This window comes from Lampris incognitus, chromosome 7 (assembly GCF_029633865.1).
Source record: "Lampris incognitus isolate fLamInc1 chromosome 7, fLamInc1.hap2, whole genome shotgun sequence".
NCBI classification, from domain to species: Eukaryota; Metazoa; Chordata; class Actinopteri; order Lampriformes; family Lampridae; genus Lampris; species Lampris incognitus.
The window spans coordinates 10,350,585-10,401,292 of NC_079217.1; the positions used below are offsets into that span (position 1 = coordinate 10,350,585).

Here is a 50,708-nt window from a genome sequence, read left to right on the forward strand (position 1 = left end):
GTTTTGGGGGTTTTTTTCTTTTCTTTTTCTTTTTTTTCCCCTTTTGTATTGATATTTCACTGTTGGCAGGTAGTGGCGTGCAGTTATGGAGAGTGGAGATAGAGAGGTTTTAATTAAAAAAAAAACAACCTTACCAAACTGCCACTGCAGCAGCAATTTAAAATGAAGGCTGACGGCAGACCAACGCCGCGTACAGAGAGAACAGAGGCAGGGATTCGGACTTTCGATGAAGAAAACACATGATGTTCGCACGGAGTGGCTAGCTGGTAGCTAAACTAAACGGTAACACTTTCTATGAAGCTCGCAGTTTGGACGCTAGCTGGACGGTCTCTGGTTGTTTCTGGGGCACCTCTATTTGTTCCCTCGTTGACTCGTTTTGGGCCAGGGCACCATCCTAAGCGGCGGGAGTAGGAGCCACGCAACAGTGCTGCTCTTGCAGGCGGCTGCTGACATCCGTCTCATTATCGGAGGAGTGCAGAGCTGGCAGAGGGGCGACAGCAGGACGCTCCCGGCGGGCGCTTCCACACACCTAGCCTGGGGGGGGGGGGTTTGGAGTACTCATTCCACGCAAAGAGTGAGGGGACAGCTCCTCTCTTCAGCCTCCTTAACACACCTGTAGCTGGCACTGCGAAATCACCCGGTTCAAAACGCCGTCTACACACCTTTGTACTGTAGCGAATTCAGGGGACAACGCAACCACAGGAACTGCCGCGGCCGGGACGCGAACCCGTATCGCCCGCACCGCAGGGGACATCGCTAACCGCTAGACTAAAGGGTCAGACCCGCCAGCCAGCGTGTCTTCTTATCCATGCACGTTACACTAACCCCCTCCTTCGGGAAGAGCGTCCCCGCGCTTAAGCATATCAGCTCCTTCACGCATCAGGGCGCATGCGCTTCCGGTCGCTCCATCCCACTTCTGACACCAATGTAGCGAATTCGGGGGACAACGCAACCACAGGAACTGCCGCGGCCGGGACGCGAACCCGTATCGCCCGCACCGCAGGAGACATCGCTAACCGCTCGACTAAAGGGTCAGACCCGTTAGCTAGGGGCTAATGTGTCTTATTAGTAGTTTACAGTAACGTGCCTTCGTGCGGGACTCCTGAATTGTAGACTGTCGGGTAAAAATATGTTGCTGAGCCTGTAAATTGGCTGCTAACCTCGAAGCTGAACTCGCCCTTTCTTGGGATGACAAAGTGCTAGCATAGTTAGCATGCTTGGTGGAAAAGTGTCGGCTGATATTGCATTCCTTGAATACCGCAACGTTTTCTTGACAAATCAGACATATGGCCTTTGATCGGACTTCAGTGAAAAAAATATGTTGCCGTCCACTCTTTCTTAAAAACCCGGCACTCGCTGTCGACTTTTCGCTTCTTTGGTCCGTTCATTTTGTGAAAGTAGGCAATTGCTACATGCTCTGACGCTCAATGCAAGAGGCAAAAGTGAAAGTCAGGTCAGGTGAAGAGATGAGCGACTCTTGGCCTCTACATCAGAAAAGGTCAGTTGCATTTGCAGCGCACCATCTAGTGCAGGAGTGTCAAACTCCAGGCCTCGAGGGCCACAGTGTCTGCAGGTATTTGTTGCAACCGTGCACTACACCACCTGATTTAACTAATTAGCTCACCTCCTGGATCAAGGAGGGGAAAGGAACTAGTTTAATCAGGTGGTGCAGTGCATGGTTGCAACAAATACCTGCAGACACTGCGGCCCTCGAGGCCTGGAGTTTGACACCCCTGATAGTGGAACCGCATTGCAGGAATAAAATAGCGAATACCAGTCATTTAAATTAATTATAGTATTAATTTAAATGCCCGACGGACCGGATTAAACAGCCCAACGGGCCGTATGTGGCCCGCGGGCCGTAGTTTGCCCACCCCTTGTATATAGCCTCTGCAGGTCTGGTACTTGGTTGTTAGTCTTTTAGGTCATGTTGTATAACGACATGACCTAATTATACATTCTGGAAACTTAGGAAAACAGGCCATTCACCTGCTATGCACCAAAATTTGGCAAAAACAAGAGTGGCCACAACAATGGAAAAAGCAAGAATTTGTCATGCTCTACAAATCAGGCGACCCACAGGAATGCCCATAGCTCTTATTAGCCACACAAGCAAAATTTTACTTTATATCATTTTAAACAGACTGAAGAGCAAAATAGAGACTGAAATTGCAGAAGAACAAGCTGGTTTCCGAGCCGGAAAAGGAACAGCTGATATGCTATGTGCATTACAAGTCCTCATTGAGAAGATTAATGAATCCAGTGAAAAAGAGGGGTACGTGGTTTTCATAGATGACAATAAGACTTTTGATAATGTAAGTCATGCAAAACTCTGACACAATGGAGAATATGGGCTTTCCACCTCACCTTGTATCACTCATATCATCGCTACACAAAGACCAAGAAGCTGTTATCCGCTGGAACAACAACCACACAAGCCCCCTAAAAATTAAAAAAGGCGTTCGTCAAGGATGCATCCTCTCTCCTCCTCTCTTCAGTATCTACACTGAACAGACCATGAGAGAAGCAGAGGTCGAGAATTCAGGAATCAAAGTCGGAGGCAGGAAAATACCAAACCTGAGATATGCAGACGACACGGCTCTCTGTGGAAACAACCAACAAGAAATAACGAACCTCCTCGACAACAGAAACAACAAAGGCCCGCTAAAGAATATGAAATTAAACGCAAAAAATACCACAGTAACGCACACTGGCAAAGGCCCATACCAACCCATCAAAATAGAAGGCGAAGAACTCGGAAGAGCTGAACACTTCAAATACCTGGGCTCCTTAAGATCTCGTGATGGCTGCTGCTCCAAAGATATCCAAACACGTGTTGTTACTGCAAAAACAAAAAATGATCCAACTGGAAAATATGTGGAAAGACAAAGACCTCTCCAACAAACTAAAAATACAAATTCTAAAGGCAGTAATATGGCCTACTGGGACATATGGGGCAGGAGGCTGGACACTGAGACAGAAAGATAAAGACAGAATCCAATCTGCTGAAACGCGCTTCTACCGAAGACCCGTAAACATCAAGTGGCGAGAGAAAAGAGCCAGTCAGAGCCTCCTGGCGTCAAACCAGAACTGTAAGGTGCCACTGTTAAAGGAAAGATGAGCTTCTCTGGTCATTCTAAACGCTCTGTCACAAGAGACATCACACAAGGGCAGATGGAGGGTAAACGAGGACGTGGCCGCCCCAGGAGGAAGTGTATGGACAACATATAGGAATGGACAGGACACTATGGCGGAAGTTTTCAGCGCCATAAGAGGCAGGGGCAGGTGGGGCAACATCATCAGGCAGGCAGCGCGAGCAGCTGACGCCCACGAGGACATGCTGGATGAGCGAGCGAGTGTGAGAGTGTAACGAACATTTGGCCTAATTTTAAACGATAAGTATGGGAAGTAGTTGTGTATCTCAAGCACATACGACGGGGTTCGTAATTCATGCGTTTGATATATGTGGTCATTATGTGAACGTAAAACCTTAAACGTCATCTGATTGAGTTTGCGAATGAATGCTTCTTATATTCATTATCGAATCTGGACGCTGCGTCTGAGGAACTGGGCTGTGTTGTGTGGCCTATGTTTTGTACAGCGAGGAGGTTCGTAGATACCCAGCGTGTGCAAGTCCTGCATCTCTGTAGAAAAGCGCTGGATAAAATGCAACTTGATTGATTGGTTGGTTGGTTGATTGATTGATTGATCGAGTGAGTGAGTGAGTGAGTGAGTGAGTGATTGGTTGGTTGGTTGGTTGAGTGAGTGAGTGAGTGAGTGAGTGAGTGAGTGAGTGAGTGAGTGAGTGAGTGAGTGAGTGAGTGAGTGGTTGGTTGATTGATTGATTGATTGATTGATTGATTGATAATGAAATGTTGTGTAAACTGATACCGGGCGCTCTAATAGCTCATCAGGTTACATTACGTTGGCTGTTAAAAGTGATGACTTACCCCTGTCAATTAAGAACACCCCCCTCCCAAAACACACACACACACACACAAGAACAGATTAGAGGTCTTCTCTCACTTGGCTTCCTCAACAACAAAAAAACAAAAAAACCACAACACTGCTTCCGATATGTTGGTGAATATTTTAAATGGACCACTGCTGATATTGTGTAACACAGTATAATTGTTGATATTGTGTAACACAGTATAATTGTTGATATTGTGCAACACAGTATAATTGTTGATATTGTGCAACACAGTATAACTGTCGATATTGTGCAACACAGTATAATTGTTGATATTGTGCAACACAGTATAACTGTCGATATTGTGCAACACAGTATAATTGTTGATATTGTGCAACACAGTATAATTGTTGATATTGTGCAACACAGTATAACTGTCGATATTGTGCAACACAGTATAATTGTTGATATTGTGCAACACAGTATAATTGTTGATATTGAGCAACACAGTATAATTGTTGATATTGTGCAACACAGTATAATTGTTGATATTGTGCAACACAGTATAATTGTTGATATTGTGCAACACAGTATAATTGTTGATATTGTGCAACACAGTTTAATTGTTCTTTTGCTTGATATGATGCAACGCAGTGTTTCACTCTCATTGCTGCTTTATGGGATGATGGTTTTTAAAGTCCTTACATAGAGAGACACGTTAACTGTCCAGTCCAAACTGCTGGGTTCTGTGACTGTTCGGTTAGGGTCTTTGTTAGCCCCTTGAGGCAAATCTGTGATTTGTGATATTGGGCTATACAAGTAAAATTGACTTGACATGACTTTGAAAACCTTTACTGCTTATGATGTTGAATGTATTCGCAGTGTGAGTTTTATTGTGATCCACATAAACCCCTTGAGTTGTATTCACACCTGCCCTGCCACCCCCCACGAGTCACCTTCTTCATCCCACCCTCCCTAATTGTCTCCTTCATCTGTTGTCACCCCCCTGCTCTCTGTTGCCTCTGTGTGTGTGTGTGTGTTCAGGACTGGAGGCAGTGCTGCAGGCAGAGCAGAGGTCCGCCGCCTGCGTCTCACCAACCGTAGTGGACTCAACTCCTTATCAAGCCCGGCCTTGCTACGTCCGCCTTGCCAGGCCGTGGCGGCTGCTCAGCCGGGCTGCGTCTCCAGCCTCTCACGTCGCACAGTGGCCTGTTCCTCGCTTACCCAGCTAACCTTGCTCTCCGTGTTCTCCACAGTCATGCCTGCTCTGCCCAGCCCCCGTCTCCGGTCCCCGGTCTATCTCCGTGGATACGCTGCTTGTCGTCCCGGCTCTCCGTTCGGCCCTGCTCTCACTCCTCGCTCATCCCTGTTTTGCCTGGTTTCACCCCGGCTTCCCCCTTCCTCGTGCCCGGTCTAACCCTAACCCTAACCCTAACCCTAACCCTAACCCTAACGCCCTCGTTCCCTTGCATCTACATTCTCAATGTATTTAATGTTTAGGAAGTCTCATAATGGCCCTAAAGTCTGTGCACTTCGTGCCTTCAGCTTGCAGACCAGGAGAGTTGGGCCACTTCGAACCGGGGTTGCATTCATTTGTTTTATATTCAGGAACTCCCGTTTTACTCTTTGCACTCGTTCATCTGGGTACAAAGAGTAAAACAGGAATAAGTGTACATTCATCGTAGCATAAACATTAACTGGCTGCTGATGAGAGGAGGCTGTATACTGTTTGACCGAGGTTTATTTCGCCTGCCAAGAAAAGACAAAATACCGGCAGTTTAGATATTATGAGTGTTACTGGAAATTTGTTCACTGTTTACAGAGTCACTCATTTCTGTTGTGGTTAGTTATTCACCTTTCCAGGCAGACGGCACAAGATAACATCTATAATATGAGTAAGCTGATGTACAGTTTTAATTTTGAGGCCATGGTCCTCCTCCTCCTCCTCCTCCTCCTCCTCCTGTGAAGATCTTAATCGCATAGATGCGACGTTGGCCCTTTGGATTTTGTGGGTCGCTATTTCCTGTCCGTAATGGTGATCAGAATATAATGACTGCAATATTTCAGAGGAGCCAAATCTCGGTACTTTGGGACGGTGGTATCTGATGAAACGCTTCCTATTCTGGTCTTTCCTTGAGTTTAGCTTTGCCTCAGGAATGTGCAAGCATGTTGGTTTAAGAGTCAAAGAGACTTTTCCATGGTGTCAACCCCTATTTGGCGTGTTGGTTTGCAGCCCACTGGACTGTACCAACCTCCTACATGTTGGCACAGAAGAAAGGGACTCGGTGAGACTTGTAAGGATTGATGGGTAGACAAAGGGGGATTAGATTAAAGCTGAAGATATCAGCCAGATCCTCACACTGTGCAGCAAGACACTAACTCAGTGCAAACCTCAACAAGCTGGTCGCACATGTGGGGAGAGAATGTCAAGGTTAACAGCAGTTTACCCAGCAACAGTATATTTGATATATTTCCTTATATCAAATACTGGACAAGATGAGCCCCCCCCCCCCCGACCCTGTTAAATTCCTCTTCAGATGCCTCCCCTGACTTTTGGAGGCAACCCAGCAGCAAGTGATTTCTAATGCATGCACCTCACACCTAAACGATGTTGGTTATGACAAATCCTCTGTGTAAACCTAGCAGGTAGTCTTTTGTGTAAACCTAGTGGGTAGTATTTTGTGTAAACCTAGCGGGTAGTCTTTTGTGTAAACCTAGCAGGTAGTATTTTTTGTAAACCTAGCAGGTAGTATTTTGTGTAAACCTAGCAGGTAGTATTTTTTGTAAACCTAGCAGGTAGTATTTTGTGTAAACCTAGCAGGTAGTATTTTGTGTAAACCTAGCAGGTAGTCTTTTGTGTAAACCTAGCAGGTAGTCTTTTGTGTAAACCTAGCAGGTAGTCTTTTGTGTAAACCTAGCAGGTAGTCTTTTGTGTAAACCTAGCAGGTAGTATTTTGTGTAAACCTAGCAGGTAGTCTTTTGTGTAAACCTAGCAGGTAGTCTTTTGTGTAAACCTAGCAGGTAGTCTTTTGTGTAAACCTAGCAGGTAGTCTTTTGTGTAAACCTAGCAGGTAGTCTTTTGTGTAAACCTAGCAGGTAGTATTTTGTGTAAACCTAGCAGGTAGTCTTTTGTGTAAACCTAGCAGGTAGTCTTTTGTGTAAACCTAGCAGGTAGTCTTTTGTGTAAACCTAGCAGGTAGTCTTTTGTGTAAACCTAGCAGGTAGTCTTTTGTGTAAACCTAGCAGGTAGTCTTTTGTGTAAACCTAGCAGGTAGTCTTTTGTGTAAACCTAGCAGGTAGTCTTTTGTGTAAACCTAGCAGGTAGTCTTTTGTGTAAACCTAGCAGGTAGTCTTTTGTGTAAACCTAGCAGGTAGTCTTTTGTGTAAACCTAGCAGGTAGTCTTTTCAAGGAATGATTTTTATCATCCCTGCTGTTGGATAGATACACAGACTTGGATCGTCTCGTGTCAGAAATCTGGACAGATTCATATTAAATCAAATGAGACGGGATTGTCAGGTCATGGTTGCTTTAATGCATTTTGTCTCCCTACCTTGAGTGAGTTGGGAAAGCTGATGGGGATCAGTGAGGAAGAGAGGAATACCGCCCCCCCCTCACATGACAGCGATTAGAACAAGAGAAGTTTGGTGGGCGTGGGAGAAAGAGGGGAAGAAGGGGAACAGAGAGAGAGAGAGAGAGAGAGGGAGGGAGGGCAGAGAAAAAGAGACAGAGGGAGGGGGAGAGACGGGGGGCAGAGAGACAGAGGGGGGGGCAGAGAGCAGAGGGGGGAGAGAGAGAGAGAGAGAGAGCGCGAGAGAGAGAGAGAGAGAGAGAGAGAGATGTATAGCAGTGGGAATAGTGAGTGACCTTTCTCCGGCATAAAGACCAGCTAGTCGGATTCCTCTCGGTCTCAGCTTTTCACCGGCGGCCGAAAACTTTCTTTTCTCAGGTAAGGTTCAAACTGTTCAATCTTTGTGCAAAATTTGTTTTAACGTCGCTTAAAATACGAAGTTTTCTGCAACAAAAAAAAAACAAAAGTACCGCCTTGAAACTTGTTTCTCACCGGATTGGAGAAAATGTATGTATTGCTCTTGGGTTCTGCTGCCTGTATGGCAGCACCGATAAGCCGGTTCCTGCTGTACTGCATTTTGCTGTACTTTCAACGTCGGCCGGTAATTCCTGGGCAGCTGGTCTCATTATTAGCTTGAATACTTTACAAATAATCCGCTACGATGCGTCAGAATGTTGCATGCTTTTATTCATTCGTCTATTCTTCTTCTTCTTCTTCTTCTTCTTCTTCTTATTATTATTATTATTGTTATTATTATTATTATTATTATTGGCTGATTAGACACCAAAGTTGTCACCCATCAATTTATACAGCGAGAGCGCGCGCTTGCCCGGTCGCTCGTGCATGCATGAACAGGCGACAGATATTGCAGTTGGGGGGGGGTTGATTGCGGGGGGGGGGGGGTTGCAGAAACGTGGAAGTTCAGTGTGCCTGTGGTCTCGTTTGCAGGTATGAGGGTGTTCGGCGGGTGCATGCTGCTCCTGACCCTCCTGCTGCTGATATGCCAGGTCGCCATTAGTCGCATCTGCAAGTCCCTCATCAACATGGTCGACGGATTCCAAACGCTTTTCATCCTCATGCACATGGCTCTCTCTCTCTTCTGCTCCCCCGGCTCTCCTCCGCATGGAGCCTGCTCCTCCTCGTCTGCGGTCACCCCCACCTCTCCGTCCCCCCCTCCCATCGCCTCCGCCCCCAGAGAGTTGTCGGTCAAGTCTTTGCAGAGGCCTTGCATCCAAACTGCCCCCCGTGGACCGTCAATCCCCTCCTCTAACCCGACGCCGCCCTTAAAAACTAATTTAGGCCGACTTTGCTCCTCCATCGCTCATCTTTTCTTCCCGGAGAGCTCATATTTATCCGACCCCCGCTGTGGTCTTTCTTATACCCATATGAGAATCCAGACTGTGGGGGCACTGGTTTCAGCCCTTCTGCTGGCCTCTCTATGTGTCTCTATCTGTTTGGACATCCTCACCCACATCTTTCAGCCCTACCCAGTCCAATATCCCCTTCTGGCGGTGGCGGTAGGGGCCGTCAGTCTCCTCCATAACCTGCTGGTGTTGGGACTGAGCTGGGGTCAACAGCTGGAGCGCAGAACGGCAACAGATGGCGAGATAGACGCCAGACACCATCTCGAAGCGAACGGGAAAGGTGATGATTCACACGCGTACTTTCACTCATTTATATCATCCATGTGGGAGGGAGGGGCACTGAGGACCCGATTCATTGACTAGGTCCTCTAATCCAGAACCAATGGTGTGCTCGTCTTGGTTACAATAATGCCCTTCTCCGCAACACTGTTTCACTTTGAAGTAGCTGCCAGATGTGTGCTTAGCTGTAATTCACATAGCAACAATGTCCATGTTTGTTTTTCATTCCTCCCCTCAACACCCTGCAGTCAACGACGAGGAGCCAACCAAAACCTGCGCTGACCGGAGCTTTGCGGCGGATGAAGACGGCGAGGTCTCGTCCCCCAGCAATGGTTCGTTCCACAATGCCACGCTTGTCTTCTGTAACCCAGGGGCCTCTGTTGTCTTGGACCCGGATTGTGACTCTCAGCTCAAAACTCGTAAATCCCCACCAACGGGGGTCCACTTGCACACAGCACACCCGCAGGTTTTCCACTCGGGGGTCCGTTACACATTCGGCACAGATTCCGACGGGCTCCCGTTGGGCGGCCAGAGCTGCGAAGCGCCAAACAGCACCGCAGACACCAAGGCCGAGAGTTGTGCTGGTTGCTTACAAAACAACTTCACAGAGACGTCCAAAGGCGGTATGTGCGTGGAACTGCTGGGTAAGCGAGAACAGCTTTTCTTTCCTGCAACGATTACCGTCGTTATTTTCCCCTTGTTGTTGCGGGAGTCTGACAACACAGCGTTGTGTTGTTCATTCTCTGGGTTGATTAGAAATACAGCACATAGAGCCACAAATCTGCTGCATTTGAAATTGTCTTTTTTCTTTTTAATGTCCCCATCTCCCCCTTGAATGGCCCGCTGCAGGACTAAGCCACGTCTTGCCGTTTTCTCTCCCTCAGACAACCGAAATCTACCCAAGACAGCCCAAGTCTTCAGGTCAGACCGCCGTACGGACGGCTCGGTGCCGAGCGCCCGGTGGTCAAACTGCCTGCCATCCTTCAGACTTGCGCTCCAGGCCCCCCTCATCTCCATTCTAACGGTGGCCAACGGCCTGGTGCTGCGGCTGGCCGGCCCGCACTGCCAGTACGACTCCTGGGCCTGCAGCCTCACCACGTACCTGGACCCTGTCCTCTCCCTCGTGGCTGTCGTAGTGCTGCTGGCTGTAGCTTTACCGCAGGTGAGCTGTTGCGGACCACAACTGATTCTGGAATATGCAGCAGCAGCCCCCCCCCCCCAATTTACACCTACCTCGTTTAAGCTAGCGCAGCAGTTATCTAAGTGCTAAAGCTAACAAGAAGGAGCAGTCCAAGGGGACTCTGTAAAGGTACAGTCAGGGAAATGTTGACGTTATCGTAGCAAAAAAATGACCTTCGTGTATGGGGGAGGGGGAGGGGGGGTGTCGAGCTACACCGTTTGCAAAATGATAGCTTTGCCAAGTGCTGGGATTTCTGGATTTTGAAAACCTGCTTTCCGGCCAGGACCTTTATGTTGCCCATGATAAACCCAGTCTGATTCTACACACCGTGGGGTCCTCACACACCGGTCTCACTGCACATGGCCACTTTCCAATATGGAGCAGCCAGCTTTGGGACACGACCCTCAAGAATCCTAACCCTAACCCTAACCCTAACCCTAACCCAAATTTACTTGGTAAATGCCGCTCCAGAAGTAGACCAGACATTGTTATCGCTTTTGAGAGGCGGTGAACACTTTGCAAATATAAAGGTAAAAAAACCCAACGCCGAGGTGGCCGTGCTGCTGTAGGAAGGACAGGTGGGCGGCATTCTCAATAAATGTGTAATAAAATGGAGCTGGTTTGTGACAGGACACTTGCGTTAGACTAAGACTACGTTTCCCAGCTGGTAGTGGTCACTGGAGAGCAAGGGGGGAAATATTGATAGTACCTTTTACGAACTCGGGTGGCTGGATCTTCAGAACTTTGACCTCTACACATATACAAACATGTGGCCATATTTTTTTTGTTATCATGAATTCTCCAACCAGATCATCTCATCTCCAGGTGTACAAATATGGACTACTGCTGTCTCAGGCCACCCCTCCACACGTGTGTGTGTCTGACCTGGGACAGAGGATCGCCAGTGTACCGGGGGTCCGGGCTGTGCACGACCTCCACATCTGGCAGCTGACAGACACGTGCATGGTGGCCTCTGTGCACGTCCTCTGCCTTGCCGGGTTTCAGACACAAAGGTAAAACCACATGAAGGTCTTCACACGGCCATCCAGTGCTTGTTGGTGTGTTAGTGGTGGGGTTGTTTTGGGCGGTCCATATGCTGCTTGTATTCTGGTTCCATAGTGTTAAGGTAATTGCAGTCCGTCGCCCCATTTCTTTTATGGGGGCATCCAAAAATGGTAGAATGTGCAGGGGCCCTGATGTTTTTTTCAATATGAAGCCAGCGTGCACATGTACTATCCTGGATCCACATTCTGTGCGGCCCAAAAGTAATATCTTAAGTTAGGAAGTTTGAGCCCCCCCCCCCAATCTGGCTTAGATAGCTGTGATGTTTTAAGCCTAATTCTTAGGCGCTTTCTTCGCCATATGAACTGAGAAATCAATCTATCCAGATTATCAAAAGCAGATTTGGGGACTTCAGCAGGTGACGTCTGAAATGAATAGAGCGGCCCGGGCAAAACATCCATACGCATGCTTCTGGACGGTGGTTTGAAATGATTTTCCAGTTGCTGCAGTCGGGGCCACGTTCCAGGATGATTCAAGCTGGGTGATTAATCAGTCTTTTGTTCGTTAGCTGAATTTAATTTTGAATTTCAGGTAAAAAGACATAACCCAACAATGAGTTGGTTCTTGATTTATTTGATTTTTTTTATCTTCTTACAAGGCCATGATGCCATGTCAGTTTATTTGGGGTCCAAACATGCCCTGCACGAGGAAGCATCCGTTTACAGGAAGCTACATTTGGGGGGAGGGGGGGGGGCTCACGTGAAGTTTCTCTCTTCATAGCTATACTAGTGTTATTTAGTTTGCATTCTTGTTGTCCAGTTTATCACCTTGTGATGGCTGTGCAGCGTCTGTACGTTAACGTGCCGCTAACGCAGACTGTCTCAACACGTGCTCAGGTGCGGCGAGCTGCTGTCTGACGTCACCGAGGTGCTGCAGAGCGTGGGGGTGAGCTGCTGCACCGTCCAGCCAGAGTTCGTGACCCCCGTCACGGCCAGCTGCAGCGGCAGCCTCGACAACAACGCCGGCAACCCGGACCTCGCGCTCGGGGAGGCGTCTGCCCCGCCCCCCCTCGCGACCTGCAGCCTCGCCTGCGGGACGGCCTGCGTCGCCAAGATGTGCTGCTACGCGGAGGTGGAGGCGGGCGGGCAGCCGGCGACATCGTCAGCTGGGGAAACCAAGGAGGAGCCTCGCGTGTTGGTCATTGAGAACACGTCCGCCGACCTGCGGCTGGAGACAGCGACGTGTGACGCGGGGAAACGAACGAATGAACTCCCTTCCGGTCACGTGTCGCGTGGGATGCATCTCTGTTAATCAGCCGATGTCGTGCCGGAGCGAGCTGACCCGGCGGGGGCGTGGCTTGTTTAATCAATAAGTGAACAATCTTGAGGCATTAAGTGCGTGTGTGTGCACATATAATATATATATACACTACCGTTCAAAAGTTTGGGATCACCCAAACAATTTTGTGTTTTCCATGAAAAGTCACACTTATTCACCACCATATGTTGTGAAATGAATAGAAAATAGAGTCAAGACATTGACAAGGTTAGAAATAATGATTTGTATTTGAAATAAGATTTTTTTTACATCAAACTTTGCTTTCGTCAAAGAATCCTCCATTTGCAGCAATTACAGCATTGCAGACCTTTGGCATTCTAGCTGTTAATTTGTTGAGGTAATCTGGAGAAATTGCACCCCACGCTTCCAGAAGCAGCTCCCACAAGTTGGATTGGTTGGATGGGCACTTCTTTGAGCAGATTGAGTTTCTGGAGCATCACATTTGTGGAGTCAATTAAACGCTCAAAATGGCCAGAAAAAGAGAACTTTCATCTGAAACTCGACAGTCTATTCTTGTTCTTAGAAATGAAGGCTATTCCATGCGAGAAATTGCTAAGAAATTGAAGATTTCCTACACCGGTGTGTACTACTCCCTTCAGAGGACAGCACAAACAGGCTCTAACAGGTACTATTTAATGAAGATGCCAGTTGGGGACCTGTGAGGCGTCTGTTTCTCAAACTAGAGACTCTAATGTACTTATCTTCTTGCTCAGTTGTGCAACGCGGCCTCCCACTTCTTTTTCTACTCTGGTTAGAGCCTGTTTGTGCTGTCCTCTGAAGGGGGTAGTACACACCGGTGTAGGAAATCTTCAATTTCTTAGCAATTTCTCGCATGGAATAGCCTTCATTTCTAAGAACAAGAATAGACTGTCGAGTTTCAGATGAAAGTTCTCTTTTTCTGGCCATTTTGAGCGTTTAATTGACCCCACAAATGTGATGCTCCAGAAACTCAATCTGCTCAAAGAAGTGCCCATCCAACCAATCCAACTTGTGGGAGCTGCTTCTGGAAGCGTGGGGTGCAATTTCTCCAGATTACCTCAACAAATTAACAGCTAGAATGCCAAAGGTCTGCAATGCTGTAATTGCTGCAAATGGAGGATTCTTTGACGAAAGCAAAGTTTGATGTAAAAAAAATCTTATTTCAAATACAAATCATTATTTCTAACCTTGTCAATGTCTTGACTCTATTTTCTATTCATTTCACAACATATGGTGGTGAATAAGTGTGACTTTTCATGGAAAACACAAAATTGTTTGGGTGATCCCAAACTTTTGAACGGTAGTGTATATGTGTGTGTGTGTGTGTGTGTGTGTGTGTGTGTGTGCGTACATATAATATATATATATATATATATATATATATATATATATATATGTGTGTGTGTGTGTGTGTGTGTGTGTGTGTGTTTAAATGATTAGTTTGTTTTACTGCATGAACAGGATGCTACACCAAAGACTTCAGCGCTTTGTCTCTAGTTTTGGGCTTTTAGGCTTTATTAAATTCAGGACGCCATTTTTTTCTTTTTCTTGCTGCCTTTGTTACCTTTCATATTGTTTACCTCTTACCTGTGAAGTCTGCTCTACATGTGATGTGTTGTTACGATAAGAAACACACTTTAGAGTTGTTAACACAGCCAGTGGTGGTTCCAGGTGTAAATATTGACATGGGCAGAAAGAAAAACACACATGTTTGTGGCCATAGACGCCAAGGGTTTGCCACATATATGTGCACATGTGTGGTTTGCCCTACCTCTGTTACGGTGCTGCTTCCTGCTTCCGTTTCCTCTCCAACATGGTGGTCAACAGGAAGTGACATCTTGGGGCGGCCTGTTCTGGGTTTTTTTTTCCAATTTCCTTCCCAGTTGTATCTGCCCAGTTACCCCCAGCCGTCCTGGTTGCTGCTCCACCCCCTCTCTGCCGATCCGGGGAGCGCCCCGACTGACCAGAGGAGGCGCTAGTGCAGCGACCAGGATAAATACCCACGTCCGACTCCCCACCCGCAGACTCGGTCAGTTGTGTCTGTAGGGACGCCCGACCGAGCCGGAGGTAACACGGGGATTCGATCCGGCGATCCTGTGTTGGTAGGCAACGCGAAATAGACCGCGAGTAGGGTAATTAATTGGCCAAGTACAATTGGGGGGGGGGGAATAACATACACGGACGGGTGTCCGGGTGGCGTGGCGGTCTACTTATTCCGAATCGCCAGATCGAATCCCCGTGTTACCTCGGGCTTGGTCGGGCGTCCGTACAGACACAAGCGGCCGTGTCTTCTGGCAGGAAGCCGGATGTGTCCTGGTCGCTGCACTAGCGCCTCCTCTGGTCAGTCGGGGCGCCTGTTGGGGGGGGGTAGCGTGATCCTCCCACGTGTTACATCCCCCTGGTGAAACTCCTCACTGTCAGGTGAAAAGAAGCGGCTGGCGACTCCACATGTATGGGAGGAGGCATGTGGTGGTCTGCAGCCCTCCCCGGATCGGGAGAGCGGGTGGAGCAGCGACCGGGACGGCTCGGAAGAGTGGGGTAATTGGGTAATTGGCTGAATACAATTGGGTAGAAAAAGGGGGGGGGATCCCAAAACAAAAAATAACATACGTTTGCCCATCATAGTCGGGCGTACACAAAGCATACCAAACCCTCTTTACAGACAACATTTCCCAGAATGTTTTGCACGCCATGTTTTATGTGACATAAAGGTGACATGCAAGCGAACGCGCCCCTACTCAGTAGACGCACACAGACATGGAGTAGTACCCCAGCTGTCATTACATATGGAGTAGTACCCCAGCTGTCATTACATATGGGGTAGTACCCCAGCTGTCATTACATATGGGGTAGTACCCCAGCTGTCATTACATATGGAGTAGTACCCCAGCTGTCATTACATATGGGGTAGTACCCCAGCTGTCATTACATATGGAGTAGTACCCCAGCTGTCATTACATATGGGGTAGTACCCCAGCTGTCATTACATATGGGGTAGTACCCCAGCTGACATGGCATATGGAGTAGTACCCCAGCAGACATGGCATATGGGGTAGTACCCCAGCTGTCATTACATATGGGGTAGTACCCCAGCTGACATTACATATGGGGTAGTACCCCAGCTGACATGGCATATGGGGTAGTACCCCAGCTGACATTACATATGGGGTAGTACCCCAGCTGACATGGCATATGGAGTAGTACCCCAGCTGACAGTACATATGGGGTAGTACCCCAGCTGACATGGCATATGGGGTAGTACCCCAGCAGACATGGCATATGGAGTAGTACCCCAGCTGACATTACATATGGGGTAGTACCCCAGCTGTCATTACATATGGGGTAGTACCCCAGCTGACATGGCATATGGGGTAGTACCCCAGCAGACATGGCATATGGGGTAGTACCCCAGCTGACATGGCATATGGGGTAGTACCCCAGCTGACATTACATATGGGGTAGTACCCCAGCTGACATGGCATATGGGGTAGTACCCCAGCAGACATGGCATTTGGAGTAGTACCCCAGCTGACATGGCATATGGAGTAGTACCCCAGCAGACATTACATATGGAGTAGTACCCCAGCTGACATGGCATATGGGGTAGTACCCCAGCAGACATTACATATGGAGTAGTACCCCAGCTGACATGGCATATGGAGTAGTACCCCAGCAGACATTACATATGGAGTAGTACCCCAGCTGACATGGCATATGGGGTAGTACCCCAGCAGACATTACATATGGAGTAGTACCCCAGCTGACATGGCATATGGGGTAGTACCCCAGCAGACATTACATATGGAGTAGTACCCCAGCTGACATGGCATATGGAGTAGTACCCCAGCAGACATTACATATGGAGTAGTACCCCAGCTGACATGGCATATGGGGTAGTACCCCCAGCAGACATGGCATATGGAGTAGTACCCCAGCTGTCATGGCATATGGAGTAGTACCCCAGCAAACATGGCATATGGGGTAGTAACCCAGCAGACATTACATATGGAGTAGTACCCCAGCAGATATGGCATATGGGGTAGTACCCCAGCAGACATTACATATGGAGTAGTACCCCAGCAAACATGGCATATGGAGTAGTACCCCAGCTGACATGGCATATGGGGTAGTACCCCAGCAAACATGGCATATGGAGTAGTACCCCAGCAGATATGGCATATGGAGTAGTACCCCAGCTGACATGGCATATGGGGTAGTACCCCAGCTGACATTACATATGGAGTAGTACCCCAGCAGACATGGCATATGGAGTAGTACCCCAGCAGACATGGCATATGGAGTAGTACCCCAGCAGACATGGCATATGGAGTAGTACCCCAGCAGACATGGCATATGGGGTAGTACCCCAGCAGACATGGCATATGGAGTAGTACCCCAGCTGTCATGGCATATGGGGTAGTACCCCAGCTGTCATGGCATATGGAGTAGTACCCCAGCAGACATGGCATATGGGGTAGTACCCCAGCAGACATGGCATATGGAGTAGTACCCTGGCAGACAGTACATATGGGGTAGTACCCCAGCAGACATTAGAGAGAAGTACGTCCTAACAAATTGTAGTTGTAAGAGAATACAGATGTAGCCTGCTTTCACAAGTGTTACGCTATTAGTGCAAATTATACATGACCACCTGCCAAAATGAAAATAAAGGTTGATTAAGACATGAGACAAGTGACTCAGATGGGCGCTTCAGGTGTGCAGTCCCCTCCAGTGGGCCACCAAACAAACACTTTCCTGACGCTTTCCACAATTTCCGCTTCTGGCGTGTGGGACCAGTAAGAGAAAACATCAAGGTATGGTCGATGGAGCGTGTTCACCGGAAACGAAGTGCCAGCCATCCACCCTGGTGCTACTTCCCCGACTCGCACACAGGTTCGATAAATAAAGTACACACATGCACACACGTGCAGGTGAGGATGACTAAACAAAAGCAAATCCAAAATACCAACTCTGCTGCTCAATTTCCTGAAGTCCTCCACAGAGGTTCTCCCGCTGAGCAGCAGACCAGTCGCCCTGAGGAAACCAGTAAAGCTCTGTTTCCCCCAACTAACCCTCTCTCCCCCCTCCTGATTATTTACCCACCGCAGAGTAACACTGACCTACAGATGAAATGAAAGAAAATGAGTCAGACAATTTGACTGAGATTTTACCAATATCAGAATTTGGCCTACACACTACCAGAAACTTTAAGCCACCTGTTTTGGTGCAGAACCATCATGTGGGAGAGTGTGTCACTGCTAGGTGCCTGCTGGCTTATGAAATGTCTGAGCCAGCTAATAATATTAGAGTTCTTCAGTGTTGGACAGTCAAGAAAAACACACACACACACACACACCCCACCTCCAAACAACAACAACAACAACACACACACATTAGTTGTCCAGTCTTAACAACACATATGTTGACTTTTTATTTTTATTTTAACACAACAAGTTGAACAACAGCTTCGGTATTGGGGCTATTGGTAAGTGAGTATATGAGTAATTTATTTTTCAGCGTCATGCACCAGAAGGTGCCCAGCCAGCGTGGGCTTAGAAGACACCGCGAAACATAGCAAGCGAGCAAAAACCAAAGAACAAATGTGACACACCTCCATACATCTCAAACACAATGTCAACCAAATATGTTGTATAATCACAATCATGTTAATTGTCCATGTAGGTTTGCACTACATGGAATTTGACTCATGTAGTATATACTATATTATTTATTTACATACTATATATATTTCACATCATATTATATCATATAATTATTATATTATTATATATTATATCATATATTACACAAATTACGTGCTATATATACACATATACATACATACATACATACATACATGCATGCATGCATGCATGCATGCATGCATACATTCATGCATACATTCATGCATACATACATGCATACACACACATACATTCATGCATGCATGCATGCATACACACATACATACATACATTCATTCATGCACGCATACATACATACATACATACATACATACATACATACATACATACATACATACATACGCATATAGATATACCATACACTGCTGGCTTTGTTGGTCCATCAGCATACAAATAAAGAATGATGGAGTTAAAATTCAAGGCCACCCAGAATTTTCAGTTATTGTTATAATTATAACAAAAGGCACATTTATTGTTGGCAAATGTGTTCCCTGGTTTTTAACTGGAATATACCGGACATTTAAAAAAAAAAATATTTTTTTTTGCAGCCAGTCGTGTACACTTACCGATGAGGGGACAGAGACAGAAAGCATTGGAAACGTGTCAAAATAACGTGGGTTTGCCGGAGGGAGCTTGAGAGAGATTCCTGCAGAGAGGCTGGGCAGGGGGGTGTCGCCGCTGCGTAACCTCACCAAACTCCGCCCTATTTCTCCTAAACAGCCAATGAAAAGGGGTCTGTTTCGCATGGCTTCGTACATCCTTGTTTTCTCATGTTGCCTTCACTTTTATTACTATTTATCTGGAATATTTTGCCTGGAGATATTAGTTTTTCGGGTGTGTTGTGTATATAGTTTCTACTTACTGGACTATAACCATGGAGGAAGTGTACATTTTGAAACCGTCAACGACAATGGTTAGAAGACTACCGGGTATATATAGCTGCTATTGTGCTTTTCGGAAGTGCCCGGATGAGCCTCGGTGGTCCGGGGTGCAGGCTTCAAACCTGTAGCTGCTTAGCGGCAGAGTGGTTCAATTCCACCTTTCGGGCGAGCTGCGTTACTACAGTCGGCGGAACATTTTATTATAGTGACGTCATTGCCAAACCTATCGATTCAGTTCAATGATACTTTATTGGCGTGACTGCATACGTTGCTATTTTGCCGAAGCAGCTGACAGTGAAACAGGTTAATAGAGTATTAAACAAACAAAAAATGTTTAAAAGGAATACGTAGAAATATAGAATAGTATTTGAACGGTAATTGATTGTGTTTTGGTCATTCTGACACGTACTGTGCCGCAAGGTGTGCCCTTTGGCCCTCTCCCAAAATAAGTGGCCATTGCTCTTTCTCATCCAGGGGTAGAACATTTGGAATCTGGTTTTCAACTTTCTCCCGGTATTTTTCTCTCATGTTGATTTAGGAGGAGGCGCACCTTTGTCTCGACCTCACTTGCTGCCGTACAGTGACCACATGTTCTTTGCATATTTTTGTGTGTCTGCCCTTCTCAGTGGCTAGACTGTGGTCAGGGAGTCTGTCCTTGGTGAGGACGTGTCTCTGCTTACTGTCTCTGACAGTGGGGAGATAGTCAGCCAGTTTGTGTTCTCTTTTTAGGGCCCGATAACCTTCTGATGTGTGTTGTAACTTGGTTTCTATGTCCCAACGTTCCAGATATGAGTTTTTGCATTGCTTGATGGTTTGGTTTACTATAATCTGTGGTTGGTGAGCAGTGCTGGTCTGAAACTCATCTCTATGTTCATGGTTACGGGGTTAGTTCGTTTCACAACCAGCTGACTGAGGGGACTCTTTTGGGGGCTTAGCTCTTGGATTTGGAATGCTTTAAACTGCAATGTGTCATGGGGACTTGATTTAAGGCGCATCCAGAATGTAAGTGATCTTTTTTGGAGATTTATTATCAACAGGAAACGGTTTAATTCTTCCCTGCATGCATTTGCTGGCGTTTTCCTTTGTACATTTAGCAATTTTTGACAGATTGTGCAATGCATGGCTTCTACTGGGTGTTTGTCCCGTCTAGTGCAGTCTTGCTGACTGAATGGACCTCATACTTGCATCTGTTTTTTATTGTATATGCTACACTGACAGAGTACATAGATTTAAGAGTAATGCCCTCGTTCGTGCAGTAAATATCATTAGTAAATAATAAGTAAATATCACACAAAGTGGGATCACTTCATCTGGACACAACGTTTATTAAGAAAAAAGTTACCTTTGTAAATAATTCGCTGCATTGGTTCAGTGAACAAATGTGAACTGCCTCCACACTGAAGCTGCACTGAGACATTAACTGGAATTAAGAAACTTGACGAAGACAACTTGTGTTAAACGTTTGCAAATATGAAGCAAAAAGTACCGAGGGGGGAAAAAATCCATTCAACACTTAGTGGTGTCACTGTCTGTCCCATCTTCTAGATGATTTTGGTCCTGGTTATTTAATGATATACGGTGGAAGACAGCAGGGACAATCTGGGATAAATACTGTATCAATAACAAGTTTAAGGAAGTGTCTTTCAAGATGTTGCATGGAATTTATCCGGTAAAGCTTGTGTTAGACAGATTCAAACTTGACATTGATTATAAGTGGGATTTTTGTGGACTAGAAAATTGCCCATCTATTCTTCCAGTGTACAAGAATGTTCTGGATTGATGTAGCCAACTTTCTATAAAAGAGCGAACGTGAATATTGAAATAGATATGTTTGATGTAATACTATATTTTAGTAAAGATGAGATTGGGAATAACATGCTGTATATCATACAAGCAGTTATTATTTTTGGAAAATTCCATATCCATAAGAAAGAAAAATGGTCAGGAACCAAGCCAAATTTCCTGCACTTTATTAATGAATTTAAACAATATAGTGTGGCGGGCACTGGGGGCTGTGCCTCTCACCCAGCAGGGCTGTGAGCTGGGGGGCGTGGTTTACATTAGGGGCGTGGTTTACGTTGGGGGCGTGGTTTACGTTCCCGGGCTTTCTGGTGCAGCGTTCGGTTTTGGAGCTGAGGAATAAAGTTAAAACTCGCCTTCGTCTCCTGTGTTTTTCCTCATCCTGCCACAATAGCACCGTTTTATGTAACCTTAAAAAAACAAAAAAGCTAGTAAGACCTTCAAATTACCAGGCGAATTTAATATGCTGCATATAACAGAAACTCTGGCACTGTAAAATGTAATCTTTTTTTGTACCGTTGTACATGAATATGTGTTCAATAAAGACTGAAGAAAAAAACAAAAACACGTTGATAGGCAGCCGGCTAAAGCCAAACACACGGAAGCGCTTCCGCCCGGTTATCCAATCGACGGAGAGGGCGTGTTCACTCACAGCGGAAGTAAGTGTCTTGAGGCGAAACATGCCCTTGGTTGCGAGCTAATGTGGACAAAATATACAAGTCGTCGTTATTCAGACGCTGGTTTTGTTCAAATAATTGGTAAGATATTGACTTTACAGCATTCTGACCTGCTAGTGTAAGTACGTAACGTTTCCTCCAGTGAAATGGGACGGCTCGTAATTTATTCAGGTAACGTTTGTTAGCCGTCTTGCTAACAAGAGCGTCGTTACTTTCAGGAGAAAAATGTATGCTCCCAATGGATTATTGCTCGTTGATTTTAATTTGCATGTTTTACTTGACGTTTGTAATTCAGCGGTTAGCTAATGTTATTGTCCCAACAACTGCCATAGCGCACCATCAGACGGATGAAATTAAAGAAATAAAAAGTCGTAAATAGAGCGTTGTTCTTAGATGATTCAGTTAAATTGGCGTATCAAATTAATTTGCAGTGGCGAATAATTCGTGCATGTAACACAAGAAGCACTATAAGTGCTCTACCTGGAACTGTTTTCATTTTTGATTCATGTTCTTTTTGTCCTAATTAAACATACTTCGTGTCTAGTATAAAGACTATAATCCTGAAGAACATATTTAATTCGGGGTAATCCTAAATTTTGTCTTCATGATTGCCTGAGGGGCCACTTGCATGTAACCTTAAAAATGAAGTCCTGACTCCTGACACTGTTTATTTTCCACCATGTAGGCTTTTACTCTCCCACAGTCGATCATGCCTCTTCATAAGTACCCTCCAAAGATATGGGACGCCCTGAAAATGAAGCAGGGCGTCTATGGTCGCCTCCCTAAGCACTATCTCAAGTCCCTGGAATCAAAAGAGCCCACACCAGTCCACTTTAAGCCCCTGGGAGTCAAGTACAGAGCCAACCCCAAAACTGGGCAAAAGGAACGGGTACAGGATGTCCCTCTCCCCATCTGCTATCCTCCAGAATCCCAAGAAGGTCTGTGGGGAGGAGAAGGATGGATAAGAGGGTATAGATATGCCAACAATGACAAAGTGAGTAGCTTATTCTACCTCGTGAATCTACTGGTCTTTGTCATGACATGCTGTCCCTCTCAAGTTCCACTGGGTTGAAACAGCATTAGATGACGATATAGCATAAACCCCATATGCCAGGGAATACTTGGTTATATGTTTGACTATTAGTTCCATTATGGTTTGAAGAATCCTGCCACGTTTCTGCCTTTCACACATCTGACCTTATGACATTCATTTTTTTAAATGTAGCTAGCATGATTAACTTTTTGCACTGTCCCACAAAAGTGAAAAAAAAAATAATGTAATGGAAACACTGATCTAGTGTTGGACAAAAATTGAATATAAGAAGCAGAAACTATATGTTAATTGTGCTTATAGTTGAAGATGCGAACATAAACAACATTTGATGAGGTTAGTGGCGGCACCGTGGTCTAGTGCTTAGAACTGTGGCCTCACAACAAAAAGGTCCTGGGTTTAAACCCAAGGCCGTCCCAGGTCCTTTCTGTGTGGAGTTTGCACGTTCTCCCCGTCTGCGTGGATTTCCTCCGGGTGCTTCGGTTTCCTCCCACCATCAAAAAGACATGCATGTTAGGGTTAATACTCTTGTCTGTGTCCCTGACCAAGGCAATGGAAAGAAGAACTGGAGTTGGTCCCCTGGTGCTGCAGCTGCCCACTGCTGCTATACAATAGGATGGGTTAAATGCAGAAAGCAAATTTCATTTACAATTTCATTATAACCTACAATGACAAAAAAAAAGTAGCTTCCTTTGTTTCTTCTTAGTCTGACACTTCAGTGTGGTATATACTGTAAGCTTCAATTTCTCTGTTTCCAAACATTGTACCTATTTGGATCCTGAAAGTTTGCTGTCATAAGAATAACAATTCAAGCTTCAAACATCACACTGCAGGTTAACATTTCAAAGGCATTCAGCAAAGTGGCACACCTGGAACACACACACACACACAAATATATATATGTATATAACTTTGTCAAAAGAAACACTCAACGGTAGGGGCGGTGCTCAACAATTAAGGAGCAAAATAATCCAGTTAGTCAAGTAAATTCTTTATGAGACAGTACAATCCTGTTTCATGCCATAAGCAATCATCAGCTGTCAATGATTTTTTTTTTTTTTTTTACTCTGGGCCAAAAACAGAGCAATTAAATGCTTTGTTGATGTTGATCTCTGACACAAACATGGGCAGCACGGTGGCCCAGTGGTTAGCACTGTTGCCTCACTGCAAAAAGATCCTGGGTTTGAACCCTAGGCTGTATCAGGTCCTTTTTGTGTGGAGTTTGCATATTCTCCCTGTGTCTGTGGGGTTCTTCTGCATGGCAAGAAGAACTGGAGTTGGTCCCCGGGTGCTAAGCACTGCTCCTAGCTACATGGCTGCCCAGTTTCCAGTGTGTGTGTTGAGATGGGTTTAATGCAGAGGATGAATTACCCCACAGGGATTGATAAAGTACATCCTATCTTAAACGTTCCCAAAGACTTAACTACCTCAACAGCAGCTTATTTGATGGTATAACAATTGGTAATAGATATGACATCATTGTGACATCATTGAAACTGATTTTAATTTTTCGTAAATTCTACAAGAGATGGCCCAAGAGTCAAGTCTGTCAGAAGATGCTGAACACATTTCTTGTATTTATGCTGAAGCCTTAGAGAGCCTTGATGACCACCCCAAACGTTGGCTAACAAAGAGTCCACCCAAGCCACTGACAGAGCAATGTATTGTTCTGCCTGTCTGATCCTTATGAATTGTTTCTTCACTTAGATGTCCACCCGTCTCAAGAAGATATGGAAACCACAGCTGTTCGAAAGGGAGCTGTACAGTGAGATACTTGACCACAAATTCACTATTAAGGTCACACCCCGTACCCTGGACCTCATAGATGCTGCCTACGGACTTGACTTTTACATCCTGAAAGTAAGCTAAAGCTTTCAGGTTATATCTTCAGTGTGTTTTTAAGAACAAAAATATTCTAAAAGATACTATAATGTAAGATGTAAGGCATGTAACTAAAATTACATTTTAATAGAGCTTTCCAGATGTCAAAATGTTAATATTCAGCTTTGCGTTCATCCTCCATTAGACACCGAAGGAAGACCTGAACTCCAAGCTGGGGATGGACCTGAAGCGGGCCATGCTACTACGCCTAGCTCGCAAAGACCAAACACTGTATCCTGACGACCCTGTCAAGAGAGAGAAAGTCTACCACAAATACAAGGTGAGTAAGTTGTTGTTTTAGCTCAGTGACTTAATTCTTTCAGAAATGTCAGTTTTCTCAGTTGTTTAAAGTGTCCATCGAGAACTTGACGTTTGTATGGACACGAGGTGAAAGGGTGTCTTTTGCCCATGAAGTTAAAATTAAGTCTCGCTCTTTTTTCCTTGTTTTATTCAATTGTAATTTTCATTGTCTTGAGAAGCAATTTGAAATCCCAGAAGATGAGGCTGAGTGGGTGGGTCTGAATCTGGAGGAGGCTGTCGAGAAACAGAGACAGTTGGAGTACAAGGTAACACAGACTTGATCCACATTAGGCATGTACACGCTCTGGTTTATGTAGCTCAGGGTTTCTTAGCCTTTTTAGATTGGGATCCCATAAAGCAGAACTGTGGAGTATTCCATGTAAACATGCAGATATCTACATTATTTCATTAGACCCCACTATGTTGGCAAGATTTTCAGAAAATCTTAATTTTTTGTATTTAGAATGTGATGCGGTGTTTCTATCTCTGCTCAGTAGCACTAATAGTGGCCAAAAACTCAGAAACTCAATTTGTCTTTAACACTAGAACGACCGGGATGGGTGACCAAAGTGACAGCCGGTTTTTAAACTCTATATTCTGTCAAGGTAAATACCCAATTGAGATATTAATGCATTGCATATGTTAGTTTTTCTGTTAAGAAACGGCAGACACCAAAATTAACATTTTAACAACTATGATACTATTTTTAAACAAAAGAAACTTCAGAGAGACATGGTTGAACTTGAAAAGCAAACGTGAAAATATTACCTGAAAAACAAAACGGAAAACACATATTGCTAATCTAACAAACGTAACAAGGCCTATAAAACATGAAATGCAAAAAAATAACTGAAAATAAATATTAAAACAGTCCCAAACAACGACCGGAACTTAAAAAATACTAGAATGACCGTGGGCAGTCATTTTGACGGCCCCTGGTTTGTCAAGGTCACGGTTGTCAAAATAAATACCCAATTGAGATATTAATCCTTGCATATGTTAGTATGTCTGTTATGAAACTGAAACCAAAATTAACATTATAACAACTTTAATACTATTTTTCAAACAATTTAAAATCGCCGCTGCCCAACGCCTGTAAATACTGCAACGCCTCGGTGGTAGTCGTGGTGCGTCTGAAACGGTGTCTGTATCCAGACATGTTGGCAATAATCAGAAATCAAGTTTAGGCTATTAATCTGCACTGGAGGACGCTAGTATGTTTCTAGGACAGAGCGAGGAACTTCGCAAAGGAAAAGATGCGACCAACACACGTCATAAATAGTGACATGACGCGCACGAACACACCCAAATTACGTGCGGTCTTCTCGGCGGCTCATGGTCGTTTTAGGTAGATCTTATAACTTTTTTTTTGTGCAATTGATCTAAAATTAATTTTAATGCAAATATATGCAATTTTAGGAGCACTCACGGAGCGGCAGGTCTGTATCTTTTTTCTTTCTCACAAAGTTATTAAACTTTGAAAATCCAAAACCATCAGAATGAGGGCCCTGGTCGTTCTAGTGTTAAACAAAAAACCAGGTTATAACAAACATGCAGAATAGCAAATATATATGCTCTTTTACATAATGTATGATTGTAAAAAGCCAGGAGACTATTTCAAAGAAATTTACTCATAAAAGATTAAAGCCTCATATTAGAATCAAAATTTTCAGACTCCATAAATCGCCCTGGTTATTGTTGTTATTATTATTCTTATTTTTATTATGTCAGTTGTTACCCTTTATTACAAGGTCTCTTATTTGAACATGAACAATAAATCCAGTTTTTTTTTTATGTTAATATTCACCTATGCTAAGATACTTGGAATCCTATTGCCATGCACAGTCTGATTGATTTCTCCTGTGGGTTTGTTGTTCTGGTTGTTTTTCCTTAGGAGCCAGAGCCTTTGTTTAAGACCTGTGTGGACAAGCTGGTGGAGGAGCTGACCATCCAAAAGCTCTCTGAGCCCAAAGTCATAGAGAAGAAGTAATCACCAGAACCAAGAGAGCAAGGACACATGTTGCCGTCTTTCAGACCGAAATGAAATGTTGAACCACCAAGCTTTCCAGGTGAGCGTTGTGAGCAGCTATCTGTGCTCTACTTACCAAGTTTGTATCTGAAAGCTCTTTAGTTCCCAGTACTGAACATCCATCTGGAACAACTGCATAAAGATTTTGGATGGCTTCAATTGGTCAGCAACAAGGTGGAAGTGACGCAGTTAACTGAGCCACATTAGACTCGGTTTTATTTATTTTGATTCTATTATTTCTCTTTGTTTAAAGACCTTTTTGTGGCTTATTTCAGTCTTGAAAAGTATCGACCTTTGTAAATGATCTCATCTGTGATGGAAGATCTGTGTAAGAAATGCATAAGGAATAAAGTTCCCTTTTCTTAATTCAATTTTTCTGCTAATCTGTTATTTATGCGGTTGTGGTTTAGTGCTACAATTTTTGCATGATATTTTGAATGGGTAGACAACCTTGTTTTCAAAAATTATAACCCTTCAAGTCTTGTTGGGTATGCTGTTTTTGTGAATTCCCATTTTCAAGCAAATTTGCATTAATAGTTATTAATATATATGTCCACTAGGTGGAGGTATTTACCTTAAATGATTAGAGATGACTATATAGATGGATAGATAGACAGACAGATACTTTATTGATCCCTGGGGAAGCAACAAATATAGGGAATATATACGAAATACAAAGAACTAGACTAATGGGGTAGGGGTAATTCTGAACGAAGAATCTGTCAAGAGTGTACTGGAGGTGAAGAGAGTGTCGGACAGAGTGATGAGTATGAAGCTGGAAATCGAAGGTATATTGATTAATGTTATCAGCGCATATGCCCCGCAAGTTGGGCGCGAGATGGAAGAGAAAGAAAAATTCTGGAGTGAGTTGGATGAAGTGGTGGAGAGGGTACCCAAGGAGGACAGAGTGGTGATTGGAGCGGACTTCAATGGGCATGTTGGTGAAAAAAACAGAGGTGATGAGGAGGTATGGTGTCAAGGAGGGAAATGTGGAAGGACAGATGGTGGTGGATTTTGTGAAAAGGATGGAAATGGCTGTGGTGAATACATATTTCAGGAAGAGGGAGAAACACGATGATGTGCAAGAGTGGAGGAAAGTGCACACAGGTGGACTATATCTTATGTAGAAGGTGCAATCTGAAAGGGATTGGAGACTGCAAGGTGGTGACAGGGGAGAACATAGCTAGGCAACATCAGATGGTGGTCTGTAGGATGACTTTGGAGACCATGAAGAGGAAGAGAGTGAAGGCAGAGCCAAAGATCAAATGGTGGAAGTTGAAGAAGGAAGACTATTGTGTGTAGTTCAGGGAGGAGTTAAGACCGGCACTGGGTGGTAGTGGAGAGTTGCCGAATGACTGGGCAGGCACTGCAGAAATAGTGAGGGAGACAGCTAGGAAGGTACTTGGTGTGTCATCGGCACAGGAAGGAAGATGAGACTTGGTGGTGAAATGAGGAAGTACAGCAAAGTATACAGAGGAAAAGGTCGGCAAAGAAGAAGTGGGATAGTCAGATGAAGAAAGTAGACAGGAGTACAAGGAGATGCAGCGTAAAGAGAAGAGAAACTTGGCAAAGGAAAAGGCATATTGTGAGTTGTATGAGAGGTTAGACACTAAGGAAGGAGAAAAGGACTTGTACCGATTGGCTAGACAGAGGGACCGAGCTGGGAAGAATTTGCAGCAGGTTAGGGCGATCAAGGATAGAGACGGAAATGTGCCGACAAGTGGGGAGGGTGTGTTGAGAAGGTGGAAGGAATACTTTGAGGGGCTGATGAATGAAGAAAATGAGAGAGAGAAGGTTGGATGATGTGGGGATAGTGAATCAGTAAGTGCGGTGGATTAGCAAGGAGGAAGTGAGGGCAGCTATGAAGAGTGGAAAGGCAGTTGGTCGAGATGCGGTACCCGTGGAGTCATGGAGATGTTTTGGAGAGATGGCAGTGGAGTTTTTAACTAAACTTAGCACAAAAAGTAAGGAAATTTGTGTTTGGTAGATTATTTCTTTGTTGTAACAATGCTTCTTGGCAATAAATCTTATATCAGGCACCTGATTGTCAGCACCTGGGGTACCAGAAGCTCAAAACAATAGTCAATAGCAACAGCAAAATAAGCTGCTTGGCATTGTCAGAGAAGATTTGGCAAATTTTTCATGGGCGCAGCCCACATACTCAGCTCTACTGCTCATCCCACAAATGCATGTTCCTTACAAATGTGGCACCATTTAAAAGGGAAATAAACAGGCTTTCCAACAGTATAAGATTTATTGCCAAGAATAAGAGTGATGTGCAAAACTGTAGCAACTACAGAGGTATAAAGTTGATCAGCCACAGCATGAAGATATGGGAAAGAGTAATAGAAGCTAGGTTAAGAGGAGAGGTGACGATCAGCGAGCAGCAGTATGGTTTCATGCCACGAAAGAGCACCACAGATGCAATGTTTGCTTTGAGAATGTTGATGGAGAAGTATGGAGAAGGCCAGAAGGAGTTACATTGTGTCTTTGTGGATTTAGAGAAAGCATACGACGGGGTGCTGAGAGAGGAGGTGTGGTATTATATGAGGAAGTCGGGAGTTGCAGAGAAGTATGTAGGAGTGGTGCAGGAAATGTATGAGAGCAGTGTGACAATGGAGAGGTGTGAGGTTGGAATGACAGGTGGGTTCAAGGTGGAGGTGGGATTACATCAAGGATCGGCTCCGAGCCCTTTCTTGTTTGCAGTGGTGATGGACAGGTTGACAGATGAGATCAGGCAGGAGTCTCTGTGGACTATGGTGTTTGCAGAAGACATTGTTCTCTGTAGCAAGGGTAGGTTGCAGGTGGAGGAGAGCCTGGAGAGGTGGCGGTATACACAGGAGAGAAGAGGAGTGAAAGTCAGTAGGAGCAAGATGGAATACCTATGTTTGAATGATAGGGAGGACAGTGGAATGGTGAGGATGCCAGGAGTAGAGGTGATGAAGGCATATAAGTTTAAATACTTGGGGTCAACTGTCCAAAGTAACAGGGAGTGCAGAAGAGAGGTGAAGAAGAGAGTGCAGACAGGGTGGAGAAGAGTATCAGGAGTGACTTGTGACAGAAGGGTACCAGCAAGAGTTAAAGGGAAGGTTTACAAGATGGCTGTGAGACCAGCTATGTTATATGGTCTGGAGACAGTGGCACTGATGAAAAGACAGGAGGTGGAGCTGGAGGTGGCAGAGTTGAAGATGCTGAGATTTTCATTGGGAGTGACGAAGAAGGACAGGATTAGGAACGAATATATTAGAGGGACCGCTCAGGTTGGACGGTTTGGAGACAAAGCAAGAGAGACAAGGTTGAGATTATTTGGACCTGTGTGGAGGAGAGATGCTGGGTATATTGGGAGAAGGATGCTGAATATGGAGCTGCCAGGGAAGCGGGAAAGAGGAAGGCCAAAGAGGAGGTTTATGGATGTGGTGAGGGAGGACATGCAGGTGGCTGGTGTGACAGAAGGTTTACAAGATGGCTGTGAGACCAGCTATGTTATATGGTTTGGAGACAGTGGCACTGGTGAAAAGACAGGAGGCGGAGCTGGAGGTGGCGGAGTTGAAGATGCTAAGATTTTCATTGGGAGTGATGAAGAAGGACAGGGTTAGGAACGAGTATATTAGAGAGACCGCTCAAGTTGGACGGTTTGGAGACAAAGCAAGAGAGGCGAGATTGAGATGGCTTGGACATGTGTGGAGGAGGTGGAGCTGGAGGTGGCAGAGTTGAAGATGCTAAGATTTTCACTGGGAGTGACTACCATTTGACTACCATTCAAAAGCCAACCCAATGCCATTCATTTTGAAGAGGGTGACAAACCTCCTTATTCGGTGCTTAGGTGAGGTTGGCCAGTGGAAAACTTTTTGACATAGGGAACGTTAGATGGTGCGGTTTCCTGTGTTGTTTTCACTTTCAGTACTTCTGCTGTTCTGATTAACGTTGCACAAGTCACTGTGTTGTAGTGAAGCTGTGGCAGTAGCATGCTGTGATGGGGAATCCCTGTTGGCGTGGCGTGGGTATTCCCGTGGGTGTGTTACCTAGGCAACTGAACTAAGGATACCCTTGGTTGTAAACGGGACCTTATGTGGATTCAAGGGTTGAAATCTGTGATGGAGCAAATGATTCACTGTTTACTGGCCCTGCTTCACAGGTGCTTACCAGCTCACAATGTAAATGAGATTTCCAAACCGACATACCACAAGCACCAAATTTGGACTAATTTTCTCCCAGAATGTAAATCTCAGAGGTGATGTCCTCCACACACTGATGGGCAAGAGCTCTCTGAAGGTTTCCTGCTGTCCCTCATCTGGCTGATACCCTATTAGTGGACTTGTCCCTTTAAATGATGTGTGCTGGGGGGGGGGGGGTAGTATTTCAGTTATCAAATTTTGCAGTAAACCAACTGATGATGTCAGTGACAGGCATATATGATGGCTAAGAGGTATGGAAGAATGAGTAATTATGTTATTATTATGCATGAGTTATTATGCTATAGAGGGGTTTCCAAAGACACCACTTTAGACCACGTTGTTTGGATGGCAAGAGCGTTTGTTTTTAATTCAGTAATTGTCATCATATGATTGTTTATTTTAGATTACATGAAGCAGCATAATAGGAGCTGGGTGATGCAGTAGATGTCGGGTGTACTGGATGATGTAGCTGTGGTGGATGCTGATTTACTGTGATTAATCAGAAGCTCCAGGGCCTTGTGTATGTAATGCTGTGTGTGTGAAGAACAGCCTTGCAACCATGACCCTTTCTGGAGTCTGTATTTTACATTTTACAAATAAACCTAGCTGGTTTGAACGGTGAGTATGACACGAGTGAAACCCCTGACCTGTCTTACTCCCAAATCCATCTTTTGTTCTTTAGGTAAACCCGTTCCTTTAGCGGCCTGGTTACCAGACCATTATTCCTCTTAGCCCTTTACCCCTCTTGCATTGGTAATTTATCATCATGGGCAACTGCCTGGTCTGTTCGCCTCTCCCTTTTCAGATCCAGAATGGACTTTTGTGGAGACAGGAAACTGTCTCGATGTAAGATGACATTTGTCACACATAGCTCTGATGAGTTCATCTGTGCACACTTTCTTTAATGATAAACTGTAGTGTTTTTCAGGGTCAATGGCCCTCTGGAAAATTTTTTAAAAAAAATCACAGTTTGCAGACTCACAGGCTTCTTCATTCATTGAATATCATGTATACAAATATAAGTTGGCAGTCTATTGGACCTAACATTTTTGGTTCCAGAAATTTCGCATCTAGAAAAAAAATACATATTTTGAATTCTTCATGTTCTCATTTGAACTTTAGTATTTTCAAAGCTACTGTTTTTAATTATATTTGTTGACTTTTCGTTACTTAGAGGTGGGCAGGTAGAATGGAACAGTAGCACCCACTTTAAAGAGGTGTTGCTTGAGTTGGTCAGAGTTGAATCATATGACACGCTGTACGAAGAAGAGAGCATTACTTTATTTGATCATATCCACGACATATTAGTCAGCATGTCAGGTCAGTATTCCCCAGACACCCCTCAACAGAGACAATTTCATCTCTTGAAAGCCACTAAATTGAAGATTATTTAAATGTATGGTGCATCCTTGCAGTCTGAGCTTGGTGCTTGATTGTGCCACGTAGTATCAGGCGGAATAAAAGGAACCCATCGTAAGTCAAGTCAAGTCAATTTTATTTGTATAGCCCAATATCACAAATTACAAATTTGCCTCAGTGGGCTTTACAGCAATACAACATCCTGTCCTTAGACCGGAGGAAGTACTCCTAAGGAACAACTCCCTAAATAAACCTTCAACAGGGAGAAAAAATAAACCTCGGGGAGAGCAACAGAGGAGGGATCGCTAGCCCAAGACACAGATGTGCAATTGATGTTGTGTTTACACAATTTACAGAGTACAACATTGAAAGAGGATAATGGAATTGTAATGGATTTATAAGCTATATGAAGAATGTGATGAGGAGAATACCACGCGGTGTCCAGATGTCACCGGAACAGCCTAGGACCTGAACCATGTGACCACCATCTCCATGGTGATCTGACAGGAGGACAGACTACACATGAACATGGGAGAGACTCACATTCACATACAAAGAAAGGAGAAGACATCATTCAGAGAGGGAGAGAAAAGACATGGGAGAATAGAACAGTCTGCGGTTGTTCATTATCTATATAATCTTGTCAGCAGAATGGTGCTTGGTAAATTCATTGAAATAGTACAGGTCGTGAAGTATTCAATTTAAAGGCAACTAATTGTAAGTTAAGGCAAAAAGATGAGTTTTAGATTTAAAGGACTCAACAGAGTGATTGTCTGACGGCAGCAGGCAGGTTATTCCACAAGAACGGGGCCTGATAGGAAAAGACCCTGCCGCCAGCTGACTTCTTTTTAACTTTGGGTACACACAGGAGCCCTGTATTTTGAGAACAAAGAGGTCAAGATGGGGTGTATGGTTGAAGAAGGTCAGACAGGTATGATGGAGAAAGCCCACTTAGGATTTTATGTCAGCCGAAGCACCTTGAATTCTGATCTAACATGGATAGGAAGCCAATGAAAGCAGGCAAGAATTGGTGTAATATGGTCAAATTTTCTCATTTTAGTTAGGATTCTAGCTGCAGCATTCTGAACCATCTGAAAACGTTTAGTACTAGTATGTGGCAGACCTGAAAACAGAACATTACAATAATCAAGTCTGGGTGAAACAAATGCATGTATTAGAGTCTCTGTGTCAGCCATGGACAGGAAAGACAGAATTTTAGCTGTTACATAAGGGGGAAAGGCAGTGTTGGTGATTTCATTAATGTGCTTATTAAAGGAAAGGCTGGGATCAAACATAACACCAAGATTTATGGCTGCCACACTTTGTGAAATCACAGAGTTGTCGATTGTTATTGTTACTTGATAAAAATGCTGTCTGTGTCTAGCAGGGCCAACGACCAGCATCTCAGTTTTATCCAAATTTAAAAGCATGAAATTTAGTGACATCCAATTTTTCCCAGCATCTAAGCAGGCCTCTAGTTTAGTCATTTGAGTATGATCATCAGCCCTTTTAGACACATACAGCTGAGTATCATCAGCATAGCGATGGAAATTTATTCAATGACTGTGCATAATTTGGCCAAGAGATGTAATATTAAGAGAGAAAAGTAGAGGGCCAAGAACCAAGCCGTGAAGTATGCCATATTTAATGTCAGAGAATTTTGATGTAATATTATTATAACGTACACACTGTGTTTTTCCACATAAGTTGGACTTAAGCTAAGAGAGAGCTAAGCAAGAGACACCAAAATTACGATTTATTCTGTCTAATAGTCGAGGCTCAGCTTTTTCGGTTTTTATTTTTCAAAGCCATCCAGCATGCTGAATTTCGCCACAAGAGGGCACTGTTACATAACCTCACACGAACAGGAACAACTTTTGGATTCGTGGAAACATCAAATCTGGGTAAAAATCAGTTTAAACCGATCTCCTTTTAAAAACATCTGGGTATTTTTCGGTGAAAATAGGTAAAAACCGAAAACACTGAGCCTTGCTAATAGTATACAGTGATCAATGGTGTCAAAGGCTGCACTGAGGTCCAGTAGTAGAAGCACAGAAGTGGAATCAGAGTCCATAGCAAGTAGAAGATTAATCACCACTCTGGTCAGAGCAGTTTCAGTGGAGTGATAGGCCCTAAAAGCTGATTGAAAAGGTTCATATAGGTATGTCTTGACGCATGCTCAATAATCCAGGTAAGGAAATCCAAGAAAGTTCATCAGTTCACCTTTGATCAATCAGTTCATCAATACACTTTCATATATAGTTTTCTTGTATATGGGTCAAAAGTTTTTGATGCGCAGCTCTCTGTAGTGCTTTAGAAAAGAATGGAAGATTAGTAACTGGTAGATAGTTATTAAGAGAACCTGGATCGAGGTACGGTTTCTTAAGTAGAGGTTTGACTACAGCTGTCTTAAAACTGCTGGGAACGATGCCAGTAGTAAGTGATAAATTAACAGTGTCTAGCATGTAGGTCCCAGGAAAGGCCAGAGGTCTTTAAAAAGTTTTGCTGGTAAATGGTCAAGGAGGCAAGTCAATGGTGTAGAAGCTGACACGAGTCTAGTCAAAGTATCAAGCGAGATAGTCTCAAAAGCTGTGATAACGGACTATCAGTGACTCACTGTGTCTATATGAATTTGGTAAGACAGGATCTGCAGGAGTAGCTGTAGTTAATTTTGTTTATGATCTCATCAACCTTATTGCAGAAAAAGTCTAGAAACTCATGAGCCATGAATGGTGAACAGCTAATAGACGTCTGCTTTTTAGTAAATTTAAATAGTGTCCAAGAGAAATCTGGGATTATGTTTCTTAATATTGATTAAGTGTGAGAGATATGCTGCTTTTGCAGCAGATAAAAAACTTCCAATTTTGATTTCCGCCATTTACATTCCAGTTTCCTGCAGGCCCGCTTAAGCGCACGTTTCTCATCATTAAACCAGGGTGTAGGCCTCTTTAGTCGCCTAGCTCTGGTAGTGAGAGGTGCAACTGAATCGAGGAGACTAGAGAGGGCCACATTTAAGTCAGTAGTGAGATTTTCAACAGAGTCAGTCACCACAGTGAAAGGAGCCAAGACTTCAGGCAGCTGCAGGTCAAATGCAGCTACAGTGGATGGACCAATGTGGTGAGTGGCAATTACATCTGTGCCAACATTAACAGGACAGGCCAATAATGCTTCAAATTTGATGAGAAAATTATCTGACACAGCAGTGGTAGTTAACAAGTCAGTGAGCTCAGAAATAGATGTCTGTTCAAATAAGACCTAATCAAGGGAGTTACCACTGCAATGAGTCAACTCTTGAGCAAACTGAGCAAAACCAAAAGTATCAACAAGCACCAGAAAGGCTTTACTTAGAGGATCAGCAGCCTTATTCATCGAAATCAGCAAGACTCAGAATCTTATCAGAATGAGTAACAAGACCTGAGACAAATTCTTCAAAAAATAGTAAGGGCCAGGAGGTCAATAGTGTCACAATATGGACTGAGCTGAGTCTATTCATGGCTGAAGGAGATGGACCCAGAACAAGAGTCTCAAAAGATTGGAATTTAGATTCAAGTTTAGAAGTTATATTGAAAATAAACTTAAATGTCAAGGCAACACCCCCACCTTGTTTATTTGCCTGAGCTACAAGGGCATCGGTATAGTCAGGTGGGGAAGCTTCCTATATGGGAAGAAAAATATTTGGTTTCAGCCATGTTTCACATAACCCAGTCATATGAAAACTATGTTCAAGAATCAGATCATTTATTAGTGAGGCTTTGGTAGACAGTGATCTGATATGTTGAAGTGATCAGTAGTAGGCAGAACTTTAGAGCTACTAATAGGTGAAAAATAAATTAGAATTAAACACCTTGTATTTTTAGCTGAGGCTTTTGAAGACCTATGCTTTGAATGATATGTGGTCACAGTTTTGATAACATTAGATGTTTGGTTCTGTAGATTATTAGGTGCTTCGTTTCACATTTCACCATCATCAGTGGTAGGAATGAATATTAGACTATTGTGATTCACACATTTAGGAGAGGAGAGCTTGGGGGCAATGGTAGGGAGACGGTCTCAATGTTATAGACCAAGCTGCCAGTCTGATAATCTACACTATGAGAAATTCCCTGACTAATCATATTAATTAAACTACTTGACTACACATCCGCACTAGATTTAAACCTAGCAGGCTCTCTACTCACCTGCAACCTGCTGAATGATAAGTCCCTAGTGTCAAACTAAACTTAAACAGCTATCTATATTGCTAGACAAGAGAGCGGCGCCATCCCCAGCAAGGTGAATGCTGTCCATTTTCAGCAGGTAAGGGCGACCCCAGAAAGAAGGCCAGTTATCAACAAAGCCGAATCCCTGCTCATTGCAGTAACCAGCCAGCCAGCGGTTTATTGAGGTGAGCCTACTGTACATCTCATCATGACCCCTCACTGAATTTACTTTACTTTCTTCATTCATAAACACGTTTTTGGCCACTAGGTGACACTTGTGAAATACGCAAAACCTACTTTTTCATACTTGTCTGCATAAAACTTTGCACGTATCATCTAAGAGTCTTCATGATCAAAAGTTATTAAAGTAATTTTGATAGTCCACAAAATCCAAGTTGTGACTTATAACGGCCTTATTACATATTAACTAACTTATTATAGTCTTATAATACATAACGTTAATAAGCAATATATAAGGACTTATAAGGGTATTATTACATATTAACTAACACTTATTACATGCACTTAATGTAAAGCGTTACTGAATCACTTTTAGTGAAAAAAATATGCAGTGTTAAGCCAAACTATTTGACCAAAATCTGCTATACCTGGTGCATTTTCATCAACACTGCTCCTGATAGAGTAACTGTACGGTGGTTACAGTGTTTTAAACTGATTTTATGAATTGAATTGTGGTGTAGTCGCATCCGCTCGGGGAGATAACATTCTGCCATTCATGTCTGTCAGGAATTATTTCACAAAAAAAGTTTAAATATCTAAAAAGTGTACCAACTATCACCACTAAAATCAATTATTCCTCTGACAGATTCCCACTTCCTTGCAATTTTTTTTTTATGTTGTTGTGAGGATCCATTGTTGGCAGACAAACAGACGAGTGAGGGCAAAAACATAACATCCATGGTGGAGTTGTGGGCTGCATGGGAATGACGTCACAACCTCAGTGACTTTGTACGTATAAAATGTCCCCTGTCGTCTTTTTAGTGCTATTTCTGCCCTTTGCATATGAGCAATGGCATCTCTACTTTAGGGATCGGTGGGACTTAGCCCCACCAGATGTCGCCAGTGCACGAACATTGTTGTGTGTTTATCACATTAAGACAACAGTAGCGCTGTCAGAATGTTGATGTAGAAGTGTAGAGAAGGTCAAAAGGAGTTACATTGTGTCTTTGTGGATTTACAGACAGGGTCCCGAGAGAGGAGGTGTGGTGATGTATGAGGGAGTCGGGAGTTGCAGAGAAGTATGTAGGAGTGGCGCAGGGTATGTACAAACCCCAATTCCAATGAAGTTGGGACGTTGTGTAAAACGTAAGTAAAAACAGAATACAATGATTTGCAAATCCTTTTCGACCTATATTCAGTTGAATACACTACAAAGACAAGATATTTAATGTTCAAACTGATAAATTTTATTGTTTTTTTTTTTTTTTCAAATATTCACTCATTTTGAATTTGATGCCTGCAACACATTCCAAAGAAGATGGCACAGGGGCATGTTTACCACTGTGTTACATCACCTTTCCTTTTAACAACACTCAATAAGCGTTTGGGAACTGAGGACACTAATTGTTGAAGCTTTGTAGGTGGAATTCTTTCCCGTTCTTGTTTGATGTACGACTTAAGTTGCTCAACAGTCCGGGGTCTCCGTTGTTGTATTTTGCGCTTCGTAACGCACCACACATTTTCAATGGGAGACAGGTCTGGACTGCAGGCAGGCCAGTCTAGTACCTGCACTCTTTTACTATGAAGCCACGCTGTTGTAACACGTGCAGAATGTGGCTTGGCATCGTCTTGCTGAAATAAGCAGGGACGTCCCTGAAAAAGACGTCGCTTGGATGGCAGCATATGTTGCTCCAAAACCTGTATGTACCTTTCAGTATTAATGGTGCCTTCACAGATGTGCAAGCTACCCATGATGCCATGGGCACTAACACACCCCCATACCATCACAGATGCTGCCTTTTGGACTTTGTGCTGATAACAATCTGGACGGTCCTTTTCCTCTTTAGCCCGGAGGACACAAGGTCCATGATTTCCAAAAACAATTTGAAATGTGGACTCGTCAGACCACAGCACACTTTTCCACTTTGCATCAGTCCATCTCAGATGAGCTCGGGCCCAGAGAAGCTGGCGGCGTTTCTGGGTGTTGTTGATATAAGGCTTTCACTTTGCATGGTAGAGTTTTAACTTGCACTTGTAGATGTAGTGACGAACTGTGTTAACTGATGATGGTTTTCCCAAGTGTTCCTGAGCCCACGGGGTCATATCCTTTACAGAATGATGTCGGTTTTTAATGCAGTGCCGCCTGAGGGATCAAAGGTCATTGGCATTCAGTGTTGGTTTTCGGCCTTGTCGCTTACGTGCAGAGATTTCTCCGGAGTCTCTGAATCTTTTGATGATATTATGGACTGTAGGTGATGAAATCCCTAAATTCCTTGCAATTGTACGTTGAGAAACGTTGTTCTTAAACTGTCGGACTATTTGCTCACGCAGTTGTTCACAAAGCGGTGAACCTCGCCCCATCCTTGCTTGTGAACAACTGAGCCTTTCGGGGATGCTCCTTTTATATCCAATCATGACACTCACCTGTTTCCAATTAACCTGTTTACCCGTGGAATGTTCCAAACAGGTGTTTTTTGAGCATTCCTCAACTTTCCCAGTCTTTTGTTGCCCCTGTCCCAGCTTCTTCGGAACGTGTTGCAGGCATCAAATTCAAAATGAGTGACTATTTGCAAACAACAATAAAGTTGATCAGTTTGAACATTAAATATCTTGTCTTTGTAGTGTATTCAATTGAATATAGGTCGAAAAAGATTTGCAAATCATTGTATTCTGTTTTTATTCATGTTTTACACAACATCCCAACTTCATTGGAATTGGACTTTGTATGAGGGCAGTGTGACAGTGGTGAAGTGTGTGGTTGGAATGACAGATGGATTCAAGGTGGAGGTGGGATTACATCAAGGATCGGCTCTGAGCCCTTTCTTGTTTGCAGTGGTGATGGACAGGTTGACAGATGAGATCAGGCTGGAGTCTCCATGGACTATGATGTTTGCGGATGACATTGTGCTCTGTAGCGAGGGTAGGTTGCAGGTGGAGGAGAGCCTGGAGAGGTGGAGGTATGCACTGGAGAGAAGAGGAATGAAAGTCAGTAGGAGCAAGACAGAATAGCTATGTGTGAATGAGAGGGAGGACAGTGGAATGGTGAGGATGCAAGGAGTAGAGGTGACGAAGGTATATAAGTTTAAATACTTGGGGTCAACTGTCCAAAGTAACAGGGTGTGCAGAAGAGAGGGGAAGAAGAGAGTGCAGGGTGGAGTGGGTGGAGAAGAGTGTCAGGAGTGATTTGCGACAAGGGTACCAACAAGAGTTAAAAGCAAGGTTTACAAGATGGTTGTAAGACCAGCTATGTTATATGGTCTGGAGACAGTGGCACTGATGAAAAGACAGGAGGTGGAGCTGGAGGTGGCAGAGTTGAAGATGCTGAGATTTTCATTGGGAGTGACGAAGAAGGACAGGATTAGGAACGAATATATTAGAGGGACCGCTCAGGTTGGACGGTTTGGAGACAAAGCAAGAGAGACAAGGTTGAGATTATTTGGACCTGTGTGGAGGAGAGATGCTGGGTATATTGGGAGAAGGATGCTGAATATGGAGCTGCCAGGGAAGCGGGAAAGAGGAAGGCCAAAGAGGAGGTTTATGGATGTGGTGAGGGAGGACATGCAGGTGGCTGGTGTGACAGAGGAAGATGCAGAGGACAGGAAGAGATGGAAATGGATGATCTGCTGTGGTGACCCCTAACAGGAACAGCCAAAAATAGTAATAGTAGTAGACTAAGCTGAAGTACTTGGTGCCTATAAATTAGATTAAAGAAATGTATATTTAAATATAAAAGCAGGAACTGAAAGAATGACAGTAGACATAATAGAAAAAGTTCAATTCCTCCATCTGTCTTAGTACATGAGATATATCTCTCCTTCACAAGTGAATTATCACTTTCATTATGAAAGGCATTGTAAAAATGGCCTACTCTTTTTGAATATGAAACAACAGATGAGGTCTGATCAGATCTTTCCCAAGGTGTCAAACAGTGATGTTGTCTGTGGTGTGTTGCTTTGGTTCCTGGAAATAGCCCAGTTTCTCGTGGTTTGAGAGCAAACCAACACCACCTTGGTAATCAAAACAAATAGGGGCCTCATGTCTGACTACCATTCAAAAGCCAACCCAATGCCATCCATTCTGAAGAGGGTGACAAACCTCCTTATTCGGTGCTTAGGTGAGGTTGGCCAGTGGAAAACTTTTTGACATAGGGAACGTTAGATGGTGCAGTTTCCTGTGTTGTTTTCACTTTCAGTACTTCTGCTGTTCTGATTTAAGTTGCACAAGTCACTGTGTCGTAGTGAAGCTGTGACAGTAGCATGCTGTGATGGGGAATCCCTGTTGGTGTGGCGTGGGTATTCCCGTGGGTGTGTTACCTAGGCAACTGAACTAAGGATACCCCTGGTTGTAAACGGGACCTTATATGGATTCAAGGGTTGAAATCTGTGATGGAGCAAATGATTCACTGTTTACTGGCCCTGCTTCACAGGTGCTTACCAGCTCACAATGTAAATGAGATTTCCAAACCGACATACCACAAGCACCAAATTTGGACTAATTTTCTCCCAGAATGTAAATCTCAGAGGTGATGTCCTCCACACACTGATGGGCAAGAGCTCTCTGAAGGTTTCCTGCTGTCCCTCATCTGGCTGATACCCTATTAGTGGACTTGTCCCTTTAAATGTGTGTGTGTGTGGGGGGGGGGGGGGGGTATTTCAGTTATCAAATTTTGCTTGTTGCAGAATTTGCAGTAAGCCAACTGATGATGTCAGTGACAGACATATATGATGGCTAACAAGTATGGAAGAATGGGTTATTATGCTATGACATTATTATGCATGAGTTATTATGCTATGGAGAGGTTTCCAAAGACACCACTTTAGACCACGTTGTTTGGATGGCAAGAGCGTTTGTTTTTAATTCAGTAATTGTCATCATATGATTGTTTATTTTAGATTACATGAAGCAGCATAATAGGAGCTGGGTGATACAGTAGATGTCGGGTGTACTGGGTGATGTAGCTGTGGTGGATGCTGATTTACTGTGATTAATCAGAAGCTCCAGGGCCTTGTGTATGTAATGCTGTGTGTGTGAAGAACAGCCTTGCAACCATGACCCTTTCTGGAGTCTGTATTTTACATTTTGCAAATAAACCTAGCTGGTTTGAACGGTGAGTATGACACGAGCGAAACCCCTGACCTGTCTTACTCCCAAATCCATCTTTTGTTCTTTAGGTAAACCCGTTCCTTTAGCGGCCTGGTTACCAGACCATTATTCCTCTTAGCCCTTTACCCCTCTTGCATTGGTAATTTATCATCATGGGCAACTGCCTGGTCTGTTCGCCTCTCCCTTTTCAGATCCAGAATGGACTTTTGTGGAGACAGGAAACTGTCTCGATGTAAGATGACATTTGTCACACGTAGCTCTGATGAGTTCATCTGTGCACACTTTCTTTAATGATAAACTGTAGTGTTTTTCTAGGTCAATGGCCCTCTGGAAAATTTTTTAAAAAAAATCACAGTTTGCAGACTCATAGGCTTCTTCATTCATTGAATATCATGTATACAAATATAAGTTGGCAGTCTATTGGACCTAACATTTTTGGTTCCAGAAATTTCGCATCTAGAAAAAAAATACATATTTTGAATTCTGCAAGTTATCATTTGAATTTTAGTCTTTTCAAAGCTACTGTTTTTAATTATATTTGTTGTCTTTTCATTACTTAGAGGTGGGCGGGTAGAATGGAACAGTAGCACCCACTTTAAAGAGGTGTTGCTTGAGTTGGTCAGAGTTGAATCATATGACACGCTGTATGAAGAAGATAGCATTACTGTATTTGATCATATCCACGACATATTAGTCAGCATGTCAGGTCAGTATTCCCCAGACACCCCTCAACAGGGACAATTTCATCTCTTGAAAGCCACTAAATTGAAGATTATTTAAATGTATGGTGCATCCTTGCAGTCTGAGCTTGGTGCTTGATTGTGCCACGTAGTATCAGGCGGAATAAAAGGAACCCATCGTAAGTCAAGTCAAGTCAATTTTATTTGTATAGCCCAATATCACAAATTACAAATTTGCCTCAGTGGGCTTTACAGCAATACAACATCCTGTCCTTAGACTGGAGGAAATACTCCTAAGGAACAACTCCCTTCAACAGGGAGAAAAAATAAACCTCGGGGAGAGCAACAGAGGAGGGATCGCTAGCCCAAGACACAGATGTGCAATTGATGTTGTGTTTACACAATTTACAGAATACGACATTGAAAGAGGATAACGGAATTATAATGGATTTATAAGCTATATGAAGAATGTGATGAGGAGAATGTCACGTGGTGTCCAGATGTCACCGGAACAGCCTAGGACCTGAACCATGTGACCTCACCATGGCGACCTGAATTTATCCTCTTGGAGTCGTTGTCACGACATCTATAGCTCTGACAACGACTCCAAGAGGATAAATTCTGAGTCTCATCACCAGCCAGTCAGACTAGCTTGGTCTAGTCAGGAAGGCACGAACTGAGGAAGCCTCTTGGATGAGAGGCGAAACGTCTTCACGGATATATACCAAGTCCAGGGTTACTTGATTCAACTCCTTTGGATAGGCAAGTCGATGGTTTAGAAGCTGACACGAGTCTAGTCAAAGTATCAAGCGAGATAGTCTCAAAAGCTGTGATAACGAACTATCAGTGACTCATTGTATCAATATGAATTTGATAAGACAGGATCTGCAGGAGTAGCTGGAGTTAATTTTGTTTATGATCTCATCAACCTTATTGCAGAAAAGGTCTAGAAACTTGAGCCATGAATGGTGAACAGCTAATAGACGTCTGCTTTTTAGTAAATTTAAATACAGTGTCCAAGAGAAATCTGGGATTATGTTTCTTAATATTGATTAAGTGAGAGAGATATGCTGCTTTTGCAGCAGATAATGCGCGCTTGTATGTCAATAAACAGTCGTGCCAAAATAGGTAAAAAAAACATCCTATTTTGATTTACATTCCAGTCGCTTGCACGCCCGCTTAAGAATACGTGTCTTGTCATTTATCCAGGTTGTAGGCCTCTTTAGTCGTCTAGCTCTGGTAGTGAGAGGTGCAACTTAGTCGAGGAGACAAGAGAGGACCACATTTAGTAAGTCACTAGTGAGATTTTCAACAGAGTCAGTCACCACAGTGAAAGGAGCCAAGACTTCAGGCAGCTGCTGGTCAAATGCAGCTACAGTGGGTGGACCAATGTGGCGAGTGGCAATTACATCTGTGCCAACATTAACAAGACAGGCCAATAATGCTTCAAATTTGATGAGAAAATGATCTGACACAGCAGTGGTAGTTAACAAGTCAGTGAGCTCAGAAATAGATGTCTGTTCAAATAAAACCAAATCAAGGGAGTTACCACTGCAGTGAGTCGACTGTTGAGCAAACTGAACAAAACCAAAAGTATCAACAAGCACCACCAGAAAGGCCTTACTTAGAGGATCAGCAGCCTTATTCAGATGAATATTGAAATCACCAAGACTCAGAATCTTATCAGAATGAGTAACAAGACCTGAGACAAATTCTTCAAAAAATAGTAAGGGCCAGGAGGTCAATAGTGTCACAATATGGACTGAGCTGAGTCTATTCATGGCTGAAGGAGATGGACCCAGAACAAGAGTCTCAAAAGATTGGAATTTAGATTCAAGTTTAGAAGTTATATTGAAAATATACTTCAATGTCAAGGCAACACCCCCACCTTGTTTATTTGCCTGAGCTACAAGGGCATTGGCATAGTCAGGTGGGGAAGCTTCATATATGGGAAGAAAAATATTTGGTTTCAGCCATGTTTCACATAACCCAGTCATATGAAAACTATGTTCAAGAATCAGATCATTTATTAGTAAGGCTTTGGTAGACAGTGATCTGATATTTATAAAACCAAATTTAAGCATCTTGTTGAAGTGATCAGTAGTAGGCAGAACTTTAGAGCTACCAATAGGTGAAAAATAAATTGGAATTAGACACCTTGTATTATTAGTTGAGGCTTTTGAAGACCTATGCTTTGAACGATATGCGGTTCACCGTTTTGATAACATTAGGTGTTTGGTTCTGTAGATTATTAGGTACTTCGTTGCACATGTCATCATCATCAGTGGTAGCAATGATTATTAGGTTATTGTGATTCACACATTTAGGAGAGGAGAGCTTGGGGGCAATGGTAGGGAGCGAGTCTCAATGTTATAGACCAAGCTGTCAGTCTGATGAGAAATTCCCTGACTAATCATTTTAATTAAACTACTTGACTACACAGCCGCGCTAGATTTAAACCTAGCAGGCTCTCTACTCACCTGCAACCTGCTGAATGATAAGTCCCTAGTGTCAAACTAAACTTAAACAGCTATCTATATTGCTAGACAAAAGAGCGGCGCCACCCCTAGCAAGGTGAATGCTGTCCACTTTCAGCAGGTAAGGGTAACCCCAGAAAGAAGGCCAGTTATCAACAAAGTCGAATCCCTGCTCATTGCAGTAACCAGCCAGCCAGCGGTTTATTGAGGTGAGCCTACTGTACATCTCATCATGACCCCTCACTGAATTTACTTTACTTTCTTCATTCACTCCACTCCATGATCTCCTCTCTTGTTCCTAGTGATAGGCGGTGTGACATGGTTTGTACGGGTGCCATCTTTTAAACAGGCGACCCAGGTTCAAGCCGCCAAGCCAGCAAGTATCTGACCTGCTGGAATGCACTTGAGCAAGGCACTTATTCAGGATATGGCACTGTGCAACAGGAAAGCATTTTTTTCCTTCAGTGAAACAAAGTATAAACTTAATCGTATAATATCATAAACTATTTCACCAAAGGGGCCAGAATCACTATGTCTGGATCAGGCAGAGGGTCAAACAGGCTTAGCTGTTAAATGAAGAACTGTGAGCTTGAACAGTTTTCTCCCAAAGCTAGAAAGCTGACCCCTAAACCCACTGTACATTTACACCCACACCATCAAGACTGCATTATAAAGTATGGCCTGGGGTGACAGCAGTGAAAGCACCAAAAGGGGTTTTCTGGATACAGAACCACCATCTCATTAGCATTTGTTTGATAGTGGCAACCACAAATAACAAATTTGAAGGTCTACAGGAAATACACTGGCTTGTTGAGCGGCTTGACTTTCACAGATTCAGGTTACGCCTCCTAACTTTTCATTTAAGCCTTAGATAGCTAGGCCTTTGATACTGGATTCAAAACTGGGTTGTGGAAATCATAAAACCCTATTGGTTGATATCTGTTAGCTACTGCAATGAATGACTGGTAATGCTTTACATTAAGTGCATGTAATAAGTGTTAGTTAATAGTTAGTAGGGCCCTTATAAGTCCTTATAAAATGCTTATTAACATTATTATGCATTAATAAGACTATATAAGTTAAGTTTTCGGCCAGTAGGTGACAGTTGTGAAATATGCAAAACCTACTTTTTCATACTTTTCTGCATAAAACTTTGCACGTAGCATCTAAGAGTCTTCATGATTAGAAGTTATTAAAGTAATTTTGACAGTCCACAAAATCCGAGTTGTGACTTATAACGGCCTTATTACATATTAACTAACTTATTATAGTCTTATAATACATAATAACATTAATAAGCAATATAGATGGACGTATAAGGGCATTATTACCAATTAATTCAGAATAACGTTAAGAAGCAATATCTAAGGACTTATAAGGGCATTATTACCTATTAACTAACACTTATTACATGCATTTAATGTAAAGCGTTACTGAATCACTTTTAGTGAAAAATGAAATGCAGTGTTAAGCCAAACTATTTGACCAAAATCTGCTATACCTGGTGCATTTTCATCAACGCTGCTCCTGATAGAGTAACTGTACGGTGGTTACAGTGTTTTAAACTGATTTTATGAATTGAATTGTGGTGTAGTCGCATCCACTCGGGGAGATAACATTCTGCCATTCATGTCTGTCAGGAATTATTTTACAAAAAAAGTTTAAATATCTAAAAAGTGTACCAACCAGCACCACTAAAATCAATTATTCCTCTGACAGATTCCCACTTTCTCGCAATGTTTTTGTTGTTGTGAGGATCCATTGTTGACAGACAAACAGACGAGTGAGGGCAAAAACATAACATCCATGGTGGAGTTGTGGGCTGCATGGCAATGACGTCATAACCTCAGTGACCTTGTGTGTATAAAATGTCCCCTGTCGTTTTTTTAGTGCTATTTCTGCCCTTTGCATATGAGCAATGGCGTCTCTACTTTAGGGGCCGGTGGGACTTAGCCCCACCAGATGTCGCCAGTGCATGAACATTGTTGTGTGTTTTTTGCAGTAGCACTGTCAGAATGTTGATGGAGAAGTATAGAGAAAGTCAAAAGGAGTTACACATCATGTCTTTGTGGATTTACAGACAGGGTACCGAGAGAGGAGGTGTGGTGTTGTATGAGGGAGTCGGGAGTTGCAGAGAAGTATGTAGGAGTGGTGCAGGCTATGTATGAGGGCAGTGTGACAGTGGTGAGGTGTGTGGTTGGAATGACAGATGGGTTCAAGGTGGAGGTGGGATTACATCAAGGATTGGCTCTGAGCCCTTTCTTGTTTGCAGTGGTGATGGACAGGTTGACGGATGAGATCAGACAGGAGTCTCCGTGGACTATGATGTTTGCGGATGACATTGTGATCTGTAGCAAGAGTAGGTTGCAGGTGGAGGAGAGCCAGGAGAGGTGGAGGTATGTACTGGAGAGAAGAGGAATGAAAGTCAGTAGGAGCAAGACGGAATACATATGTGTGAATGAGAGGGAGGACAGTGGAATGGTGAGGATGCAAGGAGTGGAGGTGAAGAATGCGTATGAGTTTAAATACTTGGGGTCAACTGTCCAAAGTAACGGGGAGTGCAGAAGAGAGCTGAAGAAGAGAGTGCAGGCAGGGTGAAGTGGGTGGAGAAGAGTGTCAGGAGTGATTTGTGACAGAAGGGTACCAGCAAGAGTTAAAGGGAAGGTTTACAAGATGGTTGTGAGACCAGCTATGTTATATGGTTTGGAGACAGTGGCACTGATGAAAAGACAGGAGGCAGAGCTGGAGGTGGCAGAGTTGAAGATGCTAAGATTTTCATTGGGAGTATATTAGAGGGACAGCTCAGGTTGGACGGTTTGGAGACAAAGCAAGAGAGGCAAGATTGAGATGGTTTGGACGTGTGTGGAGGAGAGATGCTGGGTATATTGGGAGAAGGATGCTGAATATGGAGCTGCCAGGGAAGAGGAAAAGAGGAAGGTCAAAGAGGAGGTTTATGGATGTGGTGAGGGAGGACATGCAGGTGGCTGGTGTGACAGAGGAAGATGCAGAGGACAGGAAGAGATGGAAACGGATGATCCACTGTGGCGACCACTAACGGGAGCATCCAAAGATAGTAATAGTGGTGGTGATATTAGTAGTAGTAGCAGTAGTAGCAGTAGTAGTAGTAGTAGTAGTAGTAGTAGTACAATGGTAGCGCTGTCACAGGAAGATATTTAGCTAGCAGTCTTCGTTTAGTGAGCACGGGGCCCGTCAGCGTTTGTTTGAAGTGAGCAGTTGAAAACACTGCGCATGTTCAACGTGCTTTCAGTAATGAGCTGTGGGGCACGATCATGTTGGCCCCATGCTGAGAGCAGCCAATCAAAAAATAACAATGAATGACATACGTCAAGGCGTTTAGTAAACGTCGTTTACGGTATCGGCGTTGCAGAGAAACCTTTCAACGTTGGAAAAGGTTAAGACATTTACACGGTTAAACACACTCGCTGTCAACTGAAAATGAATTCATTCATGAATTGGTGAACTTGGACAGAAACGTTATTAACAAGTTTTCCCAGATGAAAGATCGTCGTGCATCTTTTCTTTCCAAGCTGTGAAGGCCGCTGTTGAGTCTATTTTGCATTATCATAAGGCGTGTTATTTTGGCTTTAGGTTAAGACCTGGAAAGCAGTGGGTTTCCCTGCTCTGCAATGTTGCTTTGCCAGGTGTTCTGTGCCAGAGACGCCACTGGTTAAGAGCAGTTCTTGATGGGATTAAACCCACTCATACAAAGAGTGGTGGTCATGCCCTGTTTCAAGAATGAAGGCGCATCTTATCATTGATAAGCTCCCTCGTGGGGAAGCTTACCGGATGTTTACTTTGAATACCACGTTGAGCCTTTTTGTCCAAACGAGTCCGCCATGGTTTGTTGTTTTTTTTTTTTTTAGGTAATTTTATTTATTTATTTATTTATTTATTTTTGCCGTCATTGTGTGTTTATAATAATAATGAACAATAATGTTCAAGATAAGCAGAAAGCAAAATAAAAGAATGAATGTCATCTGACATTTTATATGTCTCTATTTAGGAGATGGAATTCGCCATCACTTCATTTCATGTCATAGTTCATTGTTTTGTTTTAGCTCGTGGCTTCTTACACTTGTTACACATCACTAACAGGGGAACATATTTAGTCATTTCATTGTCCTATGATTTGAAGTAGTGATTAAGAAATACTGCAGTCTTACTTTCCCATTAAGATAAACAAAGAATGCTTATTTTCGTGTCTCCAATTTTGGGTGGTTGCACATGTTCTGTACGATTCACTGGCACCCAACCCTCTCAAGGGAAATAATATCCTACATATTCATGAAAAGTAGTTTCTATAGGGGTGATTCTTCTATTAAGGGAGTTTTTCTGTCCCCAGGGCAGATTTTCAAGAAAAAAAAACAAAAACGTTTTTTGAAAAAACAGTTATTGTCGTTGTCAGAGTTAGGTTGTGTTAGCTATGGGGAAAAAAAAGATTTGTGTCTCAATGAGGACATTTTAATACTTTCTCAGTATGTTGAAAATTCAAATGTGCCAGAATGTCCCTATTTCGGGCTGGTCCCCAACCCAGACTTTTTAACTTCCCCTCTATAATAAAGTAATAAAATCTGTTAATTTCATTAAAGCTTTACATTGCATTTTCTCATATAATAATGTAAAAAGACATATTTCAAATTCATATGGTTTATATATACGTGCAATTTGCACATTTTTTATAGTTAAATATCGCTGTCCCTCATACATCTGTCATTACCATCACACCCAACATTTTAGAGCAATAACGTTTTTCAAACAACGACAATGTGGTTGCCGTGGAAATGAGAAGTGCCAGAGGTGCATGAGCAGTCATGGAAGAAGCATGGCTTTTTCATGTCCACAAATATCAGTAATGTGAAGACTGATACATCCTGGTCTGAGAGTATGTTTATTAGGCGTAATTACCAGACAAGTTACTAACTGAGCATTTTAGTTCAGAAATAAGAAATTTCACTTTATTCACGTATATTCATTGTACATTGTACATCGTATGCTAGCTAACAAGTTAGCTTAGCGAGTCTAACACTTGGCCAACTTTTTTTCCAAAACGTGAAAATTGTCGTTACCATCACGTGTCATTACCATCATTTTGCTGTTACAACTTTGAAAAAAGCATCATAGTATCAAACTTACTTCGTAGGACGATCAAATCTATGCTAAGATATTTGTCCCAGACCACTTAATAGCGCTTCTGAAAAAGAAAAAAACAGATTTTAAAGAGTTTTATTTTTTATTTTTTCTAACTTCCAAAAAGCCAAAAGTGCCCCGAATTAAAGAACCACCCATATATCAATCAATCAGTTAATCAAGTTTCATTTGATATAGTGATGTAAAAGCAATTATCAAGAGTAACTCTTAAGTGAGAGTTAAGGGTGTTTGTACTGCAAATAACTCTTTAGCAGACTCAAGTCAATTGTAGTCTTTTTTTTTTTAATTTATTTCTGATTTTTCCCTTTTTTCTCCCAATTTAGTGGCCAATTGATCCCTATTTTAATTCAAACACCCACCCTCGTATTGCATGCGTTCGCCAACTGCATCTCTCCGGCCGGCAGTCTCGAAGGAAAGC

The 50,708-nt window shown here is 43.4% G+C and overlaps 1 protein-coding gene and 1 non-coding gene across 2 annotated transcripts; both read left to right on the forward strand.

The window, feature by feature from the left end:
* Positions 1 to 19,291: 19,291 nt before the first annotated feature.
* On the forward strand, positions 19,292 to 19,378 carry trnastop-uca (transfer RNA opal suppressor (anticodon UCA)). Its single transcript has one exon. It is a non-coding gene; the product is annotated as a tRNA-Sec (tRNA).
* Positions 19,379 to 21,661: 2,283 nt separating this feature from the next.
* mrpl28 (mitochondrial ribosomal protein L28) lies at positions 21,662 to 27,298 on the forward strand. Its single transcript, XM_056283983.1, has 6 exons — positions 21,662 to 21,768; positions 22,373 to 22,681; positions 24,446 to 24,598; positions 24,765 to 24,899; positions 25,099 to 25,185; positions 26,814 to 27,298. The coding sequence occupies exons 2-6, from the start codon at positions 22,397 to 22,399 to the stop codon at positions 26,907 to 26,909; spliced, it is 756 nt and encodes a 251-aa protein (XP_056139958.1). The 5' UTR covers positions 21,662 to 21,768; positions 22,373 to 22,396; the 3' UTR covers positions 26,910 to 27,298.
* The last annotated feature ends 23,410 nt before the right edge of the window (positions 27,299 to 50,708 follow it).

What these genes read in the sequence shown, in the direction of transcription:
- mrpl28 (XM_056283983.1), top strand. Translation starts at nt 22,397, where the DNA reads ATGCCTCTTCATAAGTACCCTCCAAAGATATGGGACGCCCTGAAAATG. An exon ending in AAGTCTACCACAAATACAAG is followed by an intron (nt 24,900 to 25,098) that starts GTGAGTAAGTTG and finishes TGTCTTGAGAAG; the next exon opens with CAATTTGAAATCCCAGAAGA. An exon ending in AGAGACAGTTGGAGTACAAG is followed by an intron (nt 25,186 to 26,813) that starts GTAACACAGACT and finishes GTTTTTCCTTAG; the next exon opens with GAGCCAGAGCCTTTGTTTAA.